General features: G+C 36.7%; 3 protein-coding genes across 4 annotated transcripts; all 3 read left to right on the top strand.

Annotated features, from left to right (window-relative positions):
* The first annotated feature begins 10,673 nt into the window (after positions 1-10,673).
* LOC140036239 (uncharacterized) lies at positions 10,674-15,487 on the top strand. Its single transcript, XM_072077577.1, has 6 exons — positions 10,674-10,923; positions 11,269-12,367; positions 12,686-12,971; positions 13,266-13,661; positions 14,144-14,920; positions 15,293-15,487. Exons 1-6 carry the CDS (start codon positions 10,674-10,676, stop codon positions 15,485-15,487), a joined length of 3,003 nt encoding a protein of 1,000 aa, XP_071933678.1.
* A 13,359-nt stretch (positions 15,488-28,846) lies between these two features.
* On the top strand, positions 28,847-43,823 carry LOC113732468 (uncharacterized). Of its 2 annotated transcripts, XM_027258242.2 has the most exons (13): positions 28,847-29,292; positions 29,992-30,143; positions 30,259-30,350; positions 32,827-32,940; positions 33,056-33,386; positions 34,289-34,468; positions 34,588-34,668; positions 36,275-36,493; positions 36,628-36,770; positions 39,841-40,007; positions 42,217-42,434; positions 42,727-42,819; positions 43,220-43,823. In XM_027258242.2, exons 1-13 carry the CDS (start codon positions 29,043-29,045, stop codon positions 43,397-43,399), a joined length of 2,220 nt encoding a protein of 739 aa, XP_027114043.2. In that variant the 5' UTR covers positions 28,847-29,042; the 3' UTR covers positions 43,400-43,823. The 2 variants fall into 2 exon arrangements, with proteins under 2 accessions (XP_027114043.2, XP_071936543.1); XM_072080442.1 differs by lacking the exon at positions 29,992-30,143 and having other exon boundaries at positions 29,010-29,292; positions 43,220-43,553.
* Positions 43,824-54,754: 10,931 nt separating this feature from the next.
* LOC113732467 (protein CHROMATIN REMODELING 24) lies at positions 54,755-68,886 on the top strand. The gene is made up of 24 exons (XM_027258241.2): positions 54,755-55,132; positions 55,274-55,444; positions 55,538-55,639; positions 56,216-56,338; positions 56,456-57,390; positions 57,486-57,616; positions 57,710-57,764; positions 57,942-58,070; positions 58,785-58,892; positions 59,008-59,063; positions 59,156-59,246; positions 60,613-60,750; positions 60,871-60,948; positions 63,828-64,034; positions 64,208-64,279; positions 64,563-64,643; positions 64,721-64,839; positions 65,970-66,081; positions 66,479-66,547; positions 66,660-66,754; positions 67,105-67,230; positions 67,494-67,556; positions 67,649-67,778; positions 68,563-68,886. The coding sequence occupies exons 1-24, from the start codon at positions 55,012-55,014 to the stop codon at positions 68,731-68,733; spliced, it is 3,483 nt and encodes a 1,160-aa protein (XP_027114042.2). The 5' UTR covers positions 54,755-55,011; the 3' UTR covers positions 68,734-68,886.
* Positions 68,887-71,810: the final 2,924 nt, after the last annotated feature.

The raw sequence follows: 71,810 nt of genomic DNA, 5'->3' as shown, positions 1-71,810 counted from the left end.
ACTCACAATCCAAATTGGAATGGGATTGGTAAGTGTGGCTATATTTGGTTTTTCTATTTAGCCGTATTGATCATTTTTGAAAACATGAATTAGGTGTATTTTCTGGTGTTTCAATGGATAGAATTTCGTGGCTAAAAAGCAAACTTATTGATCAAATTCTAGTCAATAACTTCAACCAAGAACTTTGATGAAATAAGGCTTGATGGTTGGGATTTTTGCAGCTTGTTGTGAACAAGTTTTAGCCCCCAAAAACCCAAAAAAATTCAAGATTCTAATCAAGAATATATGAAAATATTTCTAGAATCAAGAATCAACAAGGAAAACTTGGAAATTTATCCCCCCAAACAACTCAAGGTATCTCGATTTCAACAAGGCATATTTGGGTGGAACAAAGTCAACTTCAAGAAACTTCGAGATTGCGTTTCAAACAATCAGGAACTTCAAGAATTTTGAAGTTTTGGCTCAGAGTTTCAAGAATTTTCACAAGGTCAGTCCACTTTTAGTCTGAATTTCATTAGTCACAAAAGAGACAAAAAGTTGATGGCAGATTTGCAAATTACAATAAAAAACTCTAGAACAACTTTGGTCTCCCTAAAGAGAGTTATAACTAGAAATTATCTTCCTCAAACTAGCGACTAATTTTTTTTTGGGTCAAATTTTCTGGAACAAATACCAACGAAAAGAACAACACAATTTGACATTAAATTCTGGACAAAAATCAACAAAACACAATGACAAACTGACATGGACAGATTATAAACGAAACAAACATGATGAACAAGATAACGTAGGACGTGACGAACGAAGAAATCCTAGCGGTTCTTCTAGGCAATAATGAGTTGATTCTTATCAATCCAAAAGACTACAAATTAAATAAAAATAAGATGTAAACATAAACTAGAATCAAGAACATGAATAAAACTATGGAGATTCAAATCCTAAAGGTGGAACCTCTTTTTTAATTGGATAGGGTTTGGTGGAAGAACAAAAAGGAAAACAAGAAAAGAAAAAGATATTAACCTAGATCAAGAGCTGAAACTTTGATACCAACTGATGCGAACTTGAATCTCCAAACTCCCGCTCTTGAAGAAACGATCCAATCAGGCAGTGGAAGGATCTATCTTGATCAGATTATGGAACAAAAGTTGATGGATTCTAAATTAATCAAGGACAGTTCAAGATTGTTTAGAAAAGTAGAACGACACTAAAACCAACCGTGGTCGTTGATTGATAAGCCAAACTTGAATAAAAAAAACACACTCACTTTGTATCAAGAATATTCCCAAAAGAATGAGAAAGAGAAAACCTCTCAATTTTATTCATATCTGACTAACTAAAGACAACATTGCATAAGGTTTTGGATAATTGGACTCAATAAAGACCGACCTGAGACATCACAACGGATATGAGATCGGACATTACCAGAAGATGAAATTAAACACACAAAATCCTTGGAAAATGGATCCGCGGACCGATCTATGACCTGGTCCCTTGTGGATCAGGTCGCAGATTCGATTTTGATGCCTTTGTTTTTTTGCCTTTTGCTTCGACCACAATCCACGCGAACATCTGCCACGTTCCACAAGCACAATCCCTAGTTTGTCGCAACACCAAACTGAGCCAAATCGACATCAAAATGAACCAAATCGAAGCTTTGAAACACCAAGTCTTGAACTTTGAACGACTTGATTCTAACCCTATTCATTAGACCGCAACGAACCATTGTCGGATCTTGAAATAGTGCCCAAACAGCTCTTATGATTCATATCATCTTTCTTCTGCCTTTGAGTGCCTTCAAGTACAACAACAACTACAATGCAGCAACAGACACAAGCCAAGAACAACATTTTTACTTTTGCATTCAAATTGCTGATTTCAATCTTTAGTGCTGCATTTTACCACTCGACACTTCTCAACTCCCTTAAAATTACAGCCATCATATTTTTTACTTTTTGGAGTATGGGTGGATTATACCACAAAAAATTTTACGGGCACCATGTTTTTGCATTCACTATCATTTTGTGAGGAAACGTAAATTTTCTTTATTTTATAACATCTTATTTTATTTTCTCACATGCAATTTCTTCATTATACCCTATTATATTGATTTTCCAGAGATTTTATAAGTGAGTATATGTTTTAAATCATTTTCCAGACGGCTATTTTTTTTGCCCGGGATTGGCTCCGTTCGATGGGCATAGTACAAACCATCTGGCTCCATCCAAACCATTGTTGATAGGGTTCAGTTTTTGGGTTCCCATATAAAAGCAAAGGGATACGGCAAGAAACGGGGAAGGCTGATGACGGCTGAGTGAGAGTAAGGGAGAATGAAAAGTGACGGCTGAGGGTTGAGGGAAAGGCAGAGAGCGACCGAGAGAGAGCTAAGCAGGGGCGACGGCGGAGAGGACAGAAATAGAGAAAAGCTTTCGACCAAGAGGAAAAACCAAGAGAGAGTGAGAAGAGTTTGAGGGAGGAAAAATCTGAAGTCAAGAGAGTTCCGGGTTGAGGAAGAAGGTGAGAAGCCGAGAACTCCATCAGAGTAGGCAATTCGCTTCTGGGTGGTCCCGCGGCGTTGCTCATCCAAGGGTGCTCACGGTGATTCGACTGCCAAGGCATCAACAGAGGTAACACTGAGTTCTCCTCTTGTACATTTCTCTCCCTGAGGTTTTTGTTTATCTGCCGGGTTTGTAATCGAGATTATGCAGGCTGCGTTCTTTTTTAGCTTGATCAGGGTTGCACTCTAATAAGTCTAGATCTGGTCCGTTTTTTGTTGTTATAGAGTAAGGAGAGACAAAACACGCAAATAATCTGATTAGGGCTGCATTTCCTTTAGCTTTACATGATGGCTGTCTCTATTTTTCTATCCTTCCCCTTCGCCTGTTGCATTCTGTCCAAAGGTTTGTTTTTTTTTATTATCCGTGAGTGGAGCGCCCAGATGATGCTTGGCAATCTTGTTAGCAGACTGTATAGCTTTTAGGTTCAGTGCGTTTGTAGGAGCTTTAACCAGAAACTAAGAAGGAACTTGAGATTTTGATGTCTTCCTTGTGTTTCTGAGCTTATATTCTGCTATACTTTCGGGTTGGGATTCATCTTGATTCAAGTTGAAGATGCATGCCTTTGGTTTGTGTTTAGATTCGGTCTTCAACATCATTAGAATGATTGGATTAGGCGCTTAAATTACTTGGCTTCTAACAAAATGGATAACGCTGATTTTTCTGTGCTTGATCAAGAAATCGAGAATTGCAGAAATTTTATTTCCAGTTTTGCACGCTTTCTCTTCCTGAATTCTGTGTTTCAAATCCAAAAGTTTTATATTGAAAAATAGGAGAAATGTTTGATAATCCTGTTGCCTGGATTTAGTTTGCATTGCGCTTAAATTTGCGCATACAAACCTGCTGCAACAAGCCACGCTTGAAGCTCTTGGTCCTGTTGCAGCAGCGTGCACAGCCCCTTTTCCTTTTCCTTAGAGTGCCGTAAGTTTCACCTTCTCTTTTGCTGCATTTCATGCCCTGCTGTCTCAATCAGTTTATGGGGGTTAGATGATTATGCTTGGGGATGTTACATGACAATAAGTTGAAGCTGCAAAAATTTGCAGCAGAACAGAAAAAAAAAAAGCTCTCGCATTCTCTTTGCTGTTTTCTTACCTGCACTTGCTCACCAAAGTTTCGGCCATCTAGTTTACTGGTTGACCTTATGTTGGAAAGAGCAATTAGATAAGGGGTGTTGGGTTTGCATTTTTGGGGGCTGGAATGCTTGAATCATGTTCGAATGCTTACCAAAAGAGTGAATTTCAGGTTGCCAAACCATTTTACATGAATGTTTTGTCCAGAATTTTTTTTTGCATCAGTTCCTTTACTGTTTCTTGCTTGTTTGGAGTTTGAAGTTATGTTGGTGTTGTTTAGTTTGAAGTTGTGATGTTGGTTGAAAGAATTTGGATCAAATGCTTGCATGTTGGGTCGGAAATATGCATCCGAAAAGTGAAAGCACAGCAATTTGTTGCAGAAGGTGTCTTCATAGTGGTTTGCATGGCATTTGCATGAAAATCTTTCAATAATTTCACTTTGACCCATTGGCTTCTAACTAATGCTGCTATGACCCAATCAACTGAATAATCTCCTCAATTTGGTCCTTGGTAGTTTTAATTTTACAACTTCATTGCTTGTTTGCTTCAATTAACTACTATGCTTTGTTTCAATTGTACTTAAGTCATGACTTTAGGGGCTTCATGATCAAGTGAGCTTTGTATTTGCACATTTCTTTTAATCTTTCTTAATTAAAGTGGTACCTTGACCCTTTTATTGTTTTGAAGCCATTTTTTCCTTCCTTTGGTTACCATTGCGAGGGAGGTACACTCTATCCTTCATTTCTTGACTTTATTTGACCCTACGTGCATATATGTGTCTTATGTGTGCAATTGCATGACTTTAAGTGTTTATTTCATTTTTACCTTATTTATTTCTTTAGTTGCTTAGTTTTGCTTTAATTTTAGTTCAATTTCGTCATTTGGGAGGCACTCGAATGCCAAAATTGTAATAGTTAGGGATTTAATTGTTTTATTCCTTCTATTTCCCCTTTTAGATTGTAGTAGGCCTTCCCCCCAAAAATGTAATAGTTAGAGCCTTAATTGCCTTGTGTGTTTTGCATGTCTACGTGCTATGTGTTTAATCACTTTCTTATGTTTTGGCATCTAGATATGCATGCTAATGTGTTATGTGAATTACGTGCTCACATGTCTACTTGCTTTAATTATGCACATTACTTATATATGTGTATGATGGATGCAAATGCACGTATTCGTGGTTAGTCCAATGCTAGTCATGATTGTCCCCTCGAGCTCTTGCAAGTCCAATGCTTGTGAGAGAGCGTTAGTGAAAGACTAGTCCAACGCTAGACCATTAGGAGCCCTTCGCGCGTTAGATCATGAGTGCATGATAAAAACACTTCATTTCATGCATATTTGCACTTTTTAGGGCCTTTTATCATTTTGTATGATATTCCCCTTATACGTATAACCCTTATCCCTAATTTCCCTCTATATATACCCCTATGTATGATACATGACATTAGAATTGCATTTCATTCTAGAAATAGGATTAGGGTAGTGCATTTGCTTGATTAGATTAGAGAATAACCCCTTGAGTATGGTATATGAACGAGTTTGGCTTTTCTAGCCTTAGCACGCTCGTATTCCCTCTATTAAAAGGGAAAATTGAGTCACGAACATTAGTCCCCCGTACCCGACATGATACACTCCTTTAAGACATGTATATTTGTATAATTATTTTATTTCTTCTCTTAGAGTCTCATATTTTTGTATTATTCGTGACTTCTCCAAAGGGTCATTATTGGGCATCACAATTAATGTGATTGGCACCATTCAAGCTTTGAAGGGAAATTTTGCCCTCCGATACCCCCCTAGGTCTAGGTTTGCATTCATATAGTACATCCAAATGTGATAAATTCTTTGGTTAAAACAAGAAAATCTTTGACTAAATCACGCAACTAGCCTTGGCTAGGTCGAAGGGGTGCCTTGGATTTCTATCATTGCCTTCCCCTTTGTCAAATGTGACTCCCGAACCTTTCCTTTGATTTTCGTAGACTAGGAGTCGTTTAAAAGGGGTTTTTTCTACTTTTTCCTTCGAAAACTCATTTTTGGTGACTTGGTACACCTTAACTCAATACCAAGTAGCGACTCCGATTTTTATTTCAAAACCCTTTTTAAACTTATTTTTGGGTCAAAATCGTCGCATTTCAAAGTCCCATTTAGACCCACATATTTTTATTCATTTTCTTTTTAAGTCAAAAATTCATTTTTCAAATCAAATAAAAATTCACTTTTTTTAAACTATTCATTTATTTATTTTTCTTATAAAAAATGGGGCGTGACAGCTGGCGACTCCACTGGGGACCTAGAGAGTCGAGCAAATTTGATTTAGTCAATATTTTTCTTCTTTTAACCGTTTCATATATCGCATTTGGATGTTTAGGGTTGCATTTTTCCTTTTCTAGGATTTTGCATTTCGCGCGTATCAACTCACTCCCTCACACATTTGCGTACGATTGTTTTGATGGATGGATGGTTTATGTATGTGATTCCGCGCTTTGCATTGCATTTGGGTGGGGGATTTTACCCTAGAGCCTCGCGTTGGTTCTCGATTCCTCCTCTCCAAACGAGCACTAGCATACGTGCATACGCTTTAATTTTTTACCCCTCATTTGTCTTTTCTTTTAGTGGCTTGTCACGCCACTCCACCCTATTAGGATTAGGTGACCCACTTGGACGTGTGATTGCGACACGACGTGTGCGTAGCATGATCCGAGGGGTCACTCAATCTTCCGCTTTAAGCTTTGGGTTAATAGCCTTTAGCTTTTAGTCGAAGGTTGAGAATTTTTGATAGATTCACTCAGACATGTGGCCGTGACACGACGTGTGCGTAGCAGTGTCTGGGGAGTCGCTCGAGCCACCAACAAAGAACCTTGGGATTGATGACCTTTGGTTTCCAAGTCTGAAGGCTCGGGGACCTAAAACCTATCGAGTCTAGATGCATTAGTGAGCCAATACCGCATGCATCCATGATAGTTTACTTAGGGTAGAGTCTGTTTTACCCTATTAGGGACACTATTCACGAGGGGAGGGATCCAACCCCTCTTTTCCTTTTATTGCTTTACCTTTTTGTATTGTTTTGCTACAATGTGTTATGTGTAGTTATCTGATTGAACTAACTTTTCTTGGTTTTGTCCCCATTGCATTCACAAACCCTAACAAATAAGAGGTCTGGCATGACCTTCTTTTAGAACCTACCCTTGTAGATAGGTTATTGCACGTTTAAGAAATTTTGGTATATTTCGTTCATAAATTAATAATATCATATCATTTTAGGCTTATCCTGGCAAATAAAGGGTCCCTTAGGTCATGTTTCACTTCAAATTGCATATTTTACGTCTTTAATAAACTGGCATCACGCATAAACCATAGAAAGGGAATGCCATTTAGGGAATCCCACATTAGGGATAAGCCAACCCTATACTCCCGTGGGTATTTAACCCTATGTTGGGATTTGCACGTTTAATTTCATGTTTTGACCAGAAAAGTGGGGCCTGTAGGTAAGGTACTTGACACCAGTTTCTGTTCTCAGATGGAAAGTCCTCACCGAGTTCAACAGATGTTAGTAGTACCGATTGAGGTATAAAGGTGGCCCACATTCCTTTCACCTAGCGAAATTAACCAAGTAGCCGCTCGATTAGGACCCGTTGGGGATTTCAAGGATATTAAGTCCGATGGCTATTTGGTAGAAGCCTTGGTGCATTTATGGGATTCCACTTGTTCCGCATTTAGACTTGGGAAAAAGGAAATGACCATAACAATTGAGGAGGTTGCCGAATTTCTTATTTGCCGATTCAGGGAACTGCCGTGATGTTTCCAGTAGTGTCTAACAAGGCCGAATTTTATCGTTTCATCGGATTAAAGGAATCAGCAATTCAAGGGTCGGACCAAAATGTAGAGGTAAAGTTCTTATTTGATCGATTCGCATTAAGGGATGGTTTTGAGAGGCACCTGGGAGATTTCTCGTTTACTTCCAAGGAAATATGGGAACAAAAAAGAGTTTGGGTATATGGATTGGTTATGGATGGAACCTATTTTTTCCCTAGGAAAGACAAAAGATAGCCTTTAAGCTCACTAAAATCTTGTATGACCTGTTTCTAGGAGTAAAAGATAAGCAATGTTCTATTGTTCCAACTATTTTGGCCGATATCTTCGTAGCTTGCACCACCTGTCAGAGAGGGGAAAAGTTCTTTTGTGGTTCAAATTTGATCTTACATGTATGGGGTATGGAGCACTTCATGAGACGATCGTCTATTCCCGAGAGTCTACTAATGTCCGGGTATAACTGGATAATCACACATCACAAGAGGATTAATAGCAGTAGTTTGCCATGTAATGCATCCGAGCTTGTGGATTTCTTGACGAATGTGACCAATCAAAATGTTAGATGGGTATTGGATTGGACCAATTGTGTCAAACCTGTTCTTCGCACCAAGGTATCCGAGTTCGTTCCTTTATTGGGTACTCAGGGTATCATGGCATACAATCCGAAGAGGTTTCTCCGACAATTAGGGCGCGTCCAGGATGTGCCCCCTGCAGTTGATCTGACTACATTTATCATCATTTTCGACAAAGGGATATATCCGAAAGAAATTCCGATGAAGACCCCCATTAATGAGGCCTGGGAAACGTTGTCCGACGACGAGCGCATCAAGTACATTCCGGAACTCAAACAAAAGGGTTTAGTCACACCACAATATGAAGATTGGCTCAAGGGTTTGGAGATGCAAGGACCGCAAGCTCAACCATCCGAGGAGTTCAAGAGATTGAGGACTATTATCGAGGCCAAGGATAGAGAAAACCTGCAACTGAAAGAATCCGTCAAAGTTCACCAAGAGAGAGCCGAGAAATACAAGGAGGCCTGTGAGAAGATGCAAGAAAAACATCGGGAGTTGAAAAGGAAATGCGGAGAATTGTACGATGAAGCTGGACGTGTGAGAAACCCGTACGCCAGAGAATCTAAGAATGCTGTAATAGATAGGTTAAAGAGGTTCAGTGATTTTGTACGAAACCGTCTCCAAGGGATGTTGTAAATGATGTTCGTTAATGAAAAGTTTGATGTTTTGAGATGATTTCTCTTCTGTGTAAAGTGGTGGTCAAAAGCAGATTTAGTAAACGGGTCCCACTTTGAAGGTGTTGCATCATACTAGGCCTACCCCTGGCACAAAAAGGGCTCCCCAATAGGACATGCATCTGAATTTCTTTTGGACATCTACTAACTCTTGTCTTTTTCTTTTTCTTTGTTTTATTTTTGTTGGAAAAAAGTAAGTCAGGGCTAAAGTCTAAAAGCAAGCCATTTCGTATTTTCAGGTAATATTTAAACATAGATTCTCGTCGAAGCCCCATCATAACGCGATCCCGTAGTCGAGCCTAGAGGAGTTGTGTAAACATGAGTTCACCACCGGAACCATCGAATAGGTTAGCTACTACCGCTCAACCCGAGACCGCGAGTTTAGGGGTTCAGCTAACTGAAATGCTTACTAAGTTTGGTGAGATGGCTACCGAGATGGCGGCCCAAAGGAAATTTATTGACGAGCTAATTAGCAGCGGAGTTCAACCCGAGCCCGTACCCGTCAGGCAGCCTGAGCCAGAGCCATTTGTCATCCCTTCAACTCAAGCCACCGTTACTCCATCCTTCCCTATTCCACCCGAAGGAACTTTCACCTATCCCACCATAAATTTGCCATACACTTACCCTCCTAATCCTTCGTTTTTTCCTACTCACATGCAAGGCCCACAACCCCAAGCCACTTCAAATATACCACCTGAGCCACATACCTTTTATCACACTGCTGCTGAGCCATTCCTGCCAGACCATATTGTCCAAGCTAAGCCAGAAATAGGGGAATCTTCTGCTTCCGTTGATATGAAGCTGCTCAAGCGCCTATACCGTTTCGATGAGTTTATGAGGAAAAGTCAGGGGTTGAACAAGCAAGGAGTCCTGGATTACGATGAGCTTTGCCTTTTTCCGAATGTGCAGTTGCCTGAGGGGTTCAAAACCCCTAAGTTTAACAAGTATGATGGGACGGGTAATCCCAAAACACACCTCCGACTATTTGCTAATAAGTTGGGAAAGCCTGTAGACGACGAGAACCTGCCTCTAAGGTTGTTCCCGGAAAGTCTAGAGGGGGATGCCCTCAACTGGTACTCAAATCTGAAGCCCGAAGAAGTCAAGACTTGGCTTGACCTGTCCAATGCTTTTGTAAGGCAGTACGAGTATAACTGCGAGCTGGCTCCGACGCGAACCACGCTGGAAGGAACAAAAAGAAAACCCTCTGAAGACCACAAGACTTATGCCAAGAGGTGGAGGAAGATAGCTGCAAAAGTCGAGCCACCAATGACGGAGGACGAAATCATACGCACTTTTATTAAAGCACATGATCCGCCGTACTTTGAGGAAATTTTTCGCATGACAGGATGCTCGTTCGCCGCCATTGTCAATAAACTTGAGGAGTACGATGACTTTGTAAGAGTTGGGAAGATCGTTAACGTCTCCGCCCTCAAATCGTAGTTGGATGCTTTGCAAGGACAAGGGAGTAGTGGGAAAAAGCCGCAATTTAAAAAGAAATAGGGGGAAGCTTCCTTCATATGGGATCAAAACCCTACACCAAGACCCAGATTTCAAAAACCAACATATTCACCTTATCCCTACTATCCAAGTCCTTACCCTGTCTACAATACCAATATCTCGCACCCCCGACCTCGCCCAAATTATGCCAACCCGCCTACGGCCCCTTTTCAAGTATCTCAACCTAACTTTCAACAAACTCGTCCTCGACCTCCTTACCACCAAAGATTTTTCCCACCAAACAGACCCACCTACAACTATCCCCAACCTACTGAAACCTACAATCAAAATCGTGCTCGAACATTCACCAATTTTGGCAGGCCTTTGGATCAGTTGTATGAGCAATTAAAGGCTGTCGGTAAAATAGGTGTGATTCCCTCTCCAACTTACCCGTATGGCGTGCCAGTTGGGTATAATCCACAGGCTACTTGTGCTTATCATTCAGGAGCACCTGGTCACTCCACGGCCAATTGTCGACTCCTTAAACATAAGGTTCAAGACATGGTAGAAGCGGGGGAGATCGTGATTAGGAAAAGAGAAGAGCAAGGACCGAACGTGAACAAGAACCCCTTGCTGGAGCATGCTGGTACTATTGGAGTTATTATGGATGATGAGGAGTTCAAAAAGTTTGTCCGGAGCATGTCAAATGAGATAGAAGTGTGTGGAATAATGGAGCAACCTTTTGTGATAGAGAGAGCATCATATGAGGAAGACAAAAGGCCCTTCATTTTAGACCTAACCCCATCCGAAAGTGCGGCCTTAGAACCTGTGATAATTGAATTCCCAAAATAAGTGCCGGTTTTAAGTTTACGACAAGTGCCGTGGAATTATAGTGAGCCCGTTTTGCAAATCGGAGGCAAACCAGTTTTGAAGGAAGAAGTGTCTGTTGTTACGAGGTCAGGAAAGATTGCAAGTCCCTCAACTGCTAACGCCCCAATTCAAGTAAACAATCGTGAGCCGACTACCAAACCCGCAGTTACCGAAAGAGAAGCGTGGGATTTTCTCAAGAGGATTAAGAGAAGCGAATACAATGTGGTCGAACAATTGAACAAAATGCCTGCCTAAATTTCCATACTGGACTTGCTTTTCACCTCAGACTTGCAAAGGGATGTGTTACTTGAAGTTTTGACTAAGGCTCGGATCCCCAAGGACATTTCGGTTGACAATTTCTCGCACGTAGTCGGAAATGTATTGACCGCTAAACAAATCACTTTTTCTGATGAAGAGCTGCCTGCGAAAGGAACTGGTCATAACAAAGCTTTATATGTAGCCGTGAGGTGCAATGGAAAAATGTTGCCTAAAGTACTGATCGACAATGGGTCTGCCCTTAATATTTGTCCTTGGAGCACGTTGGTGAAGTTAGGGTTGCAAGATGTTAAATTAAAACCCTCAAAGACCGTAGTTCGAGGATTCGATGGAGCCCAAAGGGAGTCCATAGGAGAAGTAAATTTGGTGGTCGAAATGGGGCCCGCTCAATTTCAGATTACCTGCCAAGTTATGCACTTTCCCAGTGTCTATAATGTTTTACTCGGACGGCCGTGGATTCATAGCTCTGGTGCTGTGCCCTCTTCCCTGCATCAAGTACTGAAATTTGTGGTGAACGACCAGCTGATAACCATTTTTGCTAAGGAAGATTACATTGTAATTGCCGATTCCGAGCCTGAGGAGGATGGTAACCGAAATGCCTCGGTGTCTTCCTACCGTACAGCTGATATTGTCTCTGTGAGTTGGGTAACAAGTGAGGATTCAAAAGATGAAATGGTTTTGCCAGCAGCCAGTGTTATGATGGCCAAGGAGATGATTCGCGGAGGATATGAATTTAATAAGGGATTGGGATGCAATCTGCAAGGCATGCTGAAGCCCGTGGAACTCATCGAAAAGAAGGACCAATTTGGTTTGGGATTCCGTCCGACTGCCAGAGATGTACAAGAGATGAAAGCACGCAAAAGGGCAGAGAAAGAAGGCAAGTTGGGTACTTTAGACATTCCGCCATTACGCTATACCTTTCCAAGGCCGGCTGAAGTCATTGCATCTGAGTTTAGTCCAATTGACGAAGTGGAGACAAGCCTGACTCATTTGTTTATGGGAGCAATATCCGAAAATGGTCCGTCAGATGATGCCGAATTCCCAGACATTCCCCAAGGAGCTATACACAACTGGACCGCCGAGTACTTCCCCGTGCGAAAGGAGTTTCGGTAAATCTACAGGGGGTTGTCATTTACTAAAGTTCATGAAAACTTTTCTTGCATATGTAAATAGTTCAATGAAAGTATCTTTTGCACTTATGTTTTAGCTTGTTTCCGTTTTGATTTGAAATTTTATGAAAGTGCATAGTTTGTTTTATCATGCCGTTCATTCATGTGTCTATTTGCTTATTATCTCGAATTTCTTAATTCTTTCAGATGGCCAAAAGTAAAATTATTTGACCCTTTGGATATCACTATTCTGGAATTTGATGATAACAATCTCTATATCACTCACGATTCGGAAGTTACGGAATACGAATTTCAAAGCGAGAGTGATAGTGAGGAGGTGTTTGATTCTTTTTCAAAAGATCTTGAACAATATGAGGAGAAATCTAAACCGAACCTAGAAGAAACAGAAGTTGTTAACATTGGTACTGAGGCTGAAGTTAAGGAGATACAAATCAGCATTCATTTGAATAAAAAGCAGAAAGAGGAAATGATTGAATTTTTGTCTATGTTTCGAGATGTGTTTGCATGGTCTTATGACGACATGACTGGCATTTCGACTAATGTAGTGGTGCACAGATTACCCACAAACCCAGCTTTTCCACCAGTAAAGCAAAAACCCCGTAAATTCAAACCAGATATGAGCCTCAAAATAAAAGAGCAAATTGAAAAGCAGCTTAAGACTAATATCATCATTGTATCCCATTACCCTGTTTGGCTCTCGAATCCAGTCCCTGTTTCGAAGATAAATGGAGAAGTGCGAGTCTGTGTCGACTATAGGGACCTTAATAAGGCCAGCCCTAAGGATGACTTTCCTTTGCCAAATATCCATATCATTTTAGACAACACTTCCGGACACGAAATTGAATCTTTTTGTGATTATTTTGCTGGGTACCACCAGATCTTAATGGCTGAGGAGGATAGAGAAAAGACTGCATTTATCACCCCTTGGGGCACCTTTTGCTATCGAGTAATGCCATTTGGTTTAAAGAATGCCGGAGCTACTTATCAAAGGACTATGACTACTTTGTTTCATGACATGATCCACAAGGAGATGGAGGTCTATGTGGATGACATTATAATCAAATCCAAGAAAGCCCAGGACCATTTGATGAATTTAAGGAAGTTGTTTGAAAGGTTGCGAAAGTACAATTTGAAGTTAAATCCTGCAAAATGCGCCTTTGGAGCACCAGCTGGTAAATTGTTAGGCTTCATTGTCAGCAAGAAGGGCATAGAGATAGATCCGGTGAAGATCAAGGCAATTCGAGACATACCAGTGTCGAAAACGCAGAAAGATGTGAAAAGCTTTTTGGGGAAGATTAACTTCATTGGAAGATTCATTGCCCAATTAACCGCGACGCGCGAGCCACTATTCAAGTTATTAAAAAAGAATGTGCCGTTGCATTGGAATGAGGAGTGCCAACAAACTTTTGACAAGATTAAAGATTATTTGTTGCAGCCTCCGGTCCTAATGCCACCCAAACCGGGCCGGCCTTTGATCATGTACTATCTGTACTCGACGGAGCAGTAGGGTGTGTTCTGGGGCAGCACGATGACTCGGGAAGGAAAGAGCAAGCCATCTACTATCTTAGCAAGAAATTCACGCAGTATGAGGCTAATTATTCATTTATTGAGAAAAGCTGCTGTGCATTGGCCTGGGCAGCTCAGAAGTTAAGACACTACCTGCTAAGTCATACTACCTACCTCATCTCCCGCTCCGATCCTTTGAAATACCTCTTGGAAAAGCCGATGCCAACTGGGCGTCTGGCCAAATGGCAGATGATTCTTTCAGAGTTTGATATTGTTTTCACTTCGCAAAAGGCCGTCAAGGGGCAAGCTATAGCCGACCATTTGGCAGAAAATCCAAAGGACGATGATTATCAACCGCTCCATACCTATTTCCCTGATGAAAAGGTTTTATTTGTTGGTACTGTAGAAGATATGAGCGAGCAATGCCCTGAGTGGAGATTGTTTTTCGATGGTGCGGCCAATTCTTTTGGAGTCGGGATAGGAGCAGTTCTTGTATCCCCGGAGAGGAAGCATTACCCTGGAGCCGCAAAATTGCAGTTTGCTTGCACGAACAACATGGCCGAGTATGAAGCATGTATTTTTGGTCTTAAAATGGCTTTGAAAATGGAGGTTAAGGAGTTAATAGCCTTCAGTGATTCAGATTTACTCGTGCACCAAACATTGAAGCAATGGATAACCAAAGATTCAAAGATCCTGCCATACCACTGTAATTTGCTCAATTTGGCTAAACAATTTCAAAGTTTGGAGTTCAGACATCTCCCACGAGCCCGAAATGCATTTGTAGATGCCTTGGCCACCCTATCTTCTATGATACAATATCCAGACGAATTAGGAATCGAGCCTATCCGGATTCAACTCCAAGACAAGCCTGCGCATTGTTGGGTCATAGACAATTCCTCTGGCAATAGCCTTTGGTACAATGATATTAAGGAATTCATCAAAATCGGGTCTTACTCTCCAGAAGCTAGTGCAAATGACAAGGGTTTTCTGCGCAGAATGGCCTCGAAGTTTTTCTTAAATGGAGAGGTATTGTACAAAAGGACCTCAGATTTGAGCCACTTAAGGTGCATTGGTGAAGACGAAGCCTAATACATGATGAAAGAGGTGCATAGTGGTGTCTGCGGGCCTCACATGAATGGACATTTGCTGGCGAAGAAAATCATGAGAACCGGGTACTTTTGGCTTACAATGGAACGCGATTACATAGATTTTGTCCGGAGATGTATTAAATGTCAAATGCATGGCGACGTCATACGCGCTCCTCCTACCGAGTTGCATAGCATGATTGCTCTGTGGCCCTGCTCAATGTGGGGTATGGATGTGATTGGCACAATCGATCCTCCTGCTTCAAATGGGCATCGATTTATATTGGTGGCAATTGAGTACTTCACCAAATAGGTCGAAGCGGAATCGTTCAAGCATGTGACAAAGAAGGTGGTGGCGAATTTCTTAAGAGATCACATCATATGCCGATTTGGGGTGCCGGAAACATTGATTACAGACAATGCCAAGAATCTTAACAATGATATGGTGGACGGGCTATGCGAACAGTTCAAAATCAGACATCCCAACTCTGCCATCTATAGGCCGTAGATGAATGGAGCTGTGGAGGCCGCAAACAAGAATTTGAAGAAGATCATTCGCAAGATGACTGAAAAGCATCGTGACTGGCATGAAAAACTTCCTTACGCACTAATGGCATATCGGACTTCTATCCGAACATCAACTGGGGCAACACCCTACTCGCTCATGTATGGAATGGAAGCAGTGCTACCTGTCGAGGTCGAAATCCCTTCATTGCGTATTCTAATGGAGACCAAGTTGGAAGAGGCTGATTGGATGAAGTAGCGTCATGAACAACTATCTTTGATTGATGAAAAACGGCTTAATGCCATTTGTCACGGCCAATGTTACCAAAAGCGCATGGCCCGGGCCTACAACAAGAAGGTCCATTTGCGTACTTTTGAGGAAGGCGACAAAGTGCTGAAGCGGATTTTGCCAGTGCAAGATGAGACCAAAGGCAAATTTGTTCCGAATTGGCAAGGGCCATTCATTGTTCAAAAGGTATTACCTGGCGGAGCACTTATTTTGGCAGAAATGGATGGACAAACATTTCCTCAACCTATTAACTCGGACATGTGCAAGAAGTTCTTCATTTGATTATGCAAAACTTCTTTTAGAAATTCGTGCAAATGATGAAATGCAAGTCAGGTCATCTTCTTTTACGTTTGAAACATTCAATCCCTAGTCGTCCCTTTTGAGATATCAGACTAATAACTTTCGTTTGGTAACCCCTGAGGATTGCAAACCTCACACTGGGGCAAATTTAGTTTTTTAAAGAAAAAGAAAAAAAAAAAGAAAAATACAATGAAAAATGCAAAGAGAGAAAATTCAATCAAACTGGGGCAAAGTTTTCCTCATTTTTCGTTCAAAATTGGAGAATGACTTCAAAATGATGCAACCTCAGGTTATTTCACACTTTTCATTAAAAATCTTTGCGTTCAAGCCTTAACTTTCTTGAAAACACCCCACCTGACCTCATTACAAAAGCCCAAAGCCCTGGCCTTCGTCAATTGCTGTATTTTCTATCAGGGATTTCGCTAATCAACTGGCAAGTGATGTCCACAATACCTTTGCCTAAACTTATAAGGGAAGCGCATTTTACTGATGCCAGCGATCTTCAACTCACACTCCTGAGTCGATCATGGTCGAGCTTTTCTATTGTTCTTTAGGTGAAAACCCGAAAGGGCACCTCAAAAAAAAAAAGGAAAAAAGGAAAAAAAAGAAAGAAAAAAAAAGAAAAGAAAAACAAACAAAAAGCAAAAAGGGTGGGGGCAACCTTGGTGAAAACCTGAAAGGGCGCCAAGGTAGGGTTCTGCGACGAACGAGCATGAGAAGGAACCGTTAGTGACTTGGTTCATTCGGATTTTTCTTCGTTTTGTAACACTTCCGTCAATATTGAATTCCGGAACAAAGATATCCAGAGATTCGAATGTGACATCTGTTGGCCAAAATCTGTGTCTCACTTTGAATAGATATTCTTTTGCAAATACATTCTTATAAAATTCATTTTTCCTCAATTATTTGCATTCATGACATTTTCATGGTTTAAGCACGATTGATCGCGTTTGCGTCTTTTTGCATATTCATCCATGCATGATATGTGAATTTATCTTACATACATCATTTGTTTAATCATTGGGTTTTAATAAATGACAATCCCCGTGATTTGTGCGAAGCATATTTTGGATTCAAGCATCTGTTGGAAATGATCGCGATTCAGTGGGGCCCGGTACACAGATCTCACAATATGGCTAAAGGCATACCTGGTCAGTCTGCGAAGAATCAGAAAGTCTTTGAAGTAGTAAATCCAACTAAATCAGATACCACAGCAAAAGTTGACAAAGGCATCAAAAGACTCATGTTTACACGATTCTCAAAGGGAACCGGATCAAATGATGGTCGCAATTTCCTTATTCTTTTCCTTTTGCAGAAAATTTCATGCATAGAGAGAAACAATCATATCTCACACTGGAGTTGGTATCGGAAAGTTTTCCGGCAAACAAAGGTGGATCGGACAAGTTGCAAGTAAGTTTCATCAAAGGCACAACCAAACAGTAAGCATACTGGAATCTTTCCAATGTTTAAATTTCTGTCTCGGGACTGTTTCGGGTCAGTCCCGATGTTAAATTCCTGTCTCAGGTCAGTCCCGATTTTAAAATTCCTGTTTCAGGTCAGTCCCGACTTTAAATTCCTGTTTCGGGTCAGTCCCGACTTTAAATTCCTGTTTCGAGTCAGTCCCGACTTTAAAATTCCAGTTTCGGGTCAGTCCCGATTTTAAATTCCTGTTTCGGGTCAGTCCCGATGTTAAATTCCTGTCTCGGGTCAGTCCCGATTTTAAATTCGTGTTTCGAGTCAGTCCCGATTTTAAATTCCTGTTTCGGGTCAGTCCCGATTTTAAATTCCTGTCTCGGGTCAGTCCCGATTTTAAATTTCTGCCTCGGGTCAGTCCCGATTTTCAATTTCTGTTTCGGATCAGTCCCGATTTTAAATTTCTTGTTCGAGTCAGTCTCGTTTAAATTTTCTGTTTGGGTCAGTCCATTTTAAATTGCTCGTCCGAGTCAGTCTCATCAAAAGGGGTCAGTTTTCATTTCAAAAACGGCATTCGTTCGACTAGTTTGCAGGTAAAGTATTTGGTGTCTATTTTTTTGTCTCAAGTTTTTCCAAAACTCAGACAAAGAGGGTCAAACTGTAGACACCAAATTTTTAAATAATTTTTTTATCCTAATTTTATTTTTGTTTTAGTAATAATCCTTATCTATTTTTATTTGTTAAATTCCATGATTTTAGTTTTTAGATTTTTAGCATTGGTATAGCATTTTAGATTATTATTTTTGTCTGTTGTTTTATTTTAGTTTAGTTTTTATTTTTTGCATTAGTTTAGCCCTTTTAGCTCTTTATTTTTATTGTAAGGCTTTTAGCACAAAAATTTGTCAAAAGAGAAAATTATGCATAAAAAATATGTTTTTTTATTTCCTTTTATTGTTAATTAATTTAAAAAAAAAGGGAAAAGTCCACGTTTTGGTTTCGGCTGCAGCAGAAAGGATTGGCAGCTGCATTTCTCGGCAATTTTTTTTTGCTCGGGATTGGCTCCGTTCGATGGGCATAGTACAAACCATCTGGCTCCATCCAAACCATCGTTGATAGGGTTCAGTTTTTGGGTTCCCATATAAAAGCAAAGGGATACGGTAAGAAACGGGGAGGGCTGATGACGGCTGAGTGAGAGTAAGGGAGAATGAAAAGTGACGGCTGAGGGTTGAGGGAAAGGCAGAGAGCGACCGAGAGAGAGCTAAGCAGGGGCGACGGCGGAGAGGACAGAAATAGAGAAAAGCTTTCGACCAAGAGGAAAAACCAAGAGAGAGTGAGAAGAGTTTGAGGGAGGAAAAATCTGAAGTCAAGAGAGTTCCGGGTTGAGGAAAAAGGTGAGAAGCCGAGAACTCCATCAGAGTAGGCAATTCGCTTCTGGGTGGTCCCGCGGCGTTGCTCATCCAAGGGTGCTCACGGTGATTCGACTGCCAAGGCATCAACAGAGGTAACACTGAGTTCTCCTCTTGTACATTTCTCTCCCTGAGGTTTTTGTTTATCTGCCGGGTTTGTAATCGAGATTATGCAGGCTGCGTTCTTTTTTAGCTTGATCAGGGTTGCACTCTAATAAGTCTAGATCTGGTCCGTTTTTTGTTGTTATAGAGTAAGGAGAGACAAAACACGCAAATAATCTGATTAGGGTTGCATTTCCTTTAGCTTTACATGATGGCTGTCTCTATTTTTCTATCCTTCCCCTTCGCCTGTTGCATTCTGTCCAAAGGTTTGTTTTTTTTTTATTATCTGTGAGTGGAGCGCCCAGATGATGCTTGGCAATCTTGTTAGCAGACTGTATAGCTTTTAGGTTCAGTGCGTTTGTAGGAGCTTTAACCAGAAACTAAGAAGGAACTTGAGATTTTGATGTCTTCCTTGTGTTTCTGAGCTTATATTCTGCTATACTTTCGGGTTGGGATTCATCTTGATTCAAGTTGAAGATGCATGCCTTTGGTTTGTGTTTAGATTCAGTCTTCAACCTCATTAAAATGATTGGATTAGGCGCTTAAATTACTTGGCTTCTAACAAAATGGATAACGCTGATTTTTCTATGCTTGATCAAGAAACCGAGAATTGCAGAAATTTTATTTCCAGTTTTGCACGCTTTCTCTTCCTGAATTCTGTGTTTCAAATCCAAAAGTTTTATATTGAAAAATAGGAGAAATGTTTGATAATCCTGTTGCCTGGATTCAGTTTGCATTGCGCTTAAATTTGCGCATACAAACCTGCTGCAACAAGCCACGCTTGAAGCTCTTGGTCCTGTTGCAGCAGCGTGCGCAGCCTCTTTTCCTTTTCCTTAGAGTGCCGCAAGTTTCACCTTCTCTTTTGCTGCATTTCATGCCCTGCTGTTTCAATCAGTTTATGGGGGTTAGATGATTATGCTTGGGGATGTTACATGACAATAAGTTGAAGCTGCAAAAATTTGCAGCAGAACAGAAAAAAAAAAAAAGCTCTCGCATTCTCTTTGCTGTTTTCTTACCTGCACTTGCTCACCAAAGTTTCGGCCATCCAGTTTGCTGGTTGACCTTATGTTGGAAAGAGCAATTAGATAAGGGGTGTTGGGTTTGCATTTTTGGGGGCTGGAATGCTTGAATCATGTTCGAATGCTTACCAAAAGAGTGAATTTCAGGTTGCCAAACCATTTTACATGAATGTTTTGTCCAGAATTTTTTTTTGCATCAGTTCCTTTACTGTTTCTTGCTTGTTTGGAGTTTGAAGTTATGTTGGTGTTGTTTAGTTTGAAGTTGTGATGTTGGTTGAAAGAATTTGGATCAAATGCTTGCATGTTGGGTCAGAAATATGCGTCCGAAAAGTGAAAGCACAGCAATTTGTTGCAGAAGGTGTCTTCATAGTGGTTTGCATGGCATTTGCATGAAAATCTTTCAATAATTTCACTTTGACCCCTTGGCTTCTAACTAATGCTGCTATGACCCAATCAACTGAATAATCTCCTCAATTTGGTCCTTGGTAGTTTTAATTTTACAACTTCATTGCTTGTTTGCTTCAATTAACTATTATGCTTTGTTTCAATTGCACTTAAGTCATGACTTTAGGGGCTTCATGATCAAGTGAGCTTTGTATTTGCACATTTCTTTTAATCTTTCTTAATTAAAGTGGTACCTTGACCCTTTTATTGTTTTGAAGCCATTTTTTCCTTCCTTTGGTTACCATTGCAAGGGAGGTACACTCTATCCTTCATTTCTTGACTTTATTTGACCCTACGTGCATATATGTGTCTTATGTGTGCAATTGCATGACTTTAAGTGTTTATTTCATTTTTACCTTATTTATTTCTTTAGTTGCTTAGTTTTGCTTTAATTTTAGTTCAATTTCGTCATTTGGGAGGCACTCGAATGCCAAAATTCTAATAGTTAGGGATTTAATTGTTTTATTCCTTCTATTTCCCCTTTTAGATTGTAGTAGGCCTTCCCCCAAAAATGTAATAGTTAGGGCCTTAATTGCCTTGTGTGTTTTGCATGTCTACGTGCTATGTGTTTAATTGCTTTCTTAGGTTTTGGCATCTAGATATGCATGCTTATGTGTTATGTGAATTACGTGCTCACATGTCTACTTGCTTTAATTATGCACATTACTTATATATGTGTATGATGGATGCAAATGCACGTAATCGTGGCTAGTCCAATGCTAGTCATGATTGTCCCCTCGAGCTCTTGCAAGTCCAATACTTGTGAGAGAGCGTTAGTGAAGGACTAGTCCAACGCTAGACCATTAGGAGCCCTTCGCGCGTTAGATCATGATTGCATGATAAAAACACTTCATTTCATGCATATTTGCACTTTTTAGGACCTTTTATCATTTTGTATGATATTCCCCTTATACGTATAACCCTTATCCCTAATTTTCCTCTATATATACCCCTATGTATGATACATGACATTAGAATTGCATTTCATTCTAGAAATAGGATTAGGGTAGTGCATTTGCTTGATTAGATTAGGGAATAACCCCTTGAGTATGGGATATGGACGAGTTTGACTTTTCTAACCTTAGCACGCTCGTATTCCCTCTATTAAAAGGAAAAATTGAGTCACGAACATTAGTCCCCCGTACCCGACATGATACACTCCTTTAAGACATGTATATTTGTATAATTATTTTATTTCTTCTCTTAGAGTCTCATATTTTTGCATTATTCGTGACTTCTCCAAAAGGTCATTATTGGGCATCACAATTAATGTGATTGGCACCATTCAAGCTTTGAAGGGAAATTTTGCCCCCCGATACCCCCCTAGGTCTAGGTTTGCATTCATATAGTACATCCAAATGTGATAAATTCTTTGGTTAAAACAAGAAAATCTTTGACTAAATCACACAACTAGCCTTGGCTAGGTCGAAGGGGTGCCTTGGATTTCTATCATTGCCTTCCCCTTCGTCAAATGTGACTCCCGAACCTTTCCTTTGATTTTCGTAGACTAGGAGTCGTTTCAAAGGGGTTTCTTCTACTTTTTCCTTCGAAAACTCATTTTTTGTGACTTGGTACACCTTAACTCAATACCAAGTGGCGACTCCGATTTTTATTTCAAAACCCTTTTTAAACTTTTTTTTGGGTCAAAATCGTCGCATTTCAAAGTCCCATTTAGACCCACATATTTTTATTCATTTTCTTTTTAAGTCAAAAATTCATTTTTCAAATCAAATAAAAATTCACTTTTTAAACTATTCATTTATTTATTTTTCTTATAAAAAAATGGGGCGCGACAGGTGTTATGGGAAATTTCAGAATTTTGGGGATTTTTCTGCCCTTAATTGATGCTTAAGTATTTACCATGGATTTTTAGATTTTTTATGTGCAATATTGAGATTATATGTGTTAGTTTCACTCACCTAAAGAAATTTCCAGCTTGGGTGCAAAAATTCCAGCTTTAGGCTTTCTAATTTGGACTACCACTTGGTTGTATTTGAAGGGTATTATGGCCCTAATTAAAGGTGTTTGATAGCTTGTGATTTGTATGTGCAATTGGGGCTGAATTGATATGAGTTTGGGTGTTGAGTTTTGAATGGAAAAGTAGAGAAAAACAAGGGAGGTGCTGCTGAAATTTCCGCAGGAACTCTTGAGCAGTCTTGGGAAATCTGCTATATCTTGATATAGAAATATCGGAATTGAGTTCTGTTTGTTGCGTTTGAAACTAGTGTCATAGAACTACAAACTGTGAAAATTTCAGACCTTATTTCTATTTGTGTGATTTATGGTGATTTTCCAAAGTTGACTGAAATTACATACCTGTTCTGTCTTTTACTGGATGAAGCAGCGAATTGAGGCTCGAATTGGACTGACTTGTGGTATGAATCTTCTAAATGTGTCTTCTGAGAAATTGTACCCCTTTGAGTCTATTTTCCGACGGTATAAATTTTATCAATTTTGGACTTAAGAATCTTGAGATATGATTTTTCAAATGGGGGTGCGCAAAAACTGGAAAATCCTGTTTTCCTAGAATTATTCTTACTTTCATTTTGCACCTTAAGTTTGGAGTTAGTACACCATTGTAGGTATGGTTTTGTGCAGAAGCGAAGGGTTTTTGGATCATTTATGTCTTTAGGACCAACTACTACCTTTTCACTCCAAAACTATACTTTTGTGTTGCATTAGTAATTATTTGGCGAGGTCTACGACTTGTAGTTGAGCCTCATTTGTGCATTTTATTTACTGGATTTGTGGCTGTGGGAACCATAATTGTTTATCTTGGTTATTCTAGGGTTTCTTGGTGATTAGAGCCCTACTTTGGTTGAAACTTTTGAAATATCCTTGTTTTAACTGGTGAGTGTACCACTCCCCTGAATTATTGCTAAACTGGTTATCTGTACTTGCAAATTGCTATTTGAATGTCTTTACTAACTGTTTATTTTGTATGAGAGGAGAGTGTACCATATCACACTCGTTTCTCTTGCTTGTCTACTAGTTCCTGTATCAATTTGAACTTATTATCTGAGCCTGTTATGATGTCGTTTGGAAGTGTATCCAACGACTTTCCTGTTAAACTTGAGCTCAACCTCATGAAGAGTCAATTGAATTGAGCCAGCAAGGACTTGGTCGAGGAAAATTGACAATCCATGGGTGCCTATTCTTGAGAAATCTTTGGGTATTGGAGACTCTGGATTTCCAGTTTATTCGAGTATTACCATTTCTGTTCCTGTTTGGCGTTCGGGCCCGGTAAGGGGTATTTTGGTGAACGGGATTTTGGCGTAAGCGGGGTCTACGGACATGTGTGTTTCATTAAACGTTGACGGAGGGTCAACGAGGTTGGGATCAAGTATTGCAATGGAAAGTTGGCTCCTGAGAGCCACCTGTATCCTTTAATTTGTGATGTTCATTCATTTCTCTTATTGGATGTGTATATGTGCCCTAAACGTGATTTCTCATGATTTCTACTGTTTATATTTTTGGTACCTCATTGAGCTTCTAACTCACCCCGTTCCGTTATCCTTGTTTTCCTTACAGGGAACAATCTTTTGGAACTTCGATGTTTTGAAGAATGAGTTGAGCTAGTTAGAAATTCTTTTGTTCTTTTGGTATAGCTCCTCAACAATTTGGAAACCCTAAATGTATCTTAATATAATGTTTCCTTTTGATTTGTAAACTTACTAATATGTATATTTTAAAGTGTTTCCTCATGGTTATGTGGCCTATGTATTTGGGAATGTACATTCTCTCATGTTAGACAAAGTTTACTTGTTTTTGGTTGGATTTTGGACGAGTGCGAAGGTTGATCGAGGAAAGCAGAACATTTTTGGAGGTACTGTTCACAGAATCCGGCCGAGTATCTGGCCAGTTCTTGGCCGGATATCTGGCCGGATATGCAGGGGAAATTTCAAAATTTTTGGGTTGAGCTACTGCCTCCAATCTGGCCAGGAATCTCGCCGGGTATCCGGCCAAAAACCGGCTGGATTGTGACATGGCAGTCACTATTTATCCACGGCTTGTTTTCGTTCTTCGTTTTATTTTTTTTTATCGGTCGTTGTAGCGCTCGAGCACTGTATTATCTTTCGGAACAAGTATTTCAGGGTGTGATTAGCTTAGTAAGCCTTGCGGCACTTCCATTTCGTTTTGATTTTTCGTGGGAACGTTGTACCAAAGATTGACTGTATCTTTTAGTTCAGCTCACTTGAGTTTTGAATGTTTATCTTCTCGAAATTCCTTTGAGCGTTTGGTAGGATTTCCGTTTGTTCCAAATTCGTAGACCCGACGAGAGTTGGGCAGGCGGTTCGCCGAACCATTTGGTTCACTTTAGGGTGAGGTGGGGCTGTCACACATTTCATAGTCAAAATTGAAGCAATATTTTAACAAATCCTAATATTTAGCACACGCAAAAATTATCCCATAATTTCCGCAGCCATAAACCTTCTCGATGGGTTTGTCCATACAATCACAATTCAGCATTGTTCAAGGTAGTAGGATTGCACAATTTTATCTCCATTGTAATATTCATCATTTCCTTCATAAATCAAGCTTACTTATTCCGAGCCATTTGAGCCGACAATGTTTGAGACTTGATCACTAGCTTAGCTTGAGAATGCTTTGTCCCAATTCCTCCTCAGATGCATTTAATTGCAATTATTTTGTACTCAAGTTTGGGAAAGTTGGAAATTTGGGGAGATCTCCTCTATTTTGGATGAACCCTAGGTTTAGAATTGGATTCTTCATTGATTTTAATTCTTTTGTTATCGCCCTAGCACTGAAGTACCTGAAATACCCGTGCTTACTTGTTCGATTAGTAGCTTGATCAAATTTACACAGTTTCACCACCACAACGTTCCTCAATTGGATTTGTAAAATAAGTTTAGGAAACAAATTAGCCAAAAACAAAACATAGGAACGAAATCGATAAAAAAATGTTAGGGACGAAATTGGCCATTTTTTCTTTTGAAGCATGTCTCTATTCTTTAATACTCCCTCCGTCCCATTGTTAATGTCATGTTTCACCTTTTTCATTGTCCCAAAATTAGAGTCACCCTACACTATTTTCCTTCTAACGTTCCGTCCTTGCCCTCATAGTGCATGTGCTAGAAAATCCAAATAAATTTGGTGGGACCTGCTATTTATTATTCATTTGGAGAAGCAAGAGGAGTACGTGAGACTAACTCTCACTTTATAAGGCCAATAATAGCGCGTGTCTCTAACATACAAAGGGATGCTTTTGGTTAAGATGGGACCCACGAAATCATTACTCCATGAAAAACACAAAGTGCAGCTGACCATTGTACTTGCGACGGGGCAAATTTGGAACAAAGGCTTGGCTGTCAATAATGATACCACTGTACATAAAAGGTTGCATTCCCTATAAACGTCTCTAATATTGGGACGGAGGGAGTAAATGGGAAGTAAATGACTGTTAGTTATCAAAAGCAAAAAGGGTAGACTTGTCAAACAAATATAATTATATTATTTTGCTGATTTTTTTTCAACACTGCACTTGCCATGTCATCTTTATCTCTAGTAAAATATCAAATGGAATATTCTTAAATGGGTGAAGTGTTTATGCTTTTGATTAAGGGGGGCCAAGTGCCATTAACCCTTAAATTTAGTGTTTTCATTTGCTAATCGATTGCCTTGTTTAGATAATGGTCTAAGTAATTGTGATGTATACTGAGTTTGTTTGGATAGGAGTTTAGTTATATGATTTATTTGAGATAATTACTGTATCATTTTTTGTGATATGATTTATGTGAGATAAAAAGCTGATTGGGAAGATAAAAAGCTGATTGGAATTTGTGAAGCAAATTATTTTATTTCAAATCTTTTTAATCCAATTGCATGTATTGTGTCCAACTTAAGCTAAAATATATTAAGGCTATTGAGTTATTATCTGATCAATTTTATCTTTTTTTTTCAACAAACGTATTATATGATCAATTTTATCAAGGTAACACATAAATGTCCACAGTTTAAGATTAATTTTATTCGCTTGCTATGGGCCTGTTTGGAACTTGAGTTTTTACTCAAGATTGCCTTATACTAGTTTTTTACCAACTTTAGCTACAGTAATCTAAAAAAAATTTCTCAAAATTTTTTACCGACACACTTCAAAATACCCAAAACACATAAAAAAAAATTTCCTTCCCCTTTTCTTCTTCTTCCTCCCCCACCCCAACCCACCACCACTTCCGTCGCCGGCCACCACCTTCGCTGCCGGTTCCGGCGCCGATCACCTCTTTTGGTGCCGGTCTTCTTTTTTCTTTTTTTTTTCCTTTCTCCCTCTCCCCCACTTCCACCCCAGCATCCTCCCCCGAAGATATATGGACTTCCTTCCTACATGACTATGAACATTTTAGAATTTTTAAAGGGCCAATGGACTGGATTATTGCTTTTCTCTAGAACTAAAATGCTAACAGAGATTAGAATTGGTGTGTGAACATCTGAATCTCTGGAGGCAGACCGTAATGCTTGAAAGCGTGCCTCTGCAATTTACCATCTGCAGAATTCATGCAAATGTTCGACCAAATAACGAGTAACAACACGGCAGCACATCAGGCATGGTTGCCTCTGGCAATGGTTTGACGAGTCCAATTTGATAGTCATCAATAAATTTAAAAGGAAGCCCGATTTGATCCTCCCCTTTTTTTTTCCCTCTCCCTCTCCCCTACTCACCCCCACCACCCTTCCCCTTCTCCTTTGGCCGATCTAGTTGCGAGACCAAATCGCACCGGGGGAGGGTGAGGGTGGCGGGGGAAGGGGAGGAGAAGGGGAAAGGGAAAATTGCAGGTGAAGAAAAAGTTTCTGTCGTTGCTTCATCTGCCGGCAGGTGAAGTAGCGGCGGGCGAGGGAAGGGGGAAGGGGAAGGGCAGAGGGGAGGATAGATGGAGAGGGAAATGGAGATGGAGAGGGAGAAGAGGGGTGGCGGGTAGGAGATGGGGAGAGAAAAAATGCAAAAGAAAAAAATTTCCTTTTGCTACTTCATTGGCAGTTTCGGGAGAGGGAACAAGGGAGGGAAGGGGGAGGGGGAAGGGGAAGGGAGAAGAAGGACGGGAGAAAAGAAAAGAAAAAAGAAAGAAAGAAAAAAAAGGAAAAAGAAAATGAAACGGAAAAAAAGTTTTTCATCTTACAAAAGTTTTTCTACAACTTCTATATTGATTTACATTAAAGTTTTAGACAAATTTCCAAAAAACTCAGGTGAAAGAAAGAAAAAAAAAAGAAAAAAGAAAATGAAAGAAAGAAAATGAAAAGGAAAAAAAAATTTCATCTTACAAAAGTTTTTCTATAACTTCTATAGTGATTTACAGTAAAATTTTAGATAAACTTTCAAAAAACTCAAGTGCCAAACAGGGTCTATAATAACTTTAATGCTTCCTCTTTTTTTCTTTTTTCTTTTTCTCTTTGCTGTGCAAAGCGATTAGTTGAATAGTTGTTTAAGATGTAATGAACAATACTACAAATTGAATTGAGTGATAATTTTTTCCAATTTGTTGGAGGCTCCAAGCGTTATTAGAGAAAAAGGAAAAAAGGAAGGGTTTGAGAAAACTTAACAAATTGGACGCCGAGATTTAACTTCTACTATTTCAGAAAGCGAAAATCGGCAATTTAGTCCCTAAACTTTTTTTTTCATCAATTTAGTCCCTATATGTTATTTATAGCCAATTGGATCCCTAAACTTGTATTTCGGTTCCAATCAAGGATCTTAGCGGCAGCGCCACCGTATAATTTTCATTTGGTTCCTAATCGTGCAATCCAAAAGGGGTATTTTAGGGAATTCCATTCTGGTGCCTTTACCAATTAGTGTAAATCGATGAAAACCCCAAATCCAGGTCCTATGGTTCTTTGAAAAGAGAGAGCTGGCCAAGTTTTGCAGACCCGCGTAGAAAAAGCACTGCAATTCAATGCATTCGAGAAAAAATTGGGACAAAGCATCCTCAAGCTCAGCTAGCGATCGAAATGCTAACACCGTCATCGGATCAAATGGTTCAGAAACAGGAAACTCGATTTATGAAGGAAACGAGGAATACTACAATGGCGACAAAATCGTGCGATGCCATTGCTTAGAACAATGCCGAATTGTGACTACTTGGACAGAGGCAAAGCCATCAAGAAGGTTTCATGGCTGCAGAAATTATGGGGTAATTTTTTGTATGTGCTAAAGTTTAGAATTTGTTAAAATATTTCTTGTATTTTAACTATGAATGGTGGTGAATGCAGAAACGTGGTGCTTGTAAATTTTTTTTGTGGTATAATTCACCCATACCTCAAAAGGTGAAGAATATAATGGGTGCACTTTTAAAGGACTTGAGAAGTGTTGAGGGGGAAACGCAGCATTATTGATTGAAATGAACAAGCGAATAATTCCAAAACTCAGGCCCACATTCCACAACGCTCAATCCAAATTCTTATCCACTGTCCCCGCCACCCCGCGGACCTCTTTTCTGAAAACAGACCACCATTCCCATTTCCCTCCGCCACAAAAACCCCCTGGTGGCGGCTGCAGCGACAAACGCACACTCCCGTCACTAGACTTTGTCTCGCAGTTTTTAGCAATTCTCTCTATTCTTTTTCGTTTTCAGCTCAATGGCCACTGCTCTATATCTGAGTAATTTAACCCGACTTGCTCCATCATCTCTCCCTCTCTCGTCTTCTTTTCCATCTCGTTCTTATCTTTTATTCTTTCCTCGTTCTTTCAATGCCCTGCTTAGAGAACCTCGCGGCAAAATTTTCAAGTTACACTGTAAATTTCCCGGCTTTAGCTCTAACTCAATTTTCTTTAACTCTACATTTCCTCGCTGCCGTTTCTCCTCCATTTCCGCTTCAACTAATGCAGGTAATACTTAAATCCATTTTTTTCGTAGAAAAATCCAATTGCAAGTGGGTTTTGTTTTATTATGTGTTTTGCTATATTGTATGTATTATCTGATCAAGCAAATGAGGGATGAATTTTTTTCCCTGTATGTCTGCATTTGTTATTGGGGTATTTTCTATTTAGCTTGGAGTACTAATCTGGAATTTTAAATTTTTTATTATTTTGATAGGTGAATTGTTTGTTTTGTTATTCTTTAATACACTGATGATCAAGAGAATAAAAGGGCGATTTTTATTTTTCTTTTCCCTGTCCGATTGAATTGTTCAGGGCTATATGCACTGGCGGAACCAGAACTTGAGAATTTTTTTTTTTTTGGTCTTTTTTTGGGGGGGGGGGGGGGGGCTAGCTAGGAAGTATATCTAAGGGGGCATCCTTACATTTTCGTAAGAAACTTTTGGGGCAAAGTTTAATGTTTTCAAGGATACAAGTAAAAAAAATTTAATTTTTGAATAGCATATAAAAGGATTTTTAAATTTTTTTTGGAGGGGGGAGGGTCTAATTTTTAGAAGGATATAGACAACATTTCCAATAATTTAAAGGGGTATTTAAAAAATTTTAAATTTATTTTGCAGCCCCCCATTGCATCCACCAGCGTATATGGAATTGTATTTTGAAGTAGTGACCTGGTTTTTTCTTTTTTATTGTGGGATGTTTCTGTAGATGGAAATAGCTATGTTGAAGGGGTGCATGAGATATATGATGTGATAGTAGTAGGAGGTGGTCATGCGGGCTGTGAAGCTGCACTTGCATCAGCCCGTTTAGGGGCGAAAACGCTTCTTCTAACACTTAACATTGACCGGATAGCTTGGCAGGTTGGTAGTTTTTAAATGGAAAACCTTTTTAAATTCATATGTTGTATGCACGGATTTTAAGTGACTTGAAGATTTATAGATGGTGTTGAGTTTTAATTTGGCCAAATGTGTGCAGCCTTGTAATCCAGCTGTTGGTGGACCTGCAAAATCCCAGTTGGTGCATGAAGTGGATGCATTGGGTGGTGAAATTGGAAAGGTAGCTGATAGGTAAATCTTTAAGATGACAGGTGAAGATGTTGAGCTTTGCTTACACAAAATTGGCAGTTATATTGTATATGCCTTACTATTTTTATTTGATTTACTTTAGTTGCTCTTGCTTAATTGGTTTTAACTGGTATACGAAAAACTGGATTGAAGATTTCAACTTCCACTGAGTGGTCTAATAGGACAAGTGGATTAGTGTATGTTAGGTCTGGAAAATGCTTGTATGCATATAGAAAGAAAGCATTTACTTTGAGCACAAATATGGTACTATTATTTCATGTGTCTGCCAGCTTAGTAGTTAAGAAACCAGTTCTATAAATGGCATTCTGGACATGGCCAGAGTATTCTTTTTTTTTTCCATGCCTATTATAAGAAGAAGAAAGTATATTCTTTTTAAAGTGTGACAAGTTATTTATCCTAGATCAATCTTGAGCTTGAGAAATGTCAAAAATGACTTTCAATGCCTTCAATTGTTGACTGTTGAATATAGGTCACAATGAAAACTTAAGAAATGTTTCATAAGGATGAGTCCTTATTTGGAAATTTACTAGGATTTTTTCCAGATGGACCTGGGTGCCAGTGTCAGACATCTATACATGCTTAGATGCCGCATTCATTGTTTTTCTAGAATAAGCACTAGCCAAAGATTTGGACATGGTATGGTGGTGTATCTTGTTCCATAATTCATAAATCTCTTATTATTTATTAAGCAAATATGATAATACAAATCCAATTTACATTACATTTTTGTGCACCTCTAGAAAGTTGTTTCAACTATGATACAAACTTCTCAACCTTTTCTCCCTATGCTTTTCTGTTTTTCTGGTTTCATTGTCCTTTGCAGAACTTCAGATGAACTGTCGGACAGAGATCCAATACCTATAACAGTGTCCCACATTCATATGTGTATGTGTGTGTGTATTAGATTTTTGAATTACATAAACTTTATTTTATATCATAGACTTTAAAGCCACAGTTTAGCATTGACTGCAAATTCATGAGCATCTAGTTGTCATCATCTAAACAGTGTAGGAATTCAAAAAATTAAGAAATACAAAAGAAGAAGAAGCTGTCGAAAATTATGTTCCTTGAGGATTTTGAAGTAGGTAAAGAGGGAATTTCGAAATTTTCAAGAAGCAATTACAGTCCCAGAGGTTGTATTTTGCTAACAAGAAAATGAGGAAAAGTTAGAAGGAGACGTGGATATTTTTCTGGTCATCTATGTTTGTTTTTCAAAGAATTGTTGTATTTTCATGTGGATTGCATAAGTTTTCATTTTATGCACTGCAAAACCTAGCAAATTCGCAGGTCAGCACTTGTTAGACACATCTGATAATATCTGGCCATTTATATTGTTTATTTCTTTTAAAACTTCTTCTCAACGAACATAGTGGGAAATTAGTTTTCACTTTATTATAATTTGCCCAATTGTTGGTGAATCTATTCTTAAAAAAAAATTCAAATTAACAGTTTGGACTTAAGGTTGGCTAGTTAGAGGTAAAAGATTTTAAAGGTGGAAATAGGATATGGGAAGCTGAACAAGTATGGGTTACTACTTTACATTGTCCTGCTATCCTGCTGTAATATGATGTCAGTGTTTAAACAATGTCATCTTAGTTTGAGGTTTTCAAAAGCAATCAACTTAGTATTAGTACAAATGAAGAAAGAGCATTTTCCGTCTTTGTATTTTGTAATTCAGAATTCTAGAAAACAATAGTGTTTTGTGAGCATTCCATCTAAAGAGTTTGATATTTTGAAGAGTCACTTGATATACAGTGACTCTGTTCCCGAAAATGATGCCATAAAAGAAACAATTTTGGTTCTCAAAAAGTATGTGAGGTAGAAGTTACTATTCCAGGTGCAAACTGTCTACTTGCTCTTTGGAAAGTGATTCTTAGAGCTCATTGGACACTAAAAATCTTCAGAAGATGATGACAGATGTATTTATGAGCTCTTAGACTATTTTAATGGTGAGGCTTTGAGGTTTAGTTTAGAGTATATTAATGCCTTACTTCCATCACAAATGGATTTTATTAAGTGAACTTGTCACAGAATAGTTGCTTTTTCCCCCTTTTCTTGCAAAGACAAGAACTGCACTAAATCAAGTGAACCAGTTTTCTCAGAACTTGTTTATTCTATGATGGATCTTTGATACTTAATTTTGAAAATAATTAGAATCAGGAAATAGCAGGCAATAGATTAGGTCTCAGATTATACTAAACTACTCAAATCCCATGTAACCAAATCATAAGCGTTGATTATAAACATAAATATCTTGTGTGGATTCATAGTTGATGAGTATATGAAGCCACTAAACTGTTAGATGGTTGTAGGGATGCTTTATTTTTTTCAGTGTATTTTCTTGTTCTTCAGTTGTTCCATTCATAGGTAATCTTTCTGTCTTATTAGATGCTTCTTTTTGAGTTCTAATGGTACTATGTTTCTCATTGTGTCTTGCCATTTTCATTATTTGCTACAGATGTTATTTGCAAAAGCGTGTGCTTAACACCTCAAGAGGCCCTGCTGTTAGGGCATTGCGTGCACAGACTGATAAGAGGGAATATGCAATGGAAATGAAAAAAATAGTAGAGAGGCAAGTCCTAAGACGCATTTCTAAACTTTATGATTAAGAACACATTTCTGCCTGAAAGTCATTGAACGAAGCGAAGTCTATAATTTATCAATTAATAATTAACTTCTACTTTCAGTACCCCAAACCTTTCTGTTAGAGAGGCAATGGTGACAGATATTTTGCTGGGAAAGAATGACAATGTGGAAGGTGTTTGTACATTTTTTGGGATGAACTTCTATGCACCTTCTGTGGTTCTCACTACTGGCACTTTTATGAGTGGCCAAATCTGGGTTGGTAGAACTTCTATGTCTGCAGGAAGAGCTGGCGAATCAGCTTCACATGGCCTAACAGAAAATCTGCAGCGCCTTGGATTTGAAACTGATCGACTGAAAACTGGCACACCTGCCCGCGTGGATATTCGCACTGTGGATTTCACCGGACTGGAGCCCCAGCATGGAGATGAAGAGGTCCTTTCACTTTATCCTATTTGTAGGCTCAGTTGTTTTAGTTACAGCATATTCTTTCTGGTTGTGCTTAAGCAATTTCCTACGAAGTCAAAGAGGTAACAGAGGAGACTTTCTGCTTATGTGCAGAGTTGGGTGGCAATTTATCATTGTACTAATGACTTGTTCTTTTGTTTTTATGTCTTGATATTAGGCACATGAATCTTCTAGTAAATGCTGGTCACTTAGACACTGTACAAGTTGTCCAAGCTGTTTTGTAGGGCATATTACTTACAATGCGATTGCTAAGTAGTACCCCTTTATTTATGGCATTATGCAATTTTCAAGTAGTGTGGCTTACACTTAGAGCTGATTTGAGTGTGTCTGAGCTTGAGTGGAGTAATCTGAAGCATAAAGTGTTTGGAGAAAAGATGCATTCATGTCAAAGCCCAAATGATGACCAGTGAAACTGGGCTTTGGGAGGACACTTGAGCATAATACTTGTACATAGGCAATCATAGTTATTCGATGGACTTCATACACAAAATAGGTCGACGAAAGAGGGCGAGAATGCAACACATTGACATAGAAGAACAGAAGTCACGTATCTAAGCACATGCAAGACTGAGGACAGAGACACAATATACAAACTATTCACTTTAAAAAAAGGCCCAAGGGATCTGCTATTGCAAAGAAGCACTAACGTCAGAATTTCACTTAGTTTCTGGAAGCGAAAAAAACTTCATTCTTGACAGCTTTAACGCCTGCTTTAGTGTTCTTGTTTTCAATTATTTGGTTTGTGTATTTCACACGATGATTTTATCTATAAGTGGAAAAGTGGGAAATTTTACCTTGATTCTCTTCCTGGTGCAGTATTGTTGAATAATGTGTTGATTATGCTTCTGATGCATTATGATGTTAATCAGGTGAGCTGGTTTAGTTTTGATCCTGAGTTTCACATAGAAAGGGAACAGATGTGCTGTTATTTGACTCGTACTACAACAATAACTCATCAATTAATCAAGGATAATTTGCATGAAACTCCTACTTATGGAGGATGGGTTGAAGCGAAGGGACCCAGATACTGCCCCTCCATTGAGGACAAAGTAAGATCTTCATTCTTGAAAGTCTACTGTTCCTTGTTCATGTATGTCTGTGATATTTCCACTCCATCTACCCTCTTCTTTCTATGTTAATCTGCATGTTTCCTGTTTCATTTATGCAGATTGTTAGATTCCAAGACAAGGATTCACATCAAATATTTCTTGAGCCAGAGGGTAGAAATGTTCCTGAGCTATATGTGCAGGTTGTTATTGATCTCTACATTCATCTTGGTTCTTTATAGTTGAACAGTCATGCCAAATTTGCTTAAAGAAGGGCATTCAATTGAAGTGTGAATTAAGTTCATATTCTCTCCTAACAATTAGCTTATCCTGTAATCTTTACTTGCTTTACCTTCATGTGTATTGAAATGTTTCATTGTTAGTTGTTAAATTGTTATTCCATCAGAAGTTAGACAAAGATGTGATTCATTTTTATTCTGTTATGAGTTTACATTGCGCCCATTAAAATAATGCTTGCAATAGTTTTTTGATGTTTAACATTTGAAGGTTCTTGAGTGAAGTGTTTGTGATTTTTTCTCTATCACTGTTTGCTATATATTGCTTCAGGGGATCATAACTCCTTTACCATAGCAATTTTTGCTCCGTGTATAAAAATGAACTTGGAAGAAACGCATCACTAATTAGATCGATGAAAAGGAAAGAAAGGTAGGAAAGTGGAGGCTTTATTATCTGCTTAAGGGCTAGGATCAAAGAGAAAGCAATAATAGGACCAAGCATCTCATGAATAGTATCTTATTCTTCATCTTCTTAATCGTTTACCTTTACTGTCCTGTGAGCTGTGATTTCCTGCATCTGCATATCTATGGATGTTTTGTGCATTGTATGTGACTGGAGATGCGAGTATATTCCTTGTTGCTTCTGAAATTTAAGGACTATTGATTGCTATCAACCTTTTGACTAAAGTTACCTTTATTTTTTAAATATCCTTTCCTTGCATGAAAAAGAGAGCATGGAGCTGTTTCTGGCCTTCTATTGCTTATGTTTTCTTTCTAAAAAACAAATACAGACAGAAAAGGTACTTCTAGTTGTGGCTGAAGGCCTCATACTAGGTTTTAAGAAATAGCACACAAGTCCATGTGTAAAATACTATTGGTTGGACTCTAAATATGCAGTGGAAAACTTTACGTCTTCTTTATTTAACTTGAATATTTGTTTAATGCCGCTATAATTTCCTTTCCTATGCTTGTAGTCTTTGTTAAAAGCATAGCAGGTACTTTAGTGGATAGTTGTATACACCTAGTTGTTCTTTTGTTAAAAAGGAATATGAATCAATATATTGGGTCAAACTGTGAGTATTTTAGTTACATGTCTGGTTGTGTGTTCCTATGAAAATGTGATTTCAAGGTTTGATTTGAGTAATTACCCTTAAAATTCAGAAAATCAACTGGAATTGAGTGCAAGAAAAACAATTGCACCTGCTTAGTTAAAGGAAAAGATTTCAAAAGAACAAATTAGCTATAGACATTGGCAGTCTACTTTTCCTAGATCTTCATCATAAATGCTTTGTTGGTAGATTCTTGGGTCTGTGTGTCATAATCTGGCTTAGTTCCCCAAAAATTGCTGGTTATCTTTCCTGTCACCCATCAAAGTCTTGGTGCTTATTGCTCTACGCCTTTTATGTTTAGTTACCACAAATAAGACAAGGCTTTTGGCCTTTGTGCATCTCTGCAATTCTTATTCTTTTTTAAGTATAAGGAAGTCAGGAGATTAGATAAAATTATCCTGCTTATGCGTCGTATATTTATCCTATACATCTTTTCTCGTTTAGTAACCGTGCTGCGTTTTTAGGGATTCTCTACTGGTTTACCTGAGAGACTGCAATTGCCGCTCCTAAGATCATTACCAGGACTTGAGAACTGTTCAATGCTGAGGCCTGCTTATGCTGTAGAGTATGATTACTTGCCTGCTCATCAGTGTCATCGGACACTTATGACAAAAAAGATTGAAGGACTCTTTTTCTCTGGTCAAATAAATGGAACAACAGGCTATGAAGAAGCTGCTGCTCAGGTCATATATTTTGTAATTTGGGTAGATGAATTTTTTGATGTAAAGTAACCATTGTTAGGCTCTCTTCTTGAATGGCATCATAACCATTGTCTACCTAACAACAAGCCTTATCTTTTTCCTTTTCCCTTTTACAGGGCATTATTTCTGGAATTAATGCTGCTAGGCATTCAGATGGAAAGTCGCTTATAGTTCTTGAAAGGGAAAGTAGTTATATTGGAACTTTGATTGATGATCTGGTAACCAAAGATCTTCGAGAGCCCTACCGTATGTTAACAAGGTGAGGTTTCCTTACATGGCATGACAAATGTTGATTTGATTTCTTACCTGTTTAGATTGAAGTAATTTAAGATGTTTGAGTAGCTGAGTCTAAGGCACTAGTGAAATTGCAGTTCTCTCGATATTCTAGGAATGTTACTTTTGAAGAAGTGATCATAGTACTTTGATGTTGCATGCCTTAATTGATGTGATGCTCAACTGTGTTTTACCTGTTATAGTTCTATTTCAGTGTTTGTAAGTTCTCCCGTTAGTTGATGGTGCCTTGTTTGTGTCTATAACTTTTAGGTTTGTAAGACCTCAACCAAGGGTGCCTTCAAAATTCTCATGCATATTTTCTCCTATGGCCATACTGCTTAACACTGAGATCTGGTATCTTAGCCCATGTGGGTAATGGTTGATTTAGTTAACATTTTCACCCTAAAATGGAACCTCACAGGGGTCTGACCCTATGAGCTATACAATTGGGATGTGGGATTTTAATAGTTCTTCCTTGCGATCCTCTATACAAGGGTAGTTGTACATATGAATCAGGAGGTTCGGTTTCTAATGCCAAAATATATTATATTAGTTCATTCAATGTGTTTTGTACTTTGCCTGTTGGGCACCTTTTCTTAATCTATGGTGATGATGAGGAGTGAGTCTCACTTTTGAGATTAATTGGGGTTGTGTATTTTGTGGCATCCTTGATGTTTCTTGCTAGAATTCAACCCCCCATCATTTTCAAAGCTAGAAGGTTCCCAAGGACCACGATTTGGTCTTTGTTGATACTAAGATTTGGTCTATGAACTTGTGAGATAGTTGCCTTTGGTCTTGATTAGTAGATCTGAAAGTGTTGTCACATTAGCACATATTGGCCAAGGTACAGCCAATTAAGTATGAGCTGGTTCTCTTTCTTGAGCATGTACTTGAGATGTAGCTATATGTCTGGAGATGGAGTTTTCCTATAATGTAAATTAAAGTGGCACCCGAGAATACATACTTTATCTTTAAAGGAATCCACATGGAAGGCTCTGAACCTATGCCCTTCTATGGGTTTCAGACGGGGACAGGGCTGACTCTTAAAGGCGAATAGTATTATGCTTCCAATTATCTGTCATGAATTCCATTGAATTGCATAGGACTGTTTATGGAGATCAGAGATTCTTCGTAACAGATTCCATCATTAATCAAGTTCTTGATTTACTTGGTGTATAGGGTGAAGGAGACCTGAGAATTGAGCAAATTCCTTGAGATTTTATGTTGCATGATGTTGCATCACCAATTAGAAAGTTTAGATGTCTCTGAACAAGTCGTCAGTGCATCTGTTTAGTCTTTACTGGATTCTCCATCCATAAATAGTTAGCTCGTGTCATATTGCCTTTTCTTCAGGCTAATTTCTTTATATATTGTTGGCAAAAAGAAAAAGTCAAAAATGTGTGGCTCTAACAAGGTTTGTTTCTGCTTATGCTGGGCAATTTTTAAATAACACTGCGGCCTCTCTAAGTTTTTTAAGAAATTTGTTATTTTTTAACGTAATTTCATAATATTAAAATTTTTAATTGACCATGTGATTAGTTAGATTAGTTAATAATTTAATTGATAAAATATAGGATTAAGAATAAATTAATTTAGGGGTAATTAATGTAGTTTTTACATGTAATTAATTAGGTGCAAGTATTAACTTAAATATGCGTAATTAATATAGTTAATAATTTAAATAAGTGTAGGTGATATAGTTAATAATTTATATGTGTAATTAATGTAGTTAATTGACCATGTGAATAGCTAGATTAGTTAATTAATGATTTAATTGGTAAAATGTAGGATTAACAATAAATTAACGTAGTTTTAACATGTAATTAATTAGGTGTAACTAATAGTTAATAATTTAAATAGGTGTAATTAATGTACTTTTAACATGTAATTTTTGTTGATGGTGAGACATATTCAATTAATGCTTTGTTAGCTTGTTTTTAATTTTGTAATTGATAAAATTAAATTTGGCACTCATTTTTAAATGAGACACATTAAATTAATTCTGTAATTGATAAAATTAAATTTTGTAATTGGTACTTTTAACATGTAATTAAATTTTGTAATTATTTTTAAAAATGTAATTAATTAATCACAACAAATAAAAATGAGTGCCAAATTTAATATTATCAATTACGAAATTAAAAACAAGCTAACAAGCATTAATGTAATATGTCTCACCATCAATAATAATTACATGTTAAAAGTATGTGAACCACACCTATTGAAATGATTAACTATTAATTACACCTAATTAATTACATGTTAAAGTTAAATTAATTTATTGTTAATCCTATATTTTACCAATTACATTATTAATTAACTAATCTGACTATTCACATGGTCAGTTAACTACATTAATTACACATTTAAATTTTTAACTGCATTAGTTACGCTTCTTTAAATTATTTACTATATTAATTACACATATTTAAATTATTACTTACACCTAATTAATTACATGTTAAAACTACATTAATTGCCCCTACATTAGTTTATTCTTAATCCTATATTTTATCAATTAAATTAGTAACTAACTAATCACATGGTCAATTAAAAAATTTATATTATGAAATTACATTAAATAAATAACAAAAGAAAAAAATTTTGTCAAAAACAAGCCTTGTTAGAGTCACACTTTCCCGACTTGTTTTTCCCCAATAATATGTGAAAAAATTAGGCTTTTTCTTCGCTATTCTTGCAGCTTGTATGACTTCGTACTTGTTGCATCTGTGCCTAAACTTTACATTACTCTGAAGATTTTGGCTACCTAGAGTGCAGCTACCTAACAGCTTATGTATATTTGCTATCTTTGATATTATTCTGTATATCCCATCTGTAAAATAGTAGTAAATTAAAAGAGTTTGTATAGCAATTATAGAAATTCAGAAATTCTTTTCCAGTTTTCCCAATTATTAATCAAGCCCCTTTTTTTCCTTCCTTATTTAAGTATCTCGATTATTGTGAGAATGCATCTAGAGTTGTACTTAATCTAGTTCTTAAAAAGATTACTATTTCTTAGGCAACTTATTGTGTTTCTTCTTTTGCTCATTTCGTAGCCGTTCAGAACATCGTTTGCTTCTCCGAGCTGACAATGCTGATAGTCGTCTCACTCCTCTTGGGCATGAAATTGGTTTAATAGATGATAAGCGTTGGAAGAAATACCAGGATAAGCAAGCTCAAATTTCAGAGGAGAAAAAGCGACTGAAGACAGTAAGAATATCAGGTAATTGCAATCTTTCTGCAAAAAGCAATAGGACCTGCACCTATCTTATGCTACCAGAGTTGTATTGTTGTTCTGGTTTTAATCAAATTGTCCTGTGAAGTTCTACAATAGTTTTTAGGGGGAAATTCTTAGTGAAAGCTCTGCACAGGGTAACTTAGTTCTGTGTGTATAGAACTGCACATGTTGGCAAATTACAAAACATAAATTAAATAAACTAGTCTTGCAAGCCTTCTGAATGTTTTCTTGGGATATTGTTAAAAGAAAAAATGAAATTGATGAGGTTTCTGATCATTTGGAGGAAAAGTGATAAGCACTCAATTTACATCGTATGTTTGATGTAAATTGATTCGCAGCACTTTTATGTACAACATGAGGCATTTTATAACATTTTGGTGCTTAAAGGATCTACCAGTGAGAAATCAGAAGGTTATTCTGCATTGAAGTATTTCGAGTTAAGGATGACTAAAAGACATCTTAGTATTTTGAGCAAAAGAACTCAGCCTATTTGCGTGCCTTGCTGTGAACCAGATGCTTTGATGCATCCTTCCTCAATTAATTGCGATGTCAATTCCAGAAGAAAAACCAGACTTTCTCCGCTTTCACTTGAAGTAAAGGGTTAGGCTACTGTGCTCCTGGAGTTTCCCCTCGTGTTATTATTACATATATTCAGAAAATTGAAGAGGATGTAAAGTGGAATTGGTCCAACCAGGAAATTTCCAGTAGTACAGAATGCTTGTAACTGTACATTTAAAACGAAAACTATTTTCCATTAATAAACCAGGACTTGTATTCCCTCTTAAAAGCTTTTGTAAGATATCTGAAAACTATGGATGTTTGTGTGTATCTGTGTGTGTGTGTGTGTTTAAGAGAGAGATAAATTGCATGAATGCTTATAACTGTACCTTCAAAATGAAAACTAGTTTTATTGATAAATCAGGATGTATTCCCTCTTTGAAGCGTCATGGGATTTCTGAAACTGTGTGTAACCATACCTATAGTAACAAATGGTTAAAGTTGACTAAATGGCTCTAATAAGAAGATTATACTTAAGGAGTTCTACAAGTGTATGCTCTATTATTTCATGAATAACAAGACTGGATGCAGGTGATGAGCTCCTTGGGTATCTTCAAGTAGTTTCACTGTAGTAATTCTGTTGTGCATTGTCCCCAAACCCTTTTTTAAAATTTCAGCAGTAGAGTGTTCCTTGCAAGTAGTGCTTGTCATTTTCTCCAACCAAACCAAGATAATGGATTTTTGCCACCAAATGCACAGTAAACTGTTGATGGTACCCTAGAAAAGGATGATCTTGCCCAGTCTGTCTAGAAATAATTGTGTCCCTGAAATTCATACATGACAACAATTACCATTTTCATTATGACCTTTTCTCTGGCAGTAAATCAAGACCAAAATAGACATTTTTAAGGTGAGAGAGACAACTACAATGTTTAAACCACGATTCTCGACACCAAAATTTGTTTGATATTTGTTATGGTGAACTCTTTAAGATTCTGAAGACCACCTCTTTTCTCTTGTAATAATTCAAGTTATCAACTTTGGCAATTAAAATATTCTCCAAAAAGCAGTATGCTCGTGAAAAGAGAGAAAGTGGTAAGCACCATGTCGACACAATGCTTTGGTCATCTGAGAAATCTGCATCAGACCCTGCTTTTTGAAGTAGAGCTCTTAGAAGTAATTTTCTGTTAATCATCAGTGCTAAGTGACTTGTACCCATCTGACATAAGTCTGGATGTGGACATTCAGTTCAAGTTTAAACATTGAAAAGAGCATTTGGAGCCAAACTGCTTATATTTTCATTAGTGATTTGTTGTGGGCAGCATATAAATTAATTTTTGGGTTTATGTACACCAGTTAAAGAGAGTAAAGTCCAAGTACCGTGTTGAATACTTCACCGGATGTATATAGAACTGTCAGAGGTGACCAACCTTGTTGTTTGCATATTATCTTGACTTGCAGTACTGATATCATAGTGGAGAGTTGCAGTCTATCTGGTTTCAGCTCGGTAAAGAACTGACATGCTATATCTTGTCTGGGTGCTTACTATCTTAGAATTGCCGACAGAATGAGAAATAGAGTAATTTTTTTTTTTTTTGGCGTGCATGAGATATAATAATTTTTGTGGTTTTATAAGACAAATATTTCTTAGTAAGAACTTGGTCCTGAAGAGCTTCCTCTTGTGTTTAAACCACAGGCGGAGATTTAGTTGCCGAAGTTACTGCTCTGTCTTCTCAGCCAGTGAGGGATGCATCAACATTGGAGAGTCTGCTGAAGAAACCGCATATTCAGTACAAACTTCTCGATAAGCATGGTTTTGGAAATGACCTCCTATCTAGTGTGGAAAAAGAATGTGTGGAGATTGATATCAAGTATGAGGGTTTCATTACTCGCCAGAAACTGCAACTCCAACAGGTTAAAACTTTATGTATTCTGATATATCTTGGAAATAAAATATATATAAAATATACTGACCATCTAGGGCATCTACCTTGTTTGCCAAGCATCTTAGGATATTTCTTTTAGTTGTCTTGACTTTTACTTTTGGGTACATTTTTCTGCTAAATAATTTCACTATCTCAATATATCTACATTTAATGCTTCAACTGCTCGGCATGCCAGTTTATTTCTGTCAGCCTAGTTGGTTTTTGGAGTGTTAATCATACATCTGACCTGTAGACATCTTAATTCCTTTTTCCACTTACAGATGGTTCATCAACAACACAGACCACTTCCGCAGGATATAGATTATCATGCAATAACAACATTGTCTCTTGAAGCACGTGAGAAACTGTCAAAGGTATCTTTTGCAAATTTTATTCGATGGCATAATAAAATTACAGTATAAAGTAACTTCAAGGAGGAACAGAATAAAAGTGGATTTTTTTTTTTTTAAATATTCAATTAGCAGCAATCATGGGTGGTGTTGAAGAGATTGATAAAAAGCTTCATTGTACATTATGAGGTTCAAAATGAGCATAAGCCCCTTAGACCCCTTGGCCGATGCGAAAAGCTATTAGTCCATTTTGTTGATTTCTTCTTCAGCGTTAGGGACCTCTTTCCCAGTTTTTCATTCTCACCCCTTTGTGGGGAGTTTAATTGCATTTTATTAGTGGATAGTAACATCATTACACCTATCAAGCAGTCTAATAACTTTGTACTTTGGTTGTAAATTAATAATTTTGATCCCTTTTCTTCAGGTCAGGCCACAAACTATTGGTCAAGCAAGTAGAGTTGGTGGAGTTAGCCCTGCTGACATTACTGCACTCCTGATCATCCTTGAGTCAAACAGGAGGAAAGCCCAGGACAAAAGACATCATCAACTGCAGGCCTCTGCTGTGACAGATGAAGGCCCAAAGATGACAGAAACTGCTTTATAAGGCGCAGTGGGCTCTTCAAATTTTCCAGCGGTTCATTCTTTGTGCATTTTTCACAGGAGTTTCTTATCACTGACTGAAGATCTTCAAATTTGAATGACATCAACATTAGGCAAGCTATGAAATTTGTGAATATAGGAATATTTGATAACTGAAATGAGAATTTTGGCCAGGCCTCCAAATTGAAGAAAGACGAGTCGTACGGCCTGGGAAGGTGTAAGTTGGTGTGAATAAGTTCCAAATGTAGCAGAGATGGCCTTTTTGCTCTGGTTTTGCGCACAATCCTCCACCCACTCTTGTATATATTGTTCGCATTAGCTTAAAAAATGATTACTCAAAAGTATCTATTATCGTGTAAATACTAATCTTGCTTCTAACCACAAGTTTCATGGATTTTTATAAAGGTTCCGTTTTAATTGTTGAGACATGCTCAAAATGTCTTCTGCTTAACTTTTGCCATTATGTCTCTCTGATTTACTGTTGCGAAAACTGCACGGCACACTGTTGCTGAGAACCACTTAGAGAATCTTTATTTTAGAGGTGGGCTGTGGCTAAACTAGACATTGCATTAATTATCTTTTTGTTTTTTCGCTCCATTATTATAAGAGGATTACCTGTTTTGTTTTTGTTGACACTTTTATTATTGTTGTTGTTATTATTATTATTATATATATTTTTTATTTTTAGTATAAGTAGGAGGCCTTGAACTTGAGATCTCTCACTTACGCTCCATCTCCTGTACCATCCAATCCATCTCTCTCTCAAATTATCTGTTTTGTTGTTATTGCATAACCTAATTTCTTTTACCTTCATTTTTTTCCTTTTTAAATTCCATTGCATCGGGGTCTCCCATGAGAAAACATTCAATGTCAAATTTTACCTAAAACAGTTTGAAGACGTTTGCTAGCTTGAAGCTAAACCATAAAGATGAAATTCTTTCTTGCTTTTGACATCTGAAGATATGTGGTAGCGTTACTCAAAAGAAAGGAAATTATACTAAAAAAAATCCATAAACAAGCCAAATATGTATGATAAAGTTATGCAGGTCCCCATTTCGCCTAAACAACGAGAAGAAGATCGTGCAAAATACGACATGTTCTCGGAAGGGTACACGACAATTAAACCAATAAATTTTACAGTTAATTTGATGTTACCATGAAAACCAATATGTTAGCATAATCTGCATTACCAACATTTAACTTGTATGCTATATCTTCACACTGGACTTAAATGCGTTAATCATCATTAAACTTTATTTTCTTTTTATCCATGGTTTTTATTTTCAACTTCTTGAGCTATCTAGACAAATTTTCATTTTGTTTAATTTTCTTTTTTTGGGTTTTTCTGGGGGGAGGGGAAATGGGTGGGACATTGGAACTGGAGGAAAGGACAATACGGGGAGAGAGGCATTCAAACTCCTTTCTGTTGGATTTGGTTAGTACATTTTTATTTATAGGTCTAACCAAAAAGAGCCCATAACTAATTAGTTTACGTACCTAGCTAAATTTAACTACAGAAAAGATAACTCAAGTCCTATGAATTGAATGAATTGAAATCGCAAGTTGCATCAGCCTTGTAAAGAATTGTTCCAACTGCAGGTTTCATTTCTCGAAACAACAAATGGTCAATCACATTTTTTTCGCTGAAGTGATGAAGAGAGAGAAAAGAGAGTTGGGAAGAAAAAGAGTAAGAGAGAAAAGTTGTTCTTGACATTTGTTGGCTTCAATAGGATGGTGAATTGGAATCCGATTGAGATGAAATTTTAACCACACAGTCCTCTCTCTAAACTCTAACTGTTTATGGGTTTCGATTTTAGATTTCCTCTTCAATTTTTTTTATTTAATTTTTTTTAGCAAATGGAAGGTTTTGAATTTAGAACATTCTATTTACAATACCTTCCATCTTATCACCTAACCCAACTCTCCCCATTGGATTTTCTCTTCTATTTGTAACACATAGAATTGCAAACGAGTCAATTCAAGTTGAACTTTGCCTCAACGAGCCAAACTCGACTTAATTTTAACTAAGTTCGAACTCAAACTCAACGAGTTTTTATTCTAAAATTCAAACACGAGCTCAAATAAACTAAAAATAATTTTTATATTTTTCAAAATGGATAAAATTGACATTTTACCTTAATAAATAATAAAAATATAGGGGATATACTTTTAATTTCACTATTAAAAATATAAAAATATAAAAATTAGAGTTGGCTCGACGAGTTAACAAGCTAAATATTTGTGTACTCAACTAAATTTTACTAGCTTGCAAAACCAGCTCAAACTCAACTCGAGTTCAATGTTGACTGAGTTTGAGTCGAGTTTTGACTGAGTTGGCCCACTCATGATCGCAAATCATTTTGATTAGTTTGCAACCCTAATAACACCCTTCCAAACTTGCTTCTTAGAAAGTTATAATTTTTGAGAGATGTATTGTAGTAAATACACTTGATTGATATGGTTAATGTTGTTGTCATCCAGATACTTTAGATAGACTTGTATAACCCATTATTTTTATATTGGAAATTTTTTACTAGACCAGGCCCTGTGTTTTTTCCAATTTAGATTTTTCATGTTAAAAATCTTGATGTATTGTGCCTTTTAATTCTTTACATTTTACTATTACTGTTGATATCATTACTTGGTGATTTAGTTTGTTTCTATTTTAATTGGCACTTAAGGAAAAAGTTATTTATCCTGGGTTAACTATGATATTATATGCTTGTACCGATACCCTTTTCCCAACAAAGTGGTACCATAGCAACCAAGTTGGGCTATTCATTTGTACTGATTAAAATGGATGATTTGGACAGTGCATGTATGATTAAATTAAATGTAACAAATTATTGGACTTGAAAGCATTGAATGGAAGACTAGGTTGCTATTGAGTCAAGTCCAACTCAAATAGCGCATTGCTCGATCTCTACTGAAGCGAGAATACTTGAACTCGAACTCAAACTCGCCGAGTTCAAACTTATATCCTTACTCGAATTCAAGCTTGAGTTTGAACAAATCAAGCTCAATCAAGTTCAATCGAGTTTTCCTACTCAATTTTTTAGTAAATTTTTTAATTTTATAATAAATAATTAAAAATTATATTATAAATATACTACTCGATAAGACTTGATGAGTACTCGAGTTTTGACTTTTTCTACTCGTACTCAACTCAATTATCTTATCAAGTAGTTCGAACTCTACTCAAACTCAATCAACGTCGAGTTCAAGTCGACCCTTTGACCGAGTTATTCACGAGCTAGAGTCTAGTAGTTTGATTAATTTATATTTATACTCCTATGGAAAACTACTTATATTGTAAAAATTTGTTTGAACATGTTCTAGGAGATAAGGCTTGGTACGAGTGATGAAAAGTGAGCTATTATGCATAGAAAAACTATTAGTAATATTAGAAAGTGGATTGATCAAAGTATACTCCAACTCCTTGCCAATGACATTAGAGTTGATGTACTGTGAAAGAAGTTTGAAAGCATGTATGAAAGGAAAATCAATTTAAACAAGTCCTCTTGTCTGAAACAGATTACGTGGATAAGATACAAAGATAGTGCAAATATGATTGAGCACTTGAGTAATTTTCAAGATTTGATGAATCAAGCAACTACAGTGACCTTGAACTTAAATAATGATGTGCAAGCTTAGTTGTTGTTCAGTTCACTACTAAATACTTGAGAAACAATAGTGATCTTTGTCAGTAATTTAGCTTCGAATGGTGTGTTGACCATAACCATAGCAAAAGAGGCTATGATGAATAAAGAGCTTAGGAGAAAAGAATAAGGAATTGAATGAGTCTCAACTCCTGATAACAAAAAAGAAAGAAAGAAGGGGGAGAAACAAGAGCAGTACTGGACCCACATAGGAATGACAAATCCAAATATAAGTTTGAGTCATAGAGAAATAATGAATGCTGCTATTGCACAAAAAAAAGGGGTATTACATAAAACAATGCAAAATCTTGAAATGGGAACTTATTGAAAGAAAGGGTAAAGACAAGGCGAAAAAAAAAATGAAGAAGAGACTATAGCAGTTGTGGCTACCCATGATTGTTTGTGTTCCATAAGATGATCATGTCAATATCAATCGTAAGATAGTAACTAAGAAATTGACTCGAGTGTATCCAACCATATTGCCCCCCTTAAGCATTTCTTCTCAACCTAAAGTCAAGGAGATTTTGGCTATGTTATGATGGGAAATGAAGTGTCAAGCAAAGTTGTTAGTATGGGAGACATATACCTGGGTATAGATATTGGGTGCCAACTAGTTTTGAGAAATGTTGGATATGTTGCTAAAGGGGGCAACATAGAAACTCGACAAAGGATATGTCGTTGCTAAATGGGACATATAACTCTCTAGATGAAGGCAATGGAAGCTCAACAAAGGATATCTCATCGTTGCCAAAGGAAAGAAACATAGTACCATATATTTGATGCAAATCAAGTTAAAGAAGAGAGAAGTGAATGCGGCTCATAATTCTTCCATTAAACTTTAGCATAGACAACCTGGACACATTCAGACACTTGTTTGAAAGCAACTCCTACTTGAAGTAAGAGGTAATGCACTTAAATATTGTATTAATTGCATTTATGGGAAATAACATAGAGTTGTATTTCAAAATTTTTCTCCATCTAGAAAGTTGATATCTCATCGATGCTAAAGGAAAGAAATAGAATATCAAATTAATTTGAGGAAGAGAGAGGTGAATGCAGCTCATGATTCTTCCACTGACCTTTGGCACAAATGACTTGGACACATGAGTAAAAACGGATTCAGACACTTGTTTGGAAGCAACTTCTACCTGAAGTAAGAGGTAATGCGCTTAAATATTGTGTTAACTGCATTTATGGGAAATAACATAAACTTGCATTTCAAAATTTTTCTCCATCTAGAAAATTGAATCTATTAGAGTTGGTGCTGGTGCTATTTACTTTGTAACTTTTATTAATGACTTTATTAGGAAAGTTTAGTGTTTTGCTTTGAAATCTAAAGACTAAGTCTCGAAACCGTTCAGAGACTTTTATAGCAAAGTTGAGAAAGAGACTGACAAATAGTTGAAGTATATTCATGCTGACAATGGTCGTGAGTACAGGGGACCATTTGAAAGTACTATAAGTCCTATAGAATTAAACGAGAGAAAACAGTACCAAAGACTCCTCGAGAGAATATGATGGAAGAGGGGATGAATAGATCTATTACTAAGTGGATCAAATATATGCTCTCTAATGCCAGGCTACCAAAATCCTTCTTGGGTGAAGGAACAAGGACTAAGTTGATTTGATCAAACTTTCTCCTTCAGTACCTTTGAGTAGTGATATCTCAGAGAGAATATGGACAAGTAAGAGGGTCTTTCATAAACTTGAGATTCTTTTTGTTACCAAATATTTGTTTATATTCCCAAAATTGAGAGGTCATAACTTGATGCCAAATCTAAATAGTGCATTTTCTTGGGTTATAGGCATGAAGAGTTTGGCTATAGACTATATGATCCTAAAATAAGTTGATTAGAAGCAGAAATGTTGTCTTTCTTATAGATCAAACAATTAAAGACATTGATAAAGTTGATAGGCTAAGATCCTTAGCTGACATTCATGCTAGTCGAATCTAGTTCCAATACAGGTGATTTTGATCATGAGAGAGCTGAAACAGAGTAGAGAGAGGATATTATTGATGATGACCTTGCTACTAATAAACTTGAGTAAGAGGCATCGTCAACTCATCATCACCATAAGATGAGTCTAAGAGGTGTACTAGAGAGAGTAGGCCTTCTAACAGGTATAATGCTAATGACATGTGTTGCTGATAGATTAAGGAAAGCCAAAGTCCTACAGTAAGACTCTAGAGTATGACAAGAAAGAAGAGTGGTTGCAAGCCATGCAATAGGAGATGGTGTCCTTGCATGAGAATCATATATATGACTTGATCAAGCTGTCTGAGGGCAAGAGAGCACTGAAAAATAAATTGATCTATAGGTTAAAAACTTAAGAGCATAGTTCACAACCAAAGTACGAAGCAAAATTGGTTGTGTAGGGATTTAAACAAAAGAAATGTATGGACTTTAACAAAATTTTCTCTCATGTGGTAAAGATATTGTCAATCCAGGTTTTTGGTGTTGCAACCAGCTGGAATTTAGAGATTGAATAACTTAATGTGAATATAATCTTCTTACATGGTGATTTGGAAGAAAAAATTTACATGCAACAATCAAAGGGGTTCAAAAAAAGTGGTAAAGAGAACCTTGTATGCCATCTTAGGAAGAGGTTGTATGGACTAAAACAAGCATCGAGATAATGGTACAAGAAGTTTGACTTCATCATGACAAACTATGAGAACTATAGGACTACATTTGATTATTTTGTCTATATGAAGAACTTTTCAAATGGTGATTTTATTATTCTCTTACTGTATATTGATGACATTTGATTGTTGGCTGTGACGTCATAAAGATTGATAGGTTAAAAAAAGAATTAAGCAAATCCTTCGCAATGAAAGATTTGATTGTCTCAAGAAAAGTATATTAACAAAATACTTGACAAGTTTAACATGAGCAAGGCTAAGGATACTCTACTTGTAGGTCACTTCAAGTTAAGCATCAAACAATGTTCTACAAGTAAGAAAGACAAAGAAGACATGAAAAAGGTTCCTTATGACATTGGCCACAGATGTGCAATGAGAGATTTCAAACCTATTTCTATTATGGGTATAGTCTTTTTTCTAAATTAGGTCCTAGATGAGACTTGTAGAGAGAAATTTCACACAATAACAAAATGATAAAGAAAAATAAGGATTTCCTTGTCTAATTCTCTAGTTGGATCAATCTAATCATATATGGATGCATTTATAAGCACAACTATTTTAAAAGCAAGCCTCTGGGTTACAAAGTTAACTCAATTGTTGCCACACCAAAGATTGTGAATTCTTTGTTACGATTTTGCTATTAAATTTGTGAACCAAAAGCATCTTTTAGATTAACAAGTTAGTTCAATCACTACTCCACCAAAGATTGCGAATTCTTTGCTACCTTTTACCATGAAATCTAGTGTTCAGATAATTCTTTGGTTTGTAAAGGAAAAAGTTGACCCAAATTAGCTTTGCTATCAATTTCATTCATTGACTTTCTCTCTTTTCTAGAGAGAGACTTTCCCCCTAGTTGGTGTTCAAAATAGTTTAATAATCTCGCAAATCCCAAAATAGCAAAGATCCAAATATCCTAAATTTCTTAAACATATTATTTGCTTAGATTACAAGATAGATATCATTCATTCTGGTTTTGACAATCTAGAATCATTACAAATAGGATCTCTGATGTTGGGTTATGGTTAATTCTAGCAAGAGCACTGAAGAAAAAAGATGCCTAGAACCAAGCTCAAGCATCTAAAGTAACCTCCCATCTATCATTTTCAATCCATTATGTTTATTTTTTACTTGCTAATTTGTGATCTACTTGTAAGTAGTAGGTTCTCTATTTAATTATGTTGTTCATCTTTTACGTGCTATTCAGTTTTTACTTGTTGGACCATTAATTGTGCTGGTCGCTCAAATTATTTTCTCGCTTTTCCAAATTAGTTTCAGACCTACTGTTTTTGTTGTGCTTGTTCAATGGCTGCTCTTGTTCGGATTTGTGTGGATTGGTGTGGATTGCTCCAATCATGGAGGATCTGGAGAATTTTATGAAATGATTCACGCTCATTGAAACTGAATAGAATGGGATTTTATTAGATGAGTTGGATATTGAGAGTGATGGAAAGGAATGTAATCTTCGCCTAAATGGGAAAATAAAAGGGGAGAAAGTGGCTAATATGGCAGGAACTAAAAGCTCTGCTAATAATATGTGAAACTTCCCAAAAAATTTGGAAGAGTGGAACTACGACCAAATTTCTTTCAATTTACCTTTCAATCCTACCAAGAATTGGAAAAAGTCTTAGGAGGCAGACCTTGGATTTATGATGGATAGCCTTTAGTCCTAGTGAAGTAGAGAGAGGGGATAGAATCTGAGGAAAAAGCCTTCAATAGATCCCTGATGTGAGTTCAAATGTGGAATTTGCCAATCTATTGGATTGCTATAGAAGTAGGAAAGAAAATAGGTGGCCTCTTTAGCTTTGTTAGAGAGGTTATTGTTCTCACAAAAGAAAGTAAAGAAGAGAGGCATATTAAGATTCAAGTGAAGGTGGATTTATCCAAACCCTTTCTTAGGGAAACAACCATAAGACTTGATAGAACACTAAAGTGGATAGTATTCAAATACGAAAAGTGTCCTGACTTTTGTTACTATTATGGTAGATTGGGTCATAATGAGAAAAACTGCAATTTGAAAGGAATCAATTTAGAGAAAAACACCTAGTTAGAGGGGTGGATGAGGGTTAGCTATCCTAGAAACCCAACTAGGAAAACAAAAGGAAAGCCACCAAATACCACTATTGAAAATAGGGGGATAATATAGAGAATGCTAGAGTCCAAAAACAATTTTTGATAACATACCATAGGGAAAACTCTAGAGAATTAAACAAGTTTAGGGAAGGAAGAGTTGGCACAAAAGAAGAGATCTCAAAAACTCAAGGAGAAGGTACAAATGTCCAAAGTAGAGATAATGGTGAACCTATTCCTGTAACAGACAATGAGACTGGCCAAATGTCAATTTTAAAGAATTTTTATCAGGATGATAGAGAGGTCAACAAGGAGAGGAATATGTATAATGTTAGTTGTGATAGTATATGGATTGGTGGTAGTATAGAGAAGAGAGGAGATTAGAAACTTGCGCTAGACCAAAACATAAAAAGAAAGGAGATTATTATGGGTAAAAACATTGAAGTGAATAGTAGATCAAGGAAAAAATAGAAGTTCAATGGAGAAATAGCATGGAAAAGACTAGTAAAAAAGGTAGGGAGTAGGAAACCATTAGATGAAATTAGCACACTACAACAAAAAAGCCCTATTATGACACATCTATAAGGACACTTTTTTGTAATTGTCACTTTAGATCCTCTATCAAGACCTTAAGAAGTGAGTGTCATAATAAAACAACATAGACCAAGTACTATTATTTTGCTTTATTTATTTTTAAATTAAAAAATACGAGGTGTCAAATTAGGATAGCTATTGTGGCATTGGGTGTAAATGTCAGCAAAAGCCACATGCTAAAAGGCAGCAGCCAATTGGTGGTAAAGTGGGGCATTGCTTCTCCCCTGATCATAGGTTTTATTCTTTTCCCACTCTTCTCTCTCAATCTCACTTGGTGCTACCTTTTTTTTTTGGCGATAAGATAGGTTTTCCTTTTCAATCGTACAATTTTGCCATCCTTTGCTCTCTATCTTACTTCAACATCCCACCCCTCTCTCTCCTTTTGATTCTCTACTTGCAAATGATCAAATTTTTGTGGGTTTGGCTTTTCCTCATGATATTTTCTTCATACAATGAAGACAAATTGTACAGTGTGTGCCATTTTCTTCAAATTCTTTGTAGTCATCCCAAGCCTATGATGTCTTGGTTCTTTTTGAAATCTAAAATGTGTCTTCTCCTTTGTCTCCCTCAGCAGTTTGTACATTATTTTCAGTCTCCAAAGTTCGTGTAGGTTCTTTATTCGTCAAAGGAGCATTTTTGGGTCCGAATAGTGGTCCTTCAATTGCTTGCTTTTTGTTGTCATTACTCACCACAATTGGGCTGTCCAACTGACACGGAGTAGATGAATCAGCAGTAGAGGCATAATGCTGCACGATTGAACACACTTCATGTGGACTGGTAGACATCCCTATAATAGATAGTAGTGAAGTAGATTTTAATATTCTAGACTCTTAAGTCTTTAAAGCTATCAAAAGTAACATTTTCAATGCTAATGTGATCAATTTTATGGCAACCTAAGTACCTAAGAATCAGTTACACTTTTCTTAGCTTTGTGTTGTTATTTAACACTTATCATACATTTGCCAAGCATTTTCTCAACAACTAGCCAACTAGAACAGTCAAGAAACTAAGAACTAAAGCCAATATTTGATGCCTCCATTTATAAACATATGTATGATGAGCCACATCTTTTGCCCAAGCATTTTCTCAATATTTGGTGTCACAATTTTATAACCAAATGTAAACCAAGCCATTGACCATACCATTTACCACAGATAACCACTAAATCTACAACTCAAACAAGGATAGCTCCAATAGTTCATTTATCTAACAGCAATTTATTTAAAAAAATAACTAACCATTAACCATCCTCAACAAATAACAACTAGCAATATTTAGTCAGCAAAAACAAAAAAGGGACACCAAGTAAAAGCAGAGCAAAATGCTACTTACCTACTCATCCTACTCTTGCAATGGATTCCAAAGCACTTGTCGAAGTGCCAAGTTCTTTTCGCATATTTCCTTGATGGTCTTCCTTGCTTTCCCTCGAGGCTCAAGCTATCAAAACCTCAATTTTAGCCACTATAAATAATGAATTAAAAGCCCCAATTTCAGAATTTAGGGTTTGAAGGGATGGAAATTAGAGTAAATACAGTAATAAACAATCATTCATTACTTTTTTCGGTTAATGCATAAAGATCAAGAGAGCAAGGTCAGTAATAGTGAATTTCACAACTTAAGGTTTGTGCTTTCCTAATTCCTAAAATTGAAACTCTCAGCAGAATCAATTCCTTAATAGTGAATTTCACAACTTAAGGTTTGAAGCTCAAGCTCAAAGATGGATTTCAATTTTCATATGGGTAAATTTGACATCAAGATTGAGAAGGAAGCTCAGCAAGCTTTGTTTCGAGTTGTGTTATTCGTCACTTTGTCAAGAGCTTCGATAGAAAGAAGAACTCAAATGGATTGGAAATTGATTAAACAAAGCCCTATTTTTATTTCCATCTACCTAGTTTTATTCTTGTTAATGGGAAATGACTATATGACCCATAAGGATATTAAAAGGCAGAGACGATATTTTGGTAATTTATACAACTCCCAAACCTAAAAGAGTTAAAATGTAATAATTAAATATATAATTATTAATTAATTATATTATGCTCGATAAGAGTTGTTGAGTTTTCGAGTCTGAAAATTATACATTCGAACTCAAATCAATATATAAACGAGCCACTTGACTTTGACTCGCACTCAATCAAAGTCAAGTACAAACTGAACTTTTGATCGCTGCTAAGAAGTAGTTTAGTTTGACAATAGCCCCAAACCTACATGAGATGAATTTGAAGAACCTAAAAGTTGAAATTGGAATTTAACCCACTGGCAAAATCCAACACATTTAACCCGAGTCTAAACCACTTTTTTTAATTGATTTCATTCGGTTGGGTAATGTCAAAATTGCTAATTTTACATTTTCACCCCTTTAATAACTCGTCATACTTCAAATTAACCCCCTTCCAACAAAATCAAACTCGCTTGGCGTGACTTTTGAGTGGGCTGTCAAGCCTACAAACTATAGACAGACTCGACTGTTGGGAGCTTCGAAATTCAAATTGCACGACCCCCCAAAAACCTCCCAGCCATCATCTCCTTCTTCTCCATTTTCATTCTTCCTTAATCCTTATGTATATGTAAAAGAGAAACTCTATTCTACTTTAAATACTTTATAGGCCAACAGTTCTGTTTGAGTAAAGTTCTCCAAGTAAAAATTCAAATATGACCGATAATCAGGAATCCCATAAGCGGACCCAGCCCCCTCTCAGCCTTAATCAGCGCCACAATCGGATTCTCAGTGACCTCTCGGCGTCCCATTCGAAACCCATTTCCCAAATCCCGGGTAAAAGGAATGAATATTGATAATAAGATTTTATTTTGCATTTTTTTGTACTTATTTGGTTATTTTTGTGTTTAAATCAATGGGTTATGCTTATTTGGCTGGAACTTTATCGACTGATTACTGGGGTTAATTTGTGAAAAGGGGAAGAAATTTGTGAAAACCAGTCGAATGTAAAGGTGAAGAAGAAGTTGCAAGGCAGACGCCGTCTCTGTAAAGCGTATTCAGCATCTGATGCTGCTGAAAACGAAGACGTTTTTGGCTTCTCTGGAATCGCCGACTTTGATTCTCCTTCTCCTCCCCGTCCTTTTGCCGGTATTATTTATTATTTACTCTATTAACGCCTGATTTTTGGTATTTTTATGTTGCTTCCTCTACTGAGTTTGTTAGCTTCTGGATAATTAATAGAGCAATTACAACAACAAAATCAATCAAAGTTTACTGCTGAAGCAGCTGATTTTCCAAGCTTCTCTGGGATTGCGGATTTTGATTCCCCGTCTCCACTTTCTGGTGCTTTTCTCATGTCTCTTTCCCTCTGTTTTTGTATGTATATTGTGTATGTGTGAGAGAATGTGTAAAAAGTGTGTATAGAGTATATGGTTTTTGCATAGAATTTTGACTGTTTGTGCTCTGATAATTAGTGCATATTGTGTTTTGATAGTACGAGCATATGGCCTGATTCATGGAGGATCAGATATGAGGGCCTGAAAAAGAATCGCATTTTGGGAAAGTTGTTGTCGGTGCTGTTTGAATGGAACTTTTGAGGTCATTTTAAATGGAAAAAATGATGGAATAGCATTGTTCTCTTTTACTCTCGGTTTTCATATATCTTTCTGTGTTGTGTATGAGAATGTGTAGAATCGAGTGTCTAGTGTGCATGGTTTCATATTATGTTAATTGTTTTTGCTATAAAATGTAGTTCATACTGTATTTGGATAATAGGGGTGTATGACCTGATTAATCTAACATGAGATATAAAGGCCTGAAAAAGGAAAAATAATTTTGGGAAAAATTTTTCTTACCATTGTATAGATGGAAAATTGGGGTTCATTTTAAACAGAAAAAGATGGAATTGCCTTTTTGTAGATAAAGTAAGACCATCAAATGTTGTTCTGGACAGTCGTGAAGTTTGTGACAAGGATGGCAACGCTGATGAAACAAGATCTAGTTCTTCATATGGTGATTCTGATCTTGTTCCTCATCCACCAGGTAAAATTCTGTTTGCACTCTTTGGGTTGCGTCTCTTGGTTTTGTATGATATGCTTTTGCAATTGTTGATCTTGAAACTTGCAGTCATTGTTAACCTAATGAATTCAATTAATGCAGGAGAAGAGGGGAAACTGGTGAAAGTGAGGATTGAGGGTAGCCGGAGCCCTTGTAGAGCATCAAGAAATGATGGTTATCGTAGCAAGATGGATATTGAAATTACCAAAACAGAAGAGTCCAAAGGTTTGGGGATTTCGGATTGCGATTCTTCACCTTGGGTAAAAACTGCTCTTGAGAATAGCTATGGAGGTGGTGTGAATGAAATAAGGGATATTCTTAATGATTTAAGCTCAAGGCTTGAGATTTTATCCATTGAGAAGAAAAGGGAGCCTAGGAGGATTGACTTGAAAGATGATTCTAAGCATTTATCTAAGAGTGAAGTGAACCATGCAAAAAACAATGAAGAAATTCCTGACTATGAAAGTGCTGCTTCTTCATTTTCAACCTCGTCTGGTTCATCAGTAGCTTCTGCTAAGGAATCTGACATTGGATATTCTCATATTGATGATTTTAAAAAGAATAATGATTTTGATGATGCATCTCAGATTCGTAATTCTTATGAGAAGTTAGAAAGTGGCATGAAGATTTGTCAGCCACCTAAAAATGACATTAAGAAAGTTATAGTCAACTCTGATTCAGCTAGACGATCATTTGAGTCCACTTCAAGAGAAGAAGGGGAAAACGAGGATGATGATTGTTTTATTGTGAGTGGGAAGGATTTTAATAAGAAAGGAGTGAAGTGGCATAAGTCCAATCATCTTTATGAAGATTCTGATAATTTTGATGCATTGGAAGATCCTGCTGATGTTTTTGTTTCAGAGGAGGAGCACGTAATTACTTTGACTGGTCCAAAGTTTACCTTTAGATTACCTGGAAAAATTGGCAAAATGTTGTATCCTCATCAGCGTGATGGATTGAAGTGGCTTTGGTCTCTCCACTCTATGGGTGTTGGAGGTGTATTGGGTGATGATATGGGTTTAGGCAAGACAATGCAGGTAAAGAACTTAGGTTTTTACTTGTTTTCTATCTTTCAATAATATAATTTTGTAAGGTCCATAGTGGACTAATTTCAGGCTTCACGAAACTTCAGATTTGTGGTTTCCTAGCTGGACTCTTCCACTCAAATTTGATTAAGAGGGCCCTGGTTGTTGCTCCTAAAACACTGTTGCCCCATTGGGTCAAAGAACTTTCAACTGTGGGCCTTGCTGGAAAGACAAGAGAGTGAGTATTCTCTTTGCACTCCTTTAAAGCCTGTATGCTTGTCAAACAATCTAGTATGATGAAAATTGATCTATCATATGTCAATTTCTGTAGATATTTCGGAACTTCAGTGACTACAAGGCAATATGAGCTTCAATATGTACTACAGGTATTGTCTCTGTCCAGTCAACTTTTTTCAAAACAATTCGAGGTTTTGTGACTAATTTGTAACTGATAATTCTTGGGTTTGTGTTATTGAATAAGTTCAAGGATTCAATATCAATGTCCTTGATTTAGCATCTGATATTTACATTTTTTATTTTCATGTTTTGGGCTATCTGTACAGGATAAAGGTATTCTTTTGACAACTTACGACATCGTGCGGAATAATGTAAAGTCATTAAGTGGAGATTACTATTATAATGATGAAGGAAGTGAGGATGAAATGACGTGGGACTATATAATTCTTGACGAGGTATGTTTAAGTTTCTTATTTTAAACTTTTTGTGGTTCGGTCTGTTGATGTAACAATGCTAATGTTTACCAGTTCTCAAACATTTTTCTTGTCTTTCTATTGGTGCGTGCCTGTACCCATTCTAATGTTTACCAGTTCTCAAAAATTTTTCCTATCTTTTTAGCAGTTGGCACGGTTAGAAGTGAATGTCATACCTTTTTTCCTTCTCACACTCTTGATTTGTATTTCACCCTTTGCATTTTCTTTAAATTCAAAGTCTAGAGGTTTTTGTGAAGGTGAAATTTTGTCCTATTTTTTGGAATGTTAGCAGATTTTTTTGCCATAGGTTTATTAGCTGATGTTGCTCTGAGTAATTCTTTGACATGCTTGACTCTGGCTTGATTTGGCTCCTTTGGATGTTTCCTCAGATATTTTTTGACCTATTTCCCTCTATTAGTATCCCTTCCTATTTACCAAATTTGTTAAACTTTTTTGACTGATGGTGAAAATATGTTTCATTTACTAATGCCTTTTGCTGCAAATTAGTTGTCTTTCTGCATCTTTAACTTCACTGGGGACTTTGTTGGATGTTTTCATAAAGTTTGGTGGTTGTAAATTTTTCACAGATTGCTTGTTGAGGATTTCATGAATGAGTCATAGTTCAAGTTCTCTTTTACTTGTTGAATTCTTGTCCTTATCTTGAATGGAAGGTTTTTAAGCACCACAACTTTTTAGGGTCATCTGATAAAAAATCCCAGTACACAGAGGGCAAAAAGTCTGCTTCAGATTCCTGCAGCACATCGTATTATTATTAGTGGCACACCCCTTCAAAACAATCTCAAGGTACAAGTGATCTGCTAGCACGGTTTTGATTTTTCATCAATAGTTGAGGTATTACTTATCTAGCAAAGTATGGATGAGCTAATAACTTCTTCCTGTTCCTTCTCAACTGGAATAGGAGTTGTGGGCCTTATTCAACTTTTGCTGTCCTGAGATTCTAGGTGACTATAAATGGTATGTAGCATCTTAGAATTTAATTATATTGAACTAAGCTTGTATCTCTAATCATTACTAACTACTATTGTTTCTGCTGCCTTACTTTTTAGGTTTAGAGAAAAGTATGAGAAATTAATTAACCGTGGAAATGAGAAAAATGCGTCTGATAGGGAAAAGCGCATTGGTTCAACTGTTGCAAAGGTGATTATTTATATTCTGAGACCAGAAGTTTGTTTTTGTGTCTTACATTATTTGAAATGTTGCTGAAATTCAACCTTCGATAGGATCTGCTATGTTATATATACACTGGATTTGATTTGGCCAGGCTTCTATGCTGAAGTATGTGTAAAGGTTGATTTTGGTCTGGTATCTCATAATTTTGTTGATGCTATCAATTTATGAGTGGCATTATTTGTTCATTACCTTACCCAAATTTTACTGTGCACTCTACCTGCTTAACTTGCAATATTTTGGGTGTCAACAGAGTGAGGGGTTGTACTGTTTCTTCCTCATCAAGTTAATGCTAGTATAGCTACTTTCCATAAAATTATTTCATTTGCTTCTCTTTGTTGAGAGCAATTAGAGCTCCTCATGATGTATCCTTGATGACATGACAGATGTTTCTTCTGTAATATTGTATGTCTTAATGTGGGATATTTTGTCCAGATCTGTAGTACATAATTTCATTTTCATTAAGAAATTCCTTGTAGATGATTCTTAATTTGTGGCAACTCGTTGCAGTGGGGACTCCAAAATAATTGCAAAATCTGATGGTCATATTATTTCTGGCCCAACATTTGGAGAAAATTCCGTCCATGAAATATATCACTTGGAGATCTGATTATTTAGAAAGAGTTTTGGTATTATTCTCTAAACAAGTTTTTCAGCCCCTTTTTTATTTTTTCAACCAACTTTCTATGTCACATATGTCACATCAAAAATGTGCTACATTGAATAATGCGAAAGTGTTTTTCCAAATAATTTTCAGTTTAAGCAGACCAGGTTTTTATTTTCTTTTTCTTTAAGCTAAGTTTCTGGTTGGCATCTAATATATAATATAGTTATGGATCCTAATGCTTGTGTTACACTTGATTTGTTGATATACTGCCATATGATCATGTGTATATCTAGTACAGTCAGATTTTACTTTCGTTGGATAAAAATGGTATCATAAATTCTATGTTCTAGAGGTTGCTTCCTTCATTTTGAGTAGACAAGGAAGAGTGAATGCAAGTAAATGCTTTGCTTTAAATGGTAGCCTTTTTACAAGAATTAGCCAGTGGGGAATCTCGTGCTATCTTTTCATTTAATCTGGCTTAATAATTTGGCAAGGCAATTTGGATATCGTAAAATGTTGTAGTTCTTTTAGTATTTTATTTGTCACAATGAAGATCTAATAGTTTTTACCTGGTCTTTTCCTCTGTTTTGTACTGACTGCTTGTATTGATTTGTACCCGTGCCCACATCTCTCGGCACAGTTTTAAGTTTCTACTTCCCTCTGGACATATTTTATCCGTTTGCTCAAAATTCGTTCATTAAAACAAAGATTCATGTCCTATATTCACAGGAATTAAGAGAAAAAATTCAACCTTACTTTCTTCGCCGTTTGAAAAGTGAGGTATTCAGTGAAGATGATTCCAGCAATAGCTCCAAACTCTCTAAGAAGAATGAGATCATTGTGTGGTTAAAATTGACTAGGTGCCAGGTGAGGGTTCTTTGTTGCTATCCTGTACTAAATCTTGTCTACACTCATTCCAAAATGTATGCTTTCTGCCGATTGGAGAAAATATGAGCAATCTATATGTTTTACTGTTTTAATGAACAGCGACAAATCTATGAAGCTTTCTTGAAAAGTGAGATAGTCCTTTCAGCTTTTGATGGTTCTCCTTTGGCTGCACTCACGGTAATCTTCACTTTGAACTTTTTTCCTTTGTGGTCAGTTTGATTTCCAGGCCTCTGTTCCTATAAGAGTTTTGACATTGTGGACATTTTTTTTTGGAATATAATGATATATATGTAGTCTTCACTTTGACTTACTTTTGTGAATCAGCACCACATTTAATTTGATTCCCCTCATTGGTTCTCTAAGTATAATCCTGCTGATGCAGCTATAGTGCAGTGAGGTATAAAACTGAATTTATAGTGATTAAAAAGTAGAAACAGAATAGGCAAAGTAGGGAAGCCTAGAAATCAAATCAGACCTAGTAAAACATGGTATATCTTCACTGGTTTCATACCAACATTGAAGTTGGAAGTTTGTTTCAGCCAAAATTTGCCCTTATACATTGAGCTGCATGTCCTTTATAGCAGGGATGTGGATTGTATTGGCCACTAGTTGATATTACTTACCTGCAAATGATTTCCTTGGTTGCATGAGTTGACCTCATTTCAAAGAACTTATCTATCTTTTAAGTACTTGACTGAGACACTTCTAGTCATACAACTAGCTAACTACTCTAGCAAATTTGAAGCAGACTGTATAGGTACTAAATTATGGACTTAGCTAGGAAGCAGACTATTAAATAAGTGTTTGTAGTAAAAGAGCTAAAATTTAATAGAAAACTCATTTAAGGCCTCAATGTCTCCATCACTTGCTCTTTGTCTTCTTCCTGGTAATTTTTTGCTTTTATAGTTACTTAAAAGATGAACAAATGGATACTCTCTGTAAGCTTGAAGTATTTCCATATTTGAGCTTTGTGCCATTCTTCCCTTGTTTCTTTTTCTTGATCCGATTCACCATATGTGATTTGATTTAATTTGATATCTCAAGCACTTTATGTTATTTAGTTTTTTCTCATCTTGAGCCGAAGGACTCAGTTGGATTACCTCCATAGAATGAAACTTAATGGTAAGTATTCCGAGTAATGTCATCAAACCTGAACAGGATTCTCTCAGGATCAGTCAACAAAAGATGACAATGAAGGATCAAACTGGACTAATTTACTTGTTCTAACCAAAAGTATCCTACTTCTGACCAGATTAACAGGTGAAAACTTCATTACTTCTATCAACCAGCCTCCTCTACTGCTCACTCAGCTTTAGGAGTAAACTCCAAACCCATTCCTCAGAACTACCAAAGATAATTGTTCACTTGGAAAAGTTGATACCAAATAGTGAGGTGGAAACTTAGACCTCGTTTTAATTGTGTTCATACTCAGAGGCATACATGTGAGTCCTTATTTGGCCAGTTAGACACTGGAGAGGAGTTCTGAAAAAAAAAACAGCAAAAGATAGAATGAGAGAAAAAGGCCCACAAATAGGCATATATCGTGCTTCTGTCAAAATTGGGACCATCTTCATTGGAGAAATGAGAGTTTGAAATTTGCAGAGACCTTCAACTTCCAATGATTATAAATTTTCTGAAGCATTCTGATAAAACGTGGCCTCATTATAATTTTCTTTTCTAGGACAAGAGTGTAGAAGTATATTCAGAATACATTGTGCACATACTGTTGGCACTGTGAACAATGCATCACCTGCTATTGTATGTAGATATGTACAGGATTTATCTAACATCTCGATGATGTCAACAAGACCAAGTTGCATTGAGCAAGACAAGAAGGATCTCATTGTCATCAAAGCCCTTCCCTTACTCCTCAGTATGGTCAATGGAAGTGGTCCTTATAATTTGCCCTCTGTACTGGTAGCCACACAGGTTCAAGGACTTGCATATTTTTTAGAGCATGGCTGCTAAAAATACTTAAGCTAGTTATCCAACATGAACTCTATATTCATGTACGACCAATATCTAGAAAGTGGTTTTGGTTAACAAGCTACTCTACACTTTTTTTTCTTTAACTCTACAGCTTTTTATTTTGATAGAGGATAAAAAAAATTTAAACAACTTCGTTAGCGTACCAGAAATTGACTTGAGTGGTGCTTTTCTTTTTGAATAAAACCTCCAGATTTTGGGCGAAAAAGGCGTATTAAGAGCTTATTGCTTATGTTATTATACTAAAGGATATTTTTCATTTGTGAATTTGGTTTTTCCTCCATTCTTTTGGAATCTGCTAGTAGAAGTATCCTTGTTAAATTTTGGGATCAACAATTGGACCATGGAAATGAGAAATATTTTTTCTTGGGTAAAGGAACAGAAGGAAAGTCTACCTTGACATGGTGGAAGACATGAAATTTAGATCTACAAATTAATTATGACAATGAATGTAGGCAACAGTTCAAAATCCTGGTACTTGGATGGAATTTTAAAAGTAACCTCTGTAACCAGATCCTGAATTTGAAGAGAAGTTGTCAATCTGTCATCAACATGAAAACCTAACTGTCGAAACATCTAGTGAAAGCTCCTGCCTTGCGAGGCTAATTTTAGTCATCCTAATTTTGCTGTTAAAAGAAGCAATTTTTCAACTCATAACTGATTAATGATTAGCATATTTTGCTTTCTGTCCGTCCATCTGTCTCTCTCTCATGCTTATTCTGTCTTCCAATGAAGAAGAAGAGTACACCAGTAATTCAAAATTTTCTAACTATTGTTGACTCGCTAACCTTAGTCCCTTTCATGCTATAGTCGGGGTATTTCCTGTTAAGTAAGAAACATTCCTTCACTGTTCAAAGTAGTGATACCACATATTTTTCCTTGTTCCAATTTTTTGGGTTTGTCATTGTTAATGCTTTTCTTCTTTTTACGTTTGACAGCACAGTTTACTAAACCATAGCTTTCTTCCTCAATGTTATGCAGCTGTTTTATGCTATATTATATATTCCAATTTTCGTTTCACAAGTTCTTATAGGCTGACATTGTTCACGACTGTGCTTACCTGAATGCAGATCTTGAAAAAAATATGTGACCATCCACGTCTCTTGACAAAAAGAGCTGCTGAGGATGTGTTGGAAGGCATGGATTCAATGCTAGACCAGCAAGATCATGATGTGGCTGAGAAACTGGCAATGCATATAGCAGATGTTGATAAAATGTTTGACTTTGAGGAGAAGCATGATATTTCCTGCAAGACATCATTTATATTGTCTTTGCTGGTTAGGATACCATGTCATAATCAATTAAGATATTGCTCCATCTAGTTAGGAAAATCTAGCTTAAGATACAGTAAAAGATCACTTTCATTTGAAACAAACCTCCAGGCTCCAGCTGCCTCTGACATGGAGGTCTTTTTGTAAATTGCTTTATCTATTACTTTACTTTCTTGTAGGATGATTTGATTCCAAAGGGACATCACGTGCTTATATTTTCACAGACACGAAAAATGTTAAATCTAATTCAGGTTCGTCACAAATTTATTGCTTGATTTTTGCCTGTGACGTGTTAAACAGAAACCTCATTGTAATTGTTGGTCTCCACTATGTTATGCATCTGCGGCTGTTGGCGTGGAATCATGATACCTTTTTTACTGAATATTCTGGAATTCTCCTTTGTACCAAACATGTTTTCTTGCTGACATTTCAAAAGACTTATCGTCACCAGAAGTTTTTTATTACTTGATATTTTATGCATTTCACTTTGTTACTTGGTAATTAAACTAATTGTTGTTTCTTCTTTGTATTCAGGAATCTCTCATATCCAATGGTTATGAATTCATGCGGATTGATGGCACAACTAAAGCCTGTGATAGATTGAAGATTGTTAATGTGGGTAGCTTGCTGTTGCTGATATTGATCTTCATATGCTGTGAAATGTCAACTTGAATAGCATTTTGCTGTTACAGGATTTCCAAGAGGGTCGTGGGGCACCTATTTTTCTTTTGACTTCCCAAGTTGGTGGTCTAGGTCTTACACTCACGAAAGCAGATCGTGTGATTGTGGTTGACCCAGCATGGAACCCAAGGTGTGTGTTTGAATTTCTTTCCTTGTATAGGTTTCTTCAGCTGTTGAATCAGCAATTGATTCTTTGATGGTAGGAATCTTTTGAAAGATCTTAGTAGTTATTATTCTTTTCACTGTACATTGTCCTCGTGAGAACGAGATACCTAGCTCCAATTGCTGGCGATATGACATATACATTAGAAGTTCTTGTTCTTGACATCTTCATTTTATGCATTAGAGATTAGTGGATACTTTATCTCCATTTTTCTAGCCCTTTGCTTTAGCTTGGAAAAAAATTTTCACACAAGCACTGTGGCAGCAACAAGAGGTTTTCTCAGCTGAAGACGTCTTGCAAGCTCTGGAAATAGTCTCTACTATACCTCCCACAAATGGGAAAAAAAGCCACTGTGTTCAGCTGTGAATTTTTTGTAATTGATGCTTTGCATTGTGCACCTTAATCGTTCTATGACTTTTTTGTGTCAATGTCTCCCATGTTGGAGAGTTTGATCTTTCATCTGAAAGTAGGTAGTTGTGCTTTTTGAAGTTAATCAAAAGTGCTTGTTGAATTGCCAGTATTTTAATCTTGAGAAACTAGCTTATGTATGGAGCACAATTAAACTTTAGGGTTGATAACAAATGTCTGTAATTTCTGGAATTAGCTTCTAATGCTATCATTTGGAATGCATTTGTGGAATGTAAATGGACAAATTTTAATCTCCATTTTACCACTCATTCTTGGAATTCTACATTGACCTCATTATATATTCTTGAGATTCTTCTGTTATATGATTTGATACATAATTCCTTCACATTCATTGTTAGGTTACTCCCCACTATGATGGTTGGCCAACTTATTTAACATATTCTTGTTAAAAAGGCAGGTAGCACAAAATTATAGCTAGCTCAAATCATATTTTTGTGCAAGTACTTGACTGATTCTGCTCCTGCAATTTTTGCTGCCCCCTTTTTACCTTCAACGTGTGCCTACTGCAATCTGTTATTCAGTTTTTCTAAAGCCATATCCATCCTCTAACTTAGCTACAGATCTGTGCCTGAATCTGCCATTTTAAATTTGCCTTTTGTGTGCTAAATGTTTATTGTCTAAGGCAGTGATTGTTATTATTGTTTTTGCTGGCTTTTGGACTTTGGCAGCACTGATAATCAGAGTGTTGATCGTGCATATCGTATTGGACAAATGAAGGACGTGATTGTGTATCGATTGATGACTTGTAGCACCGTCGAAGAGAAAATTTATAGACTGCAGGTAATAAAGGTTTCTAAATTGTGCAGTTACTTCAGTACTGGGGACTCTGGATATCTACACTTTTGTCTTTGCCTCACCATCCAAACCAAAATTAATGAATTCTTGAGAGCTCTAAAATCTTAACATATTTCTCATCACAAGAGCATGTTACGTTTGCAACCAAGTGCTATTGAATTTCAGAAAAACCCTAATGATTTCTATTGGAACAATATAGACTCGCTTAAAGGTTGGCTTGCACAGTTTGTATCTTGTTAACCCCCCAGGTTTATCTGGTCAATCCTTGTGCTTGGTGTTAATCATTGTTTGTTGTTGAAATGCTGAGCATGTTTCTCTCAAATGCTTTTATGTGCTGCTGTTATTATTATTATTATTATTATTATTTGAGTGTATGCTACAGATATTCAAGGGAGGACTTTTTAGGACAGCTACGGAGCACAAAGAGCAAATGCGATATTTCAGTAAACAAGTAATTCCAAATCTTGATAAGATTGGTTATTCTTGTCAAGTAAAAGAGTACCATTATAGTCCTAATTGTTGGTAACTCTTTAGCTTTGGTATCATATCTGGATTACTTTCAGGATCTTCAAGAGCTGTTTAGTCTACCAAAACAAGGTTTTGACATATCTGTTACTCGGCAGCAGTTGCTTGAACAGCACGGTCAGCAACAAATGATGTATGTATTTGTTTTTCTCAAATCAGACTGATTTGTGAAGTTCTCATTGCCCTTTACACAATGTGCTTTTTATTTTTAATTTTGTCACTTCAATTTTGGATTACTAGTAGAAATGCTATTCTCACAGTTCAATGTCCATGGTATCTACACCTGTAACTTACAAGAGGATTTTTTTTCTTCCTTTGGAATTGTTCTTTTCTATTCCATTCCTATTCTATTTCTTCATTGAAAGGAACATAACATGCAAAGGAAAGCTCATAATTTCTCACAATTTCATGTTTCTTTATTCTTTCTTTGTTCCCTTTTTACCATATCATAACAACCTTTTTTGTGGATTGTTCTTAATTTAGGGAGGACTCTTTAAAAGCCCATATTAAGTTCCTCGAAGGTTTGAATATAGCTGGAGTTAGTCAGCACAGTTTACTCTTCTCAAAGGCTGAGCCTGAACCAGTTGCTCAGGAGGAGGAGGTGCCAAGGTATGCTGCCGTTTTCTTCTATAGTAGCCAAGTTGAATCAAGAATGGCTCACTGCAATTTTGTGCCAATTTTAGCAAAATAGCAAGTTCTACTGCTTTGTGCCACATTTTGTTGCCTAAGAAAACTCTGAGATAGTTCTTGCTTTTCTTTCTGGTGTTCATACTGCAATTTCATGATGCGAAAGATGAATGCACTTTTTACAATTCATGATTAGACAGAATATTTTATGTATGAAAGTTCTAATGTTAAATTTGTGGGCAAAGGGTGAGGGGCGCTACATTCAGGGCAAACTCTTCCTCGCGCTTGTCTAATGAAGAAGCTCATAGGTATGCTTTTTGGGCTCCTATCATACTTTCTATAACAAAGTTTGCTCTGTACTCTCAATTGTAACTTGTATGATTTATTTATTTTTCTGCAGTGCACAATATGCCTTCAACCCTAAAGATGTGAAGCTGCTGCAGAAGAACTCTTCTCCTAGTGCAAGTGAACCTACGGAGGCTGAAATCACTGAGAAAATCAACCGGCTATCTCAGATTCTTGGCAATAAGGTACATTAATTTTGGAGAGTTGCTGAAGTATGAAAATGAAAGCTTGGCCTGTTACATTTGTACAAGATTAATTGACTTGCTGTTAAAGCACTAATTAGCTGCTTTTGCTACTTTTCCCCCTTCACTGCATAGAACTTGCACTGAAGGTACACACTAGTGCATTGCAGCAAAAGTGTTTTCCCTTCATACAGAAACCAGAGAGGTTACACCCTTCTATCATATAGTTCCTAGGCAGGCCTGAGAATAGTTTGCAGAAGTTCTGAACCTATATTCATGTCCCTGTTGGGGTGAGTTAGGAAGTCACATCCACTGCATTTTCTTAGCAGATTGAAGTTTTGTCCGTGTTCATAAGACTTCACGTCCGTTACAGTGAGTCTATCAGTAACATAATTCCCTTAGCCGATGTTCCACTTTCGCCAAGAATATTCTCTCTTACAGTTCTTTCAAAAATACTCCACCCAAGTTTTAGCAAGTCGAAAACTGTGTGATATTCCAAACCCTTTTGTTGGCCTGATTAGTTCCCCTTCCTAAGTTTAACTGCTTCGGGAGCAGTATCTAGGCATATGCAGAGTATCAATGAGGAAAAGGCTAGTTGTTTAGCATCTCAGATGGCCGGACACATGCATCACTCAGTATTCAATTATAGTTTTTGCTGCTAGCATGTTTGAAAACTGAGTAATTAATTAAGTTTATGTATGGATTTTTTTATATTTGTTCTTTAGACATACTTTGTTAGCCACTGTCTGCACTGTCTCGTTAATATTCTTCTTGGATGATGTTGTAGGCTACAATGTCCAAATTACCAGATAATGGAGAGAAAATACGGAAACAAATTGCTCTTTTGAATTTAGAGCGTGATGAGATTCGGAAGGAAAAGGGAGCCACAGGTGAAAATTTCGTTCACCTGGAGGATTTATCTCGGGAATTCGAGAGGATGCTGAATATGAAGATGTAGTAGCTCTAGCTACCGGTTTTCTATCACTTCATGTATGTTGTTACTATTTGGTCATGGTAATTAGCTGGCTTCCCTCAATGAGCTGTTTTTGGACAAAACCATAACTGTAATTATTTGCTCATAGTAAAGCTCAAATACTCTTTGTTCTAGTCATTAGCTTCTGTTGTTTTTGGGAATTCACCTGTTATTTGCGAAAATGGTAAGGATCTTTTACTGAAACTAGTCAACCAATATCCCCATATGTTACATTCTAGGCAGTTTTATATGGGCTTAGTAACTTCTGAATGCTCAAGAACAGCTTAGTAATTAGAGATTGGTTTCAATTCGCTCGTTGTATTCACAAAATAGACACAATATCTCTTGAAGTACAATTCCTCGCGTACTGTAAATTGTCGTCTAATGGTGTAATTGTCGTTTGGGGGATTGGAGTTCTTGGAATTTTGGAGTACTTCTAACTTGTCGGTAACTTAATTTTATGCATATTTTATTACCACAAAAAGAAAGAAAAAAACACACGCACATTAACAATCTATATGCATATGTATTGCAAGAAGGGTTTTTAGACTAGTTAAATCAGAATGTTTCTAACTTCTCTTTCTTTTTTTCTTTTTCTTTTTTATAGAATTTTGAATCTTTTAATTGTTATATATTCTTTCGTATTTTTTGAATTTGAAAAGTAAGAAGTAGTTTCACTTAAATAGGAATTTGATTTGAAATCTATTAATATGACGGTAAATAAAAAAGAATTATGAGCAAACCTATTAAAAGTAAAAAAAAAAAAGTAAATAACAATATTTTATCCTTTAACTTAATAAACTATTAATAATCATGAGCAAATTATATAGAAAATAAAAAGAAAATAATATTCATTTGTCATCGATTTATAAAAATCAGGAGCAGTATCATTCATGAACCCTAAATTATGAAATCATTAAATAAAAAATAAATCACTACTAGCCTTTCAACATGAAAACTTTTATTTGAAATCTCTATTTTTGATAAAAAATAATAGTAAAGCAAAATCAAATCTGTAGTACTAGTACCCCGCATCCATGAAGGAAGAGGAAAGGAATGGTTTAAAAGTTTGGGTGCTTGGGCTGTTGAGTAATTTGGATTAACCATTTTGGGCCAGTAGATTTTGGTCCAAAAATTACTTGGGTTAGCTCTTAGACTTAGATCGTCACAGTTGGTATTAGAGTGAATCTTGCATAATCTTTGCGCGGGGTGAGCTTGGACCGGCGGTTTATGTTGGGCGAGAGCCACCTCTGGAGCCCATACGAGTCACCTGTAGAATCAAAACATAACCAAGTGGACAGTTTGAATTCTGACGGGATGCAAAGTCCTAAAGGTGGAGAGAATGTAGTATCCCACACCAGGGAAAATGAATGGTTTTAAGAGTGTAGGTGTTTGGGCTATTGAGTAATTTGGGTTAATATTTTGGACCAGTGGATTTGATCCAAAAATTACTTGGACCAACCCTTGGACTCGAGTCGTTACAAAATCTACCAAAAATATAAAAAAAAAAATAGCAATGCAAGTTTAAAGAAAAGATATAGAACTTTTGACCCTAAACTATATATCTATTTAATTTGTATATATTTGATCCAAATTTAACCCTAATTAAATTTGAATAAGAGTGCAAAACCCAAATGCTAAGAATAGTCTTGGGTATTATTGATTATTTTATGTATTCTTATTGTTTTCTTCACATGTAACTATGTACTTGCTATATTATTTTTATTTATTTTTTTTAGTAGTTGAGGGTATTGTAAGATATTATCAGTTTTCATTTGCATTTTTAAATGCCAATAGTTGCAACCATTGTGATCAATTTTTTATTTTTATATGATTTTCATATTATGGGAGGTAAAGTTAAATATATTGTAAAAATGTTAAACCAAATTGCAAGTTATGGAATTCTTTGTGCTTCAAATTTTAACTCTTCAATTTGAATCGAGCTAGAGATTCAACTACAATATTTTTCCTTCGAAAATTTGAAATCATTTAATTCAAATTTAATATGAAAAACAACTAAATTTGGTGTTTTTATACTTTTGTATTGAATTTTCATTTTTATAATTTACTAGCCAAATTCTCTTTATAATAGTGTAACATTTACAATATGTTAAGTTGTGTTTTGAATAAATAATAGAGAAATTAGGACCTCAGACCAATAAAGATGGGAAATATCGATTACAATTACTGCTATTTAAAAAAGAAATTTCCAACACACACATGGCACATTATATACACATGTATGTATGTAATTCTCATAAGTATATAACAGAAAATTATAAATTTTTATATTAAAATTAAGAAAGTCCATTTTGTGCTTCCAAAATAAACTTTTTTTTTAACATGCTAAGCATATACTCCTTTGATTTTTTTGGCTTTTCATACACTTTATCCTATATTCTAATATATAAGAATATATACATATTATTTTCAATTGAAATATAAACCCCCTATATTATAATATAAGTATATATATTAGTATTGCTTTAAATTGAAATATAAACTTGTGCATAGCACAGATCAGAATGCTAGTTGGTTTAGTACTCCGAGGTTGGCGGGAGTGAGAAAAAGAGATAGTGCCATTCGGTGTAATTAGAGAATTTTTTTTTTTTACAAAACTAATTTGTCAAAAACACAGGATCCGAAAGACATAATTTACATTCAATCCCATAATCCGTGGCCATTTTGGTAGCACACTTACATAAACTTTCAAAAGGCTACCGAAGTGATAGGATTCAGAAAACATCATTGACATTTCACCACGTAATCCATAGCCATTTTGGAAGCATTACTTGCATTAACTTTCAAAAGGCTACCAAAGTGAACAACTGCTAGGCAAGCAGACAATTACAAGATAACATAACGATTGCATTAGATAATATTGGGATGAGATCCTTTTCATTACTCCTCTCTATTTATCTATTTATTTTTTTTTATATTTGTGCAATTAAATTTTTTCACAATGATTTGTTTGTGTCAATAATTTTATTTCCACAAGTAGATCAACATACACAAAAAATCAAGCTCATTTTATAAATATTTTGCCATTTAATTTGCACAAA

The sequence above is a fragment of the Coffea arabica genome, chromosome 2e (genome assembly GCF_036785885.1).
Source record: "Coffea arabica cultivar ET-39 chromosome 2e, Coffea Arabica ET-39 HiFi, whole genome shotgun sequence".
Lineage (NCBI taxonomy): Eukaryota > Viridiplantae > Streptophyta > Magnoliopsida > Gentianales > Rubiaceae > Coffea > Coffea arabica.
This window is presented reverse-complemented; position numbering and strand designations above follow the sequence as displayed.

Excerpts from the sequence above, each read along its gene's own strand:
- LOC140036239 (XM_072077577.1), top strand. The coding sequence starts at position 10,674 with ATGGTAGAAGCGGGGGAGATCGTGATTAGGAAAAGAGAAGAGCAAGGA. Across the intron at positions 10,924-11,268 it reads AGACCTAACCCCATCCGAAA|ACTTGCAAAGGGATGTGTTA; the intron begins GTGCGGCCTTAG and ends TTTTCACCTCAG. Across the intron at positions 12,368-12,685 it reads CCCGTGCGAAAGGAGTTTCG|CGAGAGTGATAGTGAGGAGG; the intron begins GTAAATCTACAG and ends CGAATTTCAAAG.
- LOC113732467 (XM_027258241.2), top strand. The coding sequence starts at position 55,012 with ATGACCGATAATCAGGAATCCCATAAGCGGACCCAGCCCCCTCTCAGC. Across the intron at positions 55,640-56,215 it reads TTCCCCGTCTCCACTTTCTG|ATAAAGTAAGACCATCAAAT; the intron begins GTGCTTTTCTCA and ends GCCTTTTTGTAG. Across the intron at positions 66,082-66,478 it reads AGAAAATTTATAGACTGCAG|ATATTCAAGGGAGGACTTTT; the intron begins GTAATAAAGGTT and ends TGTATGCTACAG.
- LOC113732468 (XM_027258242.2), top strand. The coding sequence starts at position 29,043 with ATGGCCACTGCTCTATATCTGAGTAATTTAACCCGACTTGCTCCATCA. Across the intron at positions 29,293-29,991 it reads TTCCGCTTCAACTAATGCAG|ATGGAAATAGCTATGTTGAA; the intron begins GTAATACTTAAA and ends ATGTTTCTGTAG. Across the intron at positions 36,494-36,627 it reads ATGAAGAAGCTGCTGCTCAG|GGCATTATTTCTGGAATTAA; the intron begins GTCATATATTTT and ends TCCCTTTTACAG.